Source organism: Tripterygium wilfordii, chromosome 22 (genome assembly GCF_013401445.1).
Source record: "Tripterygium wilfordii isolate XIE 37 chromosome 22, ASM1340144v1, whole genome shotgun sequence".
NCBI lineage: Eukaryota > Viridiplantae > Streptophyta > Magnoliopsida > Celastrales > Celastraceae > Tripterygium > Tripterygium wilfordii.
In genome coordinates, this window is record NC_052253.1 from 9,879,533 (window position 1) to 9,931,700 (window position 52,168).

The window sequence follows — 52,168 nt, forward strand, 5'->3', positions numbered from 1 at the left end:
TCACAATCTTAGACGGGAGCTTATTAATAATCAAATGGAAGGCATGGGAGACAATCAAGGAAGGGGGAATGTTGGTGGAGCTTTAAATGTGAATAATGGTAATGGTGGAGGTGCTAATCGAAGAAATGGTGGTGATGAAGTTGAAGGCCCTCCTAGGCAATTTGACCCTCGCTCTCTTGAGGATTGTGCTAGGCCTACTTGGGACACAAATCCTTCAAGCATCCGCTATCCTCCTATCAATGCTACTAATTTTGAGATCAAGCCGGCTATCATCAACATTATCTCCAATTCGGTTGTTTTCTATGGTCTTCCTAATGAAGAGCCCAATGTTCATCTTCGCTCTTTCTTGCATGTGTGCACTACTTTTGGGATTAACGGAGCTTCTAAGGATGCTATCTTGTTGAGGTTATTCCCATTTTCTTTGAGGGACAAGGCTAAGGGATGGTTGATGTCCTTGCCTCCCAATTCTATCACCACTTGGGATGAGATGGCGGAGCAATTCTTGACGAAATTCTTTCCTCCGGGCAAGGCGGTGCAAATTAGGGCGGATATCATGTCTTTTGCCCAAAAGGATTTTGAATCATTTTATGAGGCTTGGGAGCGCTTTAAAGGAATTATTCGAAGTTGTCCAAATCATGGCCTTCCGGAATGGGTAGTGTACCAAGCTTTTTATAATGGGTTGAGCATGCATACTAAGGAGACTATTAATGCGGCTGCAGGAGGTTCATTCATGACCAAGAATCAAGAGGAGGCTAGGGAATTACTGGATAAAGTGGCCAAAACCACTAACTCTTGGTCTTCGGTGAGGGGGAATCCAAGGCAAGGAGGAAGTTTTAGAGATGATGAAGTTATGTCTACCTTGGCTATTATGGCAAAGAAGATTGATGCATTGACACTAAATCAAGCTCAAGGAGTACATGCTATGCAAAGCACACCTTCTCATATGTCTTGTGCTTATTGTTGTGGACGTCATCCTACGAGGGAGTGTCTTATTGCTTCTTCATCTAATCCTAGTGAGCAAGTGAATGTCATTGGTGGAGGTAATTTCAATCAACCCCGCAATGATCCTTATTCCAACTTCTACAATCCAGGATTTAGGAATCACCCCAACTTCTCTTGGAGCAATACTCAAAATGTGTAAAATCCTCAACATCTAGTGCAGCCCCAAGAGAAGAAGAAGGATATTGATGAGATGTTCTCAAAGCTTGCGGGAGGTCTTGATACGCTTACAACGTATACCTCCCAATTTATGACAAGGACGGAGCAATTCATGAGCAAAACCGATGCTACTCTTCAAGCCCAAGCAACTTTAATGCAAGATTATGGAACTTCCATCCTGAATCTTGAGGTACAATTGGGGCAAATAGCTAACAATTTGTCATCTAGAGAAAGAGGTACCTTGCCAAGCCAACCGGCATTGAATCCAAGAGGGAAGGATAAAGAGCAATGCATGGCAATCACTCTCCGGACTGGTAAGGTAGCTCAAAATGCTGCTGATCTTGATGCCGAAAAGGCAAAAATTTTGCAGGAAAAGGGAGAGTGCAGCAGAACCAGGGAAAAAGAAGCTGAAAAGTGTTCAAGGGCTATTTCCGATCGATCGGACCCCATCCCGATCGATCGGCCAGCTGCAGTACATGATGAAAAATGCAGAAATGAGAAAGATATGCAGAATCGGTTTGCTGTGGAATTGGATTGGCCCGATAGTTCTCTTCCTGCACCTCCAGTCAAACCTTATGTGCCTCCAATTCCATTTCCTCAAAGATTGAAGAGCACTAAAAAGAATGATGATCAATTCTCTAAATTTTTGGAGGTATTCAAGAAGCTTCAAGTGAACATCCCCTTTTGCCGAAGCTTTAGAGCAAATTCCTTGCTATGCCAAATTCATGAAGGAGATCTTATCCAAGAAGCGGAGATTGAAAGAGCATGAAAAGATACAGTTAACCGAAGAGTGTAGTGCCATTGTGCAACGGAAGCTCCCAACTAAGCAAGATGATCCAGGAAGTTTCACAATTCCGTGCACCATTGGAAGCACCTTGATTGAAAGATCTTTATGTGATCTTGGAGCTAGCATCAATTTGATGCCATTGTCGGTTGCTAAGCAAATTGGGATGAAGGAGATTAGTCCAACCACAGTGTCTTTGCAAATGACGAATAGATCTATCAAGTATCCTATTGGCATGGTAGAGGATGTCTTAGTGAAGGTGGGTGATCTTATGTTTCCGGTTGATTTTCTTATTTTGGATATGGAGGCCAACCCCACTACTCCTATAATCTTGGGAAGACCATTCTTGAGCACCGAGAGAGCTTTGATAGATGTTGAAAAAGGGAAGCTTACTTTGAGAGGTGCGGGAGGTGACCAAATCACTTTTAAAGTGTTTGGAACTAGGAGGCAAGAGGAGATTTCTCAACAATGCCTCCAAGTAGAGCATATTGACATGATCATCCCCGACACTCTTGAGAAGGAAGTTCCATATATTCCGGTGGAAGTTCTTTTAGGCAAAAATTCCAAGCTTGAGCATGAAGTTCCTAAGACAGCCTCCCAAGCTGCAATTGAAGTTCAAAAGCCTCAAATTGAAGATCCCAAGGAGAAGAAAAAGAAGAGCAAGAAAAAGAAGAAGAGGAAGACCAAGAAAATGAAGAAAAATGTCTATTCTAAGGAAATGGTGGTGATGAAAGCTTATTCTCCTTGCATGGAACCTAAGCAATCCAATGTTAATCCTAGGAAGCCATCAAGGGGAGTCTACACCACAACTCTCAAGGATCCCGGTTGAATCCAAAAGGGAAGTCGGGCTGAAGACTTTAAACCAAGCGCTTTCGGGAGGCAACCCAGGTTTTATTGTTCTATCCCTATCTTTTTAGTTTTATTTTCACCTATTCCATGCATTGAGGACATTGCATATTTTAAGTGTGGGGGTGGGAATTTAGGTTTCTAGTTTTTGTTAAATAATAAAATTTTTGACTTCAAATGCCTTATGTAATGTCACTCTTGAGTGTATTTGGATGAATTTTGTGATCCTTGAAGCATTGATGGATCTTGCTATGGACATTCTTTCCAATTGAGTTTTCCTATCTTGAAAATTGTTTTGTCCATTGTGCCTTTGTGAATATGGAACACTTGATTGTGGGGTATGAAATATGACTTGGCTTTGGCATTTGTGGTTGTTTGAGATCAATTTGATTCTAAATAGCATTACTTGAGCAATGAAAAATGAAAAAAAAAATAGAAAAAAAAAAATAATTTTTGTTTATGAATAAATGGTTTCTTTCATAAGTTTTCTGCTGAGTAACCGGGCCTCTTGCCTAGCAAGCAATGAGTTTCGCGTAAAAAGGTAGGAAATGAATGTTAGAGTACCTTGGTGACTAGTTTAACCTCGTAGCCTTTTTGACTCGGGTAATTAGATCCGTTGGGGTGTCTTAACACCTAGTGCCCTAAGCCAACTGGATTGGGAGTCATTGGTCGAAAGCTCGTTACATGGGTCATGTAGAAAGCTTAAGGAGGTTGAGCATTGCACAAGTCACCTTTGAGAAGAAAAAAAAAGAAAAAAAAATGTGAATAAGAATGAAGTTTGAATAAATGCTCATTGTATTCGCTTTTTGATTCTTATTGTTCTTGGAAGACTTCATGGCCATTGTTTATGTCACTTTGAAGCCAAATATCAAGTGAAATCCATTATGTGCATCATTTCTTGAATTTATAAGCAAAGTGGATGAGATAATATTCTTGAAGGAATGCTTTTATTGGTTTGAATGCCCTAATGTTTGGTTTGTTAGTATGGATAGGGTTGCAATTGTGAGTTCATTTTATACTCTTGTTGATGGCATTAATTTTGGCATTGAAGTTGTTTAGTGTTTGTGGGTATCATTCTGGTAAACCCTCAGGAGACACAACTCCTCCTACTAGGGGCACCTAGGGGTTTAAAGGCTTGTGACACATGCTAAGTGTCATCGTGAGCCCTACGAAAGTGGCATAGATTAGTTGCTTATTTGGAGTAGGTCTTTGTTGTTTTATTTTTCATTTGAGCTTAACAGAAAATACTCTTTCCCTCCTTTATTCATTCTCAACTTGCTCGAGGACGAGCAAAGGTTAAGTGTGGGGGTGTTTGATGTGTCAAATATATACATACATTTGTGCATCCTTTACACATAAGTTCATTGCATTTTGAGTTGATTAAGAGTTAATATTGCCTAAGAAAGCTATATTTGCATATTATAGGAGTCAAGGCAAGAAATGGAGGAAAAGAGTGCAAAATGAAGATTTGGAGCCTAGTACTGATTTCCAATCGATCGGCCATATTCCCGATCGCTCGGACCTGCCAAAACACCTAAAAATATCATCGAGACAGATTGTATTTCCGATCGATCGGACTATTCCCGATCGATCGGAGTACTATTCACAGCACTGCGCAGTTTCGTGAAAAAGACCCGAATTCACGTGTTTCTAAGCCAAAACGACCCCAACTTGTTTTGGAAACGACATAAGAGTTTGGAGAAGTATAAAAGGACATAAGATAGGGTTTTGGAGGAGCGCTTGGAGGTTGGGGAGCTGGATTTCGTGCTACCTCCATTGGAGAGCTTGGAGGCTACCTTGGAGCTTGGAGAAGAAGAGGATCTACAAGGGGGTTTCCTCTCTCCTTTTCTATCCTAGTTTCTATGGTTGATTTCCTTTGTTTAATGATGTATTTTGCTTCCATGAGCGGCTAGATTTCCTACTAGGGTCTTAATGTAATCAAACCTTGAAGATTCAATAAACTTGATTTCCTTATTTCTTGATTTCTCTTTCTCTCTTGATTGTCTATGGGTGTGATTAATGTTTTTGAGTGTTTGGCCATCATTCAATTGATTTGCTGCCTAGATTGAGACCGGAAGGAGATATCTAGGGTTTGCCTCAAGCCATAGATGACATAGGGTGCATGAACCATAGGAATATAAGTTTGTGACTTATGCAATCGCTAAATGATTTCCATAGTTCGTAATGGGTTTTTGATATATTAATCCGATTGTTAGGAATAACAGGGATTTATATTGAAAATACGTTTGATGTATCTAGGAATAGAACATTAAATAGGTTGGGAAATCGATTGTCATTATTGAGAGATGAATTAGGGATTAAGGAATCAAGGGAATTGAATTGGATAGGTGAGGTGAAGTTAAGTACCCTAGTGCTTTCCATCCTTGATTTTATATTTGTGTTTGATTTGTTTTTGTTCTTTTTAATTAGTTTAGTAAAAATCAAAAACCAATCGCTAATCATTTTCTCCAATTTACATAATTGTAGCTTGTTTGACATTGATTTCTTTTGCCAACACATCCCTAGTGGAAACGATAATTTACTAATCTTTATATTACTTGTGCGATTTGTGCGCTTGCAATTAAATCCATATCACATGCTGATGCATATTGTTTGAAGTAAAGAAGGTATAAGATTCAAGTTCGTAATCACAGAGATATTTCTTCCTTGAAAAAGTTCAAAATTCAAGATTACTTGAATTGGTTGTTTGATTTGAATTTTTTTTTCATTATATGAAAATAATGGAAGAGAAGAAGGTAAAACTTGCATCAAAAAATTTATTGGACATTTAAATACTCATAGAATGACTAGTTATATTGTTATTCTACTTATCACTACACCGACAAGACTCACGGCGAGCATAGAATTATGTAGGACACGTTTCTTATTATTTACTTAATTATTAAGAATTTTTATTATTGTGTTAATAAGAGTTTTATTTTTAGTTGTTAATAGAAATTTTAATCAAATTAGGATTTTTAATTTTATTATTAGTTCTTTTTGGTAATTTCATATCTATTAGAGTTTTATAGTTTTAGTATTTATAGGGCTGTGGCCATTTTGGCAGAGAAGATGATTGATGAATTAATTATATTTTGAGATTTCTCTCAATTTTCTTGGTGGATTTTAAGCTATGTTGGCTTAGTCGTGAACTAGCAAATCAATCCATACTTTCGCACCGCTTTAATTGGTATCAGAGCAAGAGTTCACCTCTCAAGATGGCTAACAATGAAAGAGGAAGAAACCGTATAATAATCATTAGACAAGGGGTGAATGATTTTTGAAAGGTATTGGAGGAGATTAAAAGTATGCTTAATCGACTCAAAGTCAACAAGAAGCAACCAATCAACAGGTACATCGTTCGTGGTGTTGCACGAAATTAACATGTTGATGCATATTGTTTGAAGTAAAGAAGGTATAAGATTCAAGTTCGTAATTACAGAGATATTTCTTCCTTGAAAAAGTTCAAAATTCAAGATTACTTGAATTGGTTGTTTGATTTGAATTTTTTTTCATTATATGAAAATAATGGAAGAGAAGAAGGTAAAACTTGCATCAAATAAGCTTAGTGAATATTCAGTATATTGGTGGGACAAAATACAATTTAATCGAAAACGACAATGCAAGGATAAAATTCGGTATTGGACTAGGATGAAAAAAAAGCTTACGATTGAATTTTTTCTTATCATTGACAAGATATTTTCTATGAATTAAATTGGTGAATGGATTATATGTTTAAAGTTCTTGTTTTAAATATTATAATGAGTTGTCAATATATAGCGCAAAGGTTGATGAAGTTGGGAGATTGTGTCAAGCAAATTTAGAAAATTCTCAAGTAGCTTAAGGAATTGAAACTAGTCAAATCTCACAAGAGCCCAACGATACATGTTTTAGTGATTCTATAGAGAAAGAGTTAGAAAACTCTTCAAAGAATGTATCGCAAGTTGAGGTTGTGGATAGTAAAGAAGAATTCACAAGTCAAGTTCTAGTTCAAGAAGAAGTTAGAGAAGAATTTATCAACCATGATGACAAAATCATTGTGATTGAAGATCATATTGTTGACCAGTCCAAAAATTCTATAATTTTGTCAATAGAGTGTGAGATACAATACATTGATTTTATTGGGATTGATGATTCTAATTTCAGTATTAGTTCCTTAATCATGAAGATTGTCAAAGAGTTGATGTTGAGAAGTAAGAATTTGGGTCATCCAAATTTCATGAAATTAGTTAAATTCATGAATATATTGATCAAACGACATTATTCAAAATACTTATTTCTTTGAAATGGAAGAGCACAAATTCAACCTATGGGGCTCGAAGCCTTTGAAGGCTTGGTTCTGTATGAGTTTCACTTTCGAGACAATTCTTTTCATCCAAATTGTAACTTGAGGGTGAGTTAATTTTCATGTGGAGGGGACTGATGTAACACAGGTTTCGTATTATTTACTTAATTATTAAGAGTTTTTATTATTGTGTTATTAAGAGTTTTATTTTTAGTTGTTAATAAGAATTTTAGTTAAATTAGTATTTCTAATTTTATTATTAGTACTTTTTGGTAATTTCATATCTATTAGAGTCTTATAGTTTTAGTATTTATAGGGCCGTAGCCGTCTTCGGTAAAGAAGATGATTGATGAATTATTTATATTTTGAGATTTCTCTCAATTTTCTTAGTGGATTTCAAGTTATATTGGCTTAGTCGTGAACTAGCATCCACACCGCATCACAGAAAATCACAAGACGTGCATACTGCAACCTCCACCAGAAGAACTTGGTGGATCAACTTCATCACCAAGTGGCAGAGCATGTGGAAATACACAAGGAAGTGTCTCGTTTCGATCCTCTTGAGATCAATTCAATCTGTGTACCCTAATTCCAAGATTTTCAAGAATCGCTTTTATATTAACTGACGCCTTCTTTTTTCTTGTATTTTCTTTGAATTTTGTGTGGGGTGAAAATGGTCGGTTACGATCGTTTTTTCTAATTTTTTTTACATAAATTTGACCAACCGTTTTATAAGTTATTGTCGATTTTTCAATTATAAGTCGATTTTTTGGTATGTCTTTTAAAGAAATTGTAATTTCTTTTGAAAATAATCGACTGATCGATTCCGTTATTAGTCGGTTCGGTTATTCGATTTCTAATTTTGAGTGACTCTTGAACTTTGTGCTTGTATTGGCGTTGGCGGCCTTGCAATGGTGGATTTCACAGAGCTTCAAGCCTTTCATAACCCACGCGTTTGTACTCCCTTGCCATTCGTCTATCTATTTGCATCGGAGATGGTCCGCTAGTGTCTCTTTTTCCTGGATTAGAAAGTTCCCTAATTGTATTTATTTTTTGAGAAAGCTAAATTTTCTCAAAAAGTTGAACTTTTTCGAGACAGAGATGGAAAATTTGTTGCTTTTTGTTGTTCTCCGAATAGAGGCAGTCAGTCAGTCAAACAGGTTTGAGTGAGTATTTTGTTGGACCTCCTATGGTCCTACATATTTGATTTTGATGATATTCAAATCTTTCTAAATGATATTGAAACATCTATGTAATATTTGATGTACGAGAATTGAATTTAAATGAATGTCTCGTTAATTGACTTATGATCACATGCTCTAAGTGAGACTTATGCCTAATTATATGTGAATACATACTTGAATATATGCTGAAAATTCAGTTTTGAAAATGAACTAGTATGGACTAAGTTAGGGTATCAATTCTCCAATTATCATATTTTAACCAACTTAGGTCAAAATGACTTGAAACTTGAACTCCACGTCCATGAGGGTCTAATATATGTTCTAGGATAATAATCAATTGAATTTAAGTGCATTACACTCAAATTTGGTCGTATGCTTTAATTATGCTAAAACTATGTTTAACCTAAGTTTTGTGCGTATGTGTTCATGGTGAACGTAGTGAACCAAATGAACTCCGATTTATATGAAATTTTGTGTGCATTTTAGTTTCATTATTATAAGCATATTTGAATAAGGATGATTTAAGGAAAAAAGTCATTTACACTGATTTTATAAAATGGCATTGGGTTTACACTTAGAATTTATCCGTTTTCACTATTAGTGACCTATTTGCTTCATTGAGTGATCAAATGATTCCCGATTGCTATGAAAATTTATATGGGCATTCTAATATGTATGAAATGATTTATCATACAGTAATTTGAATTTTCTGAGTTATTTTTCAAATATGATTAACCTAAGTGCCTTCTATAAAGCTCTTTGAGCTTACATACATTTGGAGAGTTCTGCCTGCTTTTTGTGTAGGTTAATCATCATTGTGGTCTAATATCACTCAGAATTCAATAGGCTCAAGTAAATTGAAGTCTGGTTTTCAAGAATGAGGTTGGAGCTCTAGGAAACGGGAAACCAAGAAAAACCTATGTTCATCAACCTTCCACTAAGAAAATTATTAAGGTGATTGAAACAAGCCTTAGGGCTATCATTTTTGGACATATGAAGCTGCATTTTATCGGTGCCATTACATGATTTTATTTGTGGTAAAGAGAAGGATTCAGCTGTCCCAAGAATTAGTTCTTATTGGACCCGAGTATGACTTTGTGCAAGAGTGTGGGTCGTTTGCATGGGAGCTGTGTTGGCCAAGTATATGTGCAATTGTTTGAACTGAAAATATTCTTGTCAAAGCTTCTAGAAGAAGTCTCAAGCATTGGAGTGAAGTTTCATTGGCTTGAAATTCATGAGACAAAGCATGGAGCTAAAAGACTTAGAGGAGAATGAGCCAACAAGGCTTTCTCTTCAAAAGATAAACTTGTGGGCCTACTTTATACTTTGTTTAGATTCTCCATTCAAGACGTGCTGGGAGATAGTATTTCAGCTCTTGGAGCCAAAATCAATGGAAAAGATCAAGCTAGTTCAAGTATACCAAAGGCTCATAATTAAAGTGATGAAAGGTCAAGATTTGAAGGTACAAATTGATCCAATGGTTATCATTGAAAGTTGCAAAGCTCACACCTTTTATATTGCTTCCAATGGTTGGATTTTGTGTGATGGAGATTTGTTGATTCAAATTGATCAAGGGCCAAGATTTAAAGATTCATGGAAGGTCAAGATTGAAACTTTGAGATTGATCCAATGGTGGAGAATGTGTAAAAACAAATGAAGTTAGGGTTCTCTCACATTTGGAAGATTTGGAGAAGAAATTTAAGAAGTATTCTTTGAGAGAAATTGCTATCAATCTTCAACAATCATCAAGCTTTCTTCCTAATTGCTACATAATCTTCTTCATCAAGTGAAAGATCTTCTCCAACACAAGCCTCTACACTCAAAGACTTCTCACTACTATATCTTTTGTAAAAGAGAAGTTCTTACATCCTTTAGGCTTTGTTTTCTCAATATCAAAACTTCTCTTACTCTAAATATCATATCCTAGCTTGAGAGTGTTGTTGTATTCTTGAGAGTTCCACACTAAATAGCTCAGTGCTTACTTCTGAGAACCTTATTCTTCAAACCTTGCTAAAGTCCCTTGCGAATGACAGTGTATTCTTGAGTTTGGGGGTGTGCAAATAACCTTTGTGTAAGGAGTTTTGTAGGACTCTTAAAATCACGCCTTATTGGAGTTGAAAAAATCCCATGTTGGTGAATCTAGGTAGTAGACGTAGGAGAAGGGTCTCCGAACTACTATAAATCACTGTGTTGATCTTGTTTTTTTTTTTTTGCTTTTACTTGCTACTTGTTTTAAATTGCTTGAATTTCAAAACCCTAATTTGTCTATGATTAGCAGTCTAACTTAAACTTAGAATTTTTTATCTGAATTTTTGATATAGTATTTATCAAAGTGTTGTGACATTTCATATAAAATTTCATTGTATTTCGACATCATTTGATAAGTGAAATCTGTGTTACAAAATCTGTGCGTGTGGTGTTGTTTGTAAAATCTGTTTTTGCAATTCTTAATTATTTGATATTTGATCATTCATCATATTGTATCACATCTTGCATTGGATTGAATCATGATTAGTACAATGATTAGAGTCCAAAGTTGTGTGCTCTTTGTTAATTGACATTGATTTGTTTGAAATTGTAAAAAGTGATTCCAATTGGAATTTGGGGACACAATTCACCCTCTCCTGTGTTAAGCATAATCCCTCATATGTCTTGGTGGAGCTTAGAGATGGCATGTGTGGTAATTATGGGATAGAGATTTGAGTCCAAATCGGCCTTCGACTCATGAATGGCTGCTGAAATTGATGATTACATTTGTTCTGATTGAGATTTGAGTGATGAGTCGTTTGGTTGATAGGATTATTCTTTAATGGCTCCGTGAAAGTTTTGCAGCACACAATTTTTTGACATACCAATCCTAGTATTGCTCAGTGTGGGTACTATAATCACACAACATTTTGTGTTCAAAGTAATCTATCACCTTATATATGTCACGTCTTCAGTATAATTTTGGATTCATATAGCGAATCAATCACAGATTGATAAGGATTGCATAAGTGTTTGCTAACTATGCATTTATATGGGAACAATAATATTAAAAACAGTAACATTAATTATAACTGTGTCATTGCATTGAGTATAATGCAAATATTTTTTATTTTTCAAAACAGAAAAATTATGAACAATACCTTTGTCATATTTTATTAGTCTAATCTTATTGTTTCGAAACAATCATACTAGAACATTAAAAGGTGCATTTGAGGCCCTAAGCAGTGGAATTTGTCAAAAGTAGGGTGGGGCTCGTAACATTGCTACCATTCTTGATCACCACCTTAAAACGAGTCACCTAATCAAATTTTGTGCGATTTTGACGTTATTGTTTTTATGTTACTGTTTCTAATGTTACTGTTTATAATATCTCTCAAAACTCAACTTAATAACCTTCACGTATAAGGAAGGAAAACTGTGATTACACCTAAAAGAAGAGAAAGGAAAAAAGAACAGAACCATTGAACAACAATTACAGGAGTCAACAATTATAGTTGTGTCCAAGATCCACCAAAACAACCTTGGCTACAAGTAGATAATACGCCAACAAATGTTATATCATCTGGTTTAAAACTTTAAATCCTTCATTGGTCATCAAAGAGAAATGCTCAAGGTCCTTGTCTGCATGCCCATGAATGGCCAATCCAGATAATGGCGTTCCAAGGAGCCACACGCTTCGTTGCTTCATGGTTTGGATTGTTTTCTAGGCTTCTTGGGTGGTATCAGGGGGGTTGAGAGGGAAGCATGTGTCATCCGCACCAGTGTTCCATAGAAACTGTGCATAGTCAGCATGATAATAAGTATTGTTAGGATCAGCATCAATGGCTTTTAAGAAGCTCTCTTCAGCTGCCCACAAATCGCTCTTTGCTTTCCAAAGGAAGAACGCGTACTTGCTGTATGCCTCCGCGTCCGGTGGTTCTACAACTGTAGCTTTCTTAAAGTACTCCTCTGCCCTGTTTGTCATTAACACAATAACACAAAGTCACGATCAGCTCATTTGTTGCAGTATCTTTGATATTTCTATGAAATGAAAGTATCCACCACAAACACACCAATCAGATTCAAATACACCCAACCCACATCTATATTCAACAAACGCCAATAAAATAATCATGGAAGAATTTTTTTTGATATTTACCTGTCGTAATCATGGGCAACGGAGAAGAGAAATTGAGCATAATTTGAGAGGAGAAGAGGGTTATTAGGATCCAGAGTCAACTGTGATCGATAGAAAAAGTCTGTTTTGAAGAAACCCACAAAATCATCTGGTTCAATCTTTGCGTTTGCAGGGGAGACTAATCTCTGCATGTTCCCGTGATCCAGAGCTTCATCTTTCCCTGACGCTTGCATTCTTGATGCTTCTTCAACTACGGAATTACATAATTTTAACTCTTCTTCTCTACTGTCTTGCCCTGTAATGGACTCTGCTTCCTCTGTATTACCTGAGGGGGACACCTGTGAAGCTCCATCAGGGACAATTGTTCTGTACTGGTCCGAACTGGCAAACTTGCCATCACCGTCATTGCCATTGACTCCAGGACGGACCTTGCCACCACCGCCATTGTTACCGCCTATGGAAGTTCTCTTGCCATCGGAAGACGAGACTGAAAATGACTTGATCGCTGAATAATCAAACTTTCGACTCCTCCGGTCCTGTAATTCCTCCATCACTAACGTTGTCGCTGCTCGAGTATAAGATGTGAGAGGTACAGCAGCTGCGATGGCAGCATTACTCGCCATGGAATGTACAGAAAAGTTTGCCAGTAGAATCATCACATACACCATGAGAGTCGGTGTATGTGAGAACACTTGTTGGAATAGCCACACGAAGGAAGCGTGCATTTCCTTCTGTACGCGACCAAGAATCCCCTGCAAATCCTCATAAAACAGAAACTCCCTCATCTGTAACGTGTAGCTCTGGAGCTCTCTTATTATAAACACCATGGACGAGAAGGCCTTTTGTACAGAACAATAGGCTGATTCCCCTGCTTCTCCAAAACCTTCTTGCCATTGCATCTTCTTCTTTATCATTCGGAGTGAAAGTGGAAGATCAACGCTATTTGCTTTCATTTCAATACTCGCCTGTATAAACTCTGAAGACTCTAAGCTGTTGTCGTGACTGTCTCTTGTATCAGAAGCTACCTCCGATTCATCATCCACGGAGGCGTTGTTGCCGTTATCATTGTCTTCGACGTCGGAGAGTTGAAACCTAAGTGCTAATTCTTGCATCTTCTTGGAGAATTCTTCGTCCGAGAAGGAGTCCAAGCTGGCACTGCAAGCTCTCCTCATAGTCCGAACACCGGACTTAGGGTACTCGTAAGACCGAGATCTGCGGAGCTTCGACGACGACGGGGAACCAAATAGAGCCGATCGGTCTAGTCTCTGCACGTACCGGCACACGAAAGTAGTAGCTCCTCCTTCACTGAGGCACCGTCGTTTCGATGAAGGAGACGAAATTGCAGAGGCTAGCGCTTGTGAGGAAGAAGAAGGATGAGGGATCACCGGCTGCGGCAATTGAAAACACGTCGTAGCTACTTTCACCCCCATTTGTTGAAGCGAAAAGGCTTGTCAGATTCTTTAAAAGGCACTATGTAAGAACAACTATTTGCCTTTTCTCTTCTTTCCAATTCACTTGAACCTGAAAAATCAACGGAAACAATCATGCGTCAATAAATGAAACTGTTCGAATTCCATCTCACTCTCGTCCTTTCTCTCTCGTACTGATTTTCCGGGAAACATAGGCAAACAAAGACCAGAAACCTCAATTCCTCCACTCAAAATTTCTAAAATAGAGGCCATAGAGCATACGATAGTGAATCCTTACTCTCGCTGGAAAATCGGATCTAGAAACCAGAAGAAAAAAAAAGGCATAGAATTTGAGATCCCTAAAACAACTCACTTTTGTTTTGTAGAATCTCCGACGAAATTTCCGACGAACAACCAAATCACATCACCGTAGCTTCAGTAATAGCAGCAAGGAAGAGAGAAACCTCTCTGGATCTTTTTGGCTCTTTAAATAAGCCTAAATTTGTACCATGGATCCGAACATCGTGTGGAAAAGGTAATTCCGGTTACCCGGTTGCACGGGGATTTTTATTGGGCAGTTTTATCGTTCTACGTGTCCACATCCACCGCCATCCCCATTAAACCGGTTATGAAAGCGTGACTTCACGCATATACGAAACGTGACCAAATTTTTGACGGCGTGATTGCTTTTCAAATAATTATTTATTTATAATTGTATCTCGATCAAACTTTAATAATGAGGTGATTCGGTTAACCATCAATTAGATTAAGTATATGTGTGATCAAGATTCGATTCGAATCGAAAAAAATAATTAACAATGAAATTTTAAAAAAATAATAATATACTTGCTTCTATAAACAAGTCTAAAGTAAGGCCATAGAACTCCAAAGTAGAAATAAGCGACGGTCTAAATAATCCAAGTAGGTTGCCATGAGCCCGTAATAATCTTGGATATTGTTCACTCAAATCAAGTCCGTACGTTGTTTGGGTTCTTTTAATCATTATAGGAAAATAAAAAAAAGTCACGCGCATAATTATTCGGATGTTCGTGCTGAGTGTTGTGTATCGTACATTGATGAAAAAATAATATCTTCAATATTAAAATATATCTTTTAATATCACACGATAATTACGAACTTGGAATTTGTTCTCTCCCTGCGTTAAAACTGAAGAGGCGAGGAACCGACGGTTCAAACTGAGAGTTGGTAAAGGCAAGTTGTCTGACGCTATGCATGGGGCTTAAACCACTAGTGAAAGTGATTCCATATAAACTCAACGGACAATAATCGTTCACTAGAAATGAATTTAACGGGCGTGATTAATTCCCCAACATCACCATTTGTTTTCTAGTTTGTTTAATCAGTATGATTGTGTCCCATTTAGCGTCCATACTTTTCAAGATCAGGACATGTTTTCTACTTTTGTCTCTACTAATTGTAGTGCCAAAAAATCGTCATGGACTAATTTACCAGTCAATGCATGACCCAGTTAGCACAATTGGATGAGGCGTCAGTCAACGCACAATTTGACCAACAAAGTCGAACGAGACGAACCCAAGTCGGACAAGACCATAGATGTTCAAAAGCACATAAGCAACCCATATTCGGGCGTCCAAGCTAAGCAGCCCATACTCAGGCGTCCAAGCCCAAGTCGATTAATACGCAAGTTGGTCGACCACCCAGTCTGTCAACACAATTAGAACAAGTCTAAAGCGGTCCGGCCCATGGGCATCCAACATCTTCGGGCGGTCATCATCAGGCGACCAAACCAAAGACATTCCATGCCATCAACTGTCGACGAACGACGTTCGAGTCAGTCAACGACCAACTTGATCAACGCCCAAGTTGACTAACATCCAAGTTGATGAACGCTATGGACAGTTGGCGAGCATTGGTCATGCTCGCCTCAGGTATCAATCATCCAACTCAACTCCATCACATATCATGCTTATACGTGCATATTATCAATCATACAACTAAACCATGATCCCTTGCTCTGACTTGGTCGCCCTAAGGCAACGGTCCTCTGAGACCATTGTCGGACTTAGCCTCAATAAGACAAATACAACCTCTGACACAAGCATGCCGAGTCAGTTGACATGCAACATTGAGCCACCTGACCACTGTACAACCCTGACCTCAGCCAACCAAAATAGACCACGTGTCCTGACATTCGACACCACCTTCCCATATCTGCCTACGAATTGTACTATAGTACCCAGTATGTCAGCCTTGGTCGGCAAGTCACCCCACTATAAAAGCCCCCCTCTTCCTCAGGAGCAGGGATACGCAATCTTGGAGACTCAGACCCCTTGCTCTCTCACTTTCTTCAACCTTCGACTCACTCACAGCTCTCTTGCACCTTGCATTCTTCATTTTCCATACCAGCATTGGCATTTACGATTCTTATATCTTTGCTTTGACCAACCTGGTTTCGGTTGACTGACTTGAGCGTCAGAGGTTCTTTGGCAGGTACCCCACCAGTGCCCAAGTTCTTTTGATCTCAACCTTGCTTTGTTCCTCAGGATCTCGCTGTAGAAGGCCTCCATATAAATTACGTTGACTATTCAACAATTGTAGATTTGGGTATCTACACTAATAAGAGAGAGTTGAATTTAAGGACGGAACCAGGAATTTATGTTAGGCGGGACTATCAAAAGTTGGTGGGGGTCCGGGGGCAGCGCCCCCGGAAATTTTTTTTAGGCTATTTACATTATACCTATTTAATTGGCAGTACAAGTTACTGAAATTAGTTGATTAGACATTTAGGCTTACTGTTAGTTGAGATTCTTAAGACGAACTTATGAAGAAACACGGTTACACACTTGCACCAACGAAAGAGAGTAGGTACAAAGTGTGTTTTTATTTAGGTGGCTTAGTGTATATTTAGGCATGAACATGTATATAATTGTATTTTTATTCATTTATGTATAATTATATAAGTATGTATGTATATGTATATGTATGTATGCATGTATCCATATATATATATATGTGCTTGTATATACGTGTAAGTATATATATATATAATTACCAAACATTTGGGGGGACTACAGCCTAGTGTAGTCCCCTCCTAAATCCACCCTTGGTTGAATTTATATATGGGTTGGAACCTAATTGGTATATATAAGGTCATACCCTCATATGTGTCCACCAACCATTGGCGGAACTAGAAAATGGATTGGGGGCTTGAATTTCATACCTACCCAGGATAAAGTTATGCAAATCGACAAAGAAAAACGTCGGTCATTGCCATAAGAAGTAATAATATATTAAAAAAAACGTGAAAGGGTTATCGCCTGGTTCGATCCCTTGCAGCCTTGGAGTGAGCTAGCATGTCTATCATCTTCTCTTTGTCTGGCGACTTGGTGAGGAACTGAGGGTCCTCGTTGGGGTGGAGCTTAGGGTTATTGATCTCTCGTCATCGTGTGGCTAATGACTATATCAATAGTGGTCTAGTGGTCGTAGTATTTGAATATACTTGGCTCAAGCGTATATGTTTCGCCTGTGGCCTGTGAATAAGATTTTGTGGATTTTTTTTTATGTGGCTGTTAGAGAAGTGAAAGGATATGTTAGAGAAGTAAAAGATCTGTATTTCACTTCATGTTGATTGTGTACAACATGCCTTTATATAGGCGTTAGAAAGGAAAAGTAAGAAAAATAATGTCAATAAAGTAAATCAAAGATGTTGTTGATATCTTTGACAAATTCAAAGATTTTGTTGATTTGTCAAAGATATCATTGATATTTTGCTGATATCTTTGACAAATTTGATATCTTTGACAAATTCAAAGATTTTGTTGATTTGTCAAAGATATCATTGATATTTTGCTGATATCTTTGACAAATTCAAAGATTTTGTTGATTTGTCAAAGATATCATTGATATTTTGTTGATATCTTTGACATCCCCCCTCAAACTCAAGTTGGTGCAGTAGAAGTAAGCTTGAGTTTGGAAACTAAGTCTCTGAAACGACCTGGCAGGAGTGGCTTGGTGAAGAGATCAGCAGGTTGGTCAAGAGTAGATATTGAGCAGAGTTGAATAGTTCCCTGTGTGACATGCTGACGAGTAAAATGGCAATCAATCTCAATGTGTTTGGTACGCTCATGGTAAACATCATTGTGAGCAATGTGGATTGCACTTCTATTATCACAAAATAGAGGTGTAGGACTGGGAGATTGAACTCCCATATCTCCAAGAAGCCAACGAAGCCAAACAATTTCTTGAGTGGTAGTAGCAAGTGCACGATATTCAGCCTCCGTGCTCGAACGAGCAACTGAAGTCTGCTTCTTGCTTCGCCAAGAAATGAGAGAATCCCCTAACAAGATGCAAAAGCCAGTGGTTGATCGTCTATCAGTGGGATCACCAGCCCAATCGGAGTCAGAGTAGGCGCGCAACTCAAGTGAGGAAGCAGCAGAAAAATGAAGGCCATAATAAAGAGTTGCTTTGATATAACGCAATACATGAATGACTGCTTCATAGTGGGAAGAGCGAGGAGCTGACATGAATTGACTAACAACGTGTACAGCATAGGCTATATCAGGGCGGGTGACAGTAAGATATACGAGACTACCAACCAATTGTCGATAGAGGGTGATATCACTGAGAGGAGTACCATCAGAAGGTTTAAGCTTGATATTAGGTTCCAGTGGAGTAGAAGTAATCTTACTATCTGTGAGACCTGCCCGAGCAAGTAAATCAGAAGCATACTTAGCCTGAGATAAATAGTACCCTGTAGTGTCCGAGAGTACTTCAAGGCCAAGAAAGTAACTTAGAGAACCAAGATCCTTCATCTCAAATTGTTGTTGAAGATATTCCTTAAGATCAGTGATACCAGAATAATCATCTCCTGTAATAATCATGTCATCGACATAAATTAGTAGAAAAACACAGCCTAAGGCTGTCCGACGAACAAAGAGTGCTGAGTCATAAGAACTGGATTGAAAACCACGTTGTTGAATAGTAGAGCTAAACTTGGCAAACCATGCGCGTGGAGCTTGTTTGAGGCCATATAAGGCACGACGAAGGCGACAGACTGTATTAGGGGGATGTGAATAGCCATGAGGAGGTTTCATATAGACTTCTTCAGCAAGATCACCATTGAGGAAGGCATTCTTCACATCCATCTGTGACAATGTCCAGCCTCTAGCAGCAGCAATAGCTAACAGACTGCGTACTGAAGTAAGACGAGCAACTGGAGCAAATGTCTCTTCATAATCAATGCCATACTCCTGAGTAAAGCCTTTAGCAACAAGACGGGCTTTGTATCGCTCAATAGAACCATCAGACTTGGTTTTTATTTTGTAAACTCATTTGCAACCAATAGCAGACTTATCTGGTGGGAGAGAAACAAGATCCCAAGTATGAGATTGCTCAAGTGCCTGCAATTCTTCAGACATAGCTTGTTGCCAAACAGGATTAGATTTGGCCTCCGAATAGAACTGAGGCTCATATAAGGTAAGAGTAGTGGCAAAACACTGAAAATCACGAAGTTTAATAGGAAGTTCTCTTACCCGGGTAGAGCGTCGAAGAGTAGGGGAACTGGTAGTGTCTGTAGTAGATCCATCAGACAAGGAAGACAGTTCAGGAGCAGGCAAAGTAATTTGAGTGTCACCTGTATGAGACTCAGAGGGAGATGGTTCATCAGGAAATAGATCAACCATGTTAGTGGGAGAAGGAAGAGATAAGAAATGTGATACTGAGGAGAACAAAGTGTTTTCCAGAAATACGACATGACGAGAAATGCGAAGTCGTTTGGAGATAGGATCCCAACATCTATAACCTTTATGTTCTATCCCATACCCAAGAAAACAGCAAAGACGAGTACGAGGTTCTAATTTAGTGTGTTCATGTGGTTGAAGGAGAACAAAACAAACACATCCAAATACTTTGAGTAAATTGTAGTTAGGAACAGACCCATAAAGACGTTCATAAGGCGATTGATTACCAATGACTGATGAAGGAATCCGATTGATGGTAAACACAGCAGTGAGAGCTGCTTCACCCCAAAAACGTGCAGGACAAGAGGCAGAGATAAGAAGAGCCCGAACAGTATCTAATATGTGTCGATGTTTACGTTCGGCTCTTCCATTTTGTTGGGAAGTACCTGGACAAGAACGCTGACAAATAGTGCCATGGTCATGTAAAATGGTTAAGAATTTAGAATCCTTATATTCCATGGCATTATCAGTGCGAAAAGTTTTAATAGGACATGAAAACTGAGTTTTAATCATCTGAGAAAATTCATGATAGATTGTAGTAAATTTAGAACGAGTTTTCATGAGATAGATCCATGTAAAACGAGAGTAATCATCAACAAAAATTACAAAATATTTGGATCCCCCCATAGAAGCAGTAGGAGAAGGTCCCCAAATGTCAGAGTGCACAAGGTCAAAAGGTGCATGAGAAACAGAATCACTATTATTGAAAGATAAAGCAGATTGTTTAGCTAGAGGACAAGTTAAACAATCAAAATGATTATTAGAAACAATTCCCAAATGACCATGAGAAACAAGAGACTGAATACGACTAACAGAAGCATGACCCAATCGAGAATGCCAGAGACTCAAAGAGGAAGCTGGAACTGTGGATGCAGCGAACTGATGACACGGGAGAGTAGGATGCAAGGGGTGCAAAGAGATGAGCTCATACAGTCGCCCAACTTTACGGCCTGTCCCAAGCGTCTGTCCCGTCTTCGGATCCTGTACAGAACAGCCAGAAGGAGTAAATAGAATATTAAGACCAAGTTCACATAACTGACCAACGGATAACAGGTTCAAAGTGAGTTGTGGAATAAGAAATGTATTGGACACTGATAGGTTTGGAGTAGATATATGACCAATATGACTAGCTTTTATCCTTGAACCATTGGCAGTTTGTATAGATGGCAAATGCGAAGAAGAGTGTGTGGAAGTGAAAAGAGTAGAGTCAGCAGTCATATGATTGCAACATGCTGAGTCAAAGAACCATGATGATGATTTACCTGACACAGTGGTGGATGCTGAAATAGAATGGTTACCAGAGTTAGAAAGGAATTGACGAAGTAGTGACTCAAGATCACTGGTCAATTGAGTGGTTGTGGGTACATGTTCAGGACTCTCCTGTGCAGTATGATCAGTTGTGGCAGCGGAAAGATGTGTTCTGGAATGAGTGCCCTGAGTTGATCCACCTTTGCTGGGACAATCTTGTTCATAGTGTCTTGGTCCAATTTTGCGACATATGCGACATTTGCGAGTTGGACATGTAAGTATCATATGACCAGATAGATGACAATATCGACACTTTGAAGAAGTGTCAGCTTTCTTTGTTTGGTGTACCTGAGGAGTGGCAAGTACTGTGTCGAGATGTCGTGGTTGACGGATTGAGAGCCGTGTTTCTTCAGAAACAAGATCATCAAGGGCTTGATCAAGAGTGGGTAATGGCTTCTGATGAAGTAAGGCTGCACGAGTAGGCTCAAAAATATCTTGTAAGGCCATAAGAAATTGAATCAGCCGGCGATGGTCTTTATATGTGGTAAAAGCTTTGGCATCTTCAGTATTCTTCCAGACTGGTTCAGTAGGAGTGAGTTGATCCCAGAGAAACTGCATTTGAGAGTGAAAGTCAGTGACAGTTTGTCCGGATTGTTGACGTAGCTGATTGAGATTCTGAATTATCTGATGCTGATGAGAGAGATCGGTGGCAGTGTAACGATGAGCAAGATGATCCCAGAGAGTTTTGGCAGTATCAAATCGACCAAAGTGAAGATTGATGGAGGATACTGAAGTATTACGAAACCAAGTGATGATTTGATGATTTTTGCTATCCCAAGTTTCTAAACGTTCAGCAAACTTATCATCAGCTTCATCTTGGGATTGTGTAGGTAGAATGAAATCACCAGTGACATATCGCCAAAGTCTCCTACCCTTGAGAAAGCTGCACATGGCTTGTGCCCATAAAACGTAGTTACGCCCATCTAACACAATGTTGATGGGTTGAGAGATATCTGATTTGTCCATAAGTGCAATAAACAGGTGCAAAAATAACAACCAGATCAAGGAATGACGAAAGAAAGGACTGCAGTAGGCAAGAAAGATGAAATAGAATTTGAAGGTGAGAAACTGATATGAAATGGGACAGTGATTACCAAGGCTCCGATACCATGTTAGAGAAGTGAAAGGATATGTTAGAGAAGTAAAAGATCTGTATTTCACTTCATGTTTATTGTGTACAACATGCCTTTATATAGGCGTTAGAAAGGAAAAGTAAGAAAAATAATGTCAATAAAGTAAATCAAAGATGTTGTTGATATCTTTGACAAATTCAAAGATTTTGTTGATTTGTCAAAGATATCATTGATATTTTGTTGATATCTTTGACAGTGGCAATATAAATACACACATACACCACAAATGTATCCCTCCAACTCACACACACATGCAATGTAATGCCCTGACCCGGAATGCGTTACTTTTGGTATCATCTTAATCAATCTCCTAATTAATTCAATCATCAAGTCATCGAAAATTTTGACAGCACCTCCACTATTATGGAGGATGCCAACATGGAGTCAATGCGCAGCAAATATCACAATTACCTTCCTAAACCTAGGGAAGGCCTCAACCCATCTAACAATTTATATCACAAATAAATTCTCAAATCTAAACAGAGTCTTAGGCCACCTAACAATCACATATAAATTTCCGCACACAATAACATGTATAATCAAACAACGAATGTAAAGAGCAATCCTGCATGCATAATCAATTGTCAGGACACGAAGTCTACAAACCCGGTTCGGGAGTCCTAATCATACGGAGCACCCTCCCAACCGTCCATCCAACCATTGAATTGAGGTATCACACAACATGTCTCAATCAAGAAAAATAAGTATGACAAAATCCTAGTAACATAATCAAATTCTAGAACCATCTAGTCCTATAACTTTTCAGGGGCCTATCCATGTCATGCACGCTCCTCCTGATTCGCAACCCTGGTACCAGAGCTAGACTCACTTGCGAGGAGGGAATAAAGAGAAGAAAAGGGTGAGCGAAAAGCCCAATAGGGAATAATAAAGAATAAATGAATACTGTAAGGTTGAAATATTGAAGAAAAGCATAAATACAACAATATGATAACAAACATCATGTACACCCAAAACACAAGTAGATAACAACACCATACAGAATCCTAACTTGGCCTACCGGCATCCCTATACTCATCGAGACCCTGAACAGCCCAACGACATCACCGCATGGTGCCTCAAGTACATGTGAAATCCTGACTCGGTCCACCGGCATTCCCATATTCATAGGAACCCTGAACAGCCCACCTGCATTTCATATTTCACATCAATCAAACCTAGGAGATGTACGGGTCCATACCCGACATCAACCGTGCAACTACAATGCATTTTCAACATGGTTAAACAATGAAGTATACATAAAACCTACATATATATATACTACTACATGATGCATGTTCAAGAATAATCCATGCTTAATAAAAGACTGAACATGTAGGGTATGCAATATAACTCAAGTCATACAACAAGGTAAACACAATGGGGTTGTTCTCCCTTAGGGACAATTAAGGCGAGAACGACAATCATAGTGAACAATGAGAAAAGATAAACGTTCTTAATAGGACATATTCAAAGAAAATAGCAAAAGGTGAAATTTCTCTACCTCGTACTCCAAGAACAAGCTATGTGAAGCTAATACTCAACCTTGAATTCTCCGGCCACAATCAACCTATTATTCGGTAAGCCCATTATCGAATCAACATGCCAATAACTTTAACTTCATATAACTAACACAAAACAACCCAATAAATCAAGAAATTCTTACATTTTCTTAACCCAAGACTTTCCAAGTTCTTGAACCTCACCTAACCAAGCTTACAACTCCAATCAACAATGGAATCTAGAGATACAATCATAAATAAATCTAAATTGACCTATTTAATCACTAATTTCATCATATTCAAAGATTATCCTCAAACCCACAAAACCCATAAAACTCTAAGATTAATCTTCACCAAATCTAACCCCAAAATTCAAATGCAAGGTTGTAGAGATATTACCCAAGTATAAATTCCTTCAATTGCACCTAAATAACAAGATTTTGATGTGTCAAAACCTAATTTCCAGCAATTAAGGAGAGTAGAAAAAGTTTGACTTAAATACCTTGATTTGGAGCTAAATGGGTGAATTAAAAGCTTGAATGAATGTTGGCCGGAAATGGTGGCTGGCCGGCGACTGGCTGAAAAGTGGCCGGTGGGAGGTGGCAGCTGCTGGTTGGTGGAGGGTGGAAAGAAGTGAGAGGAACCACAAAAGAAAGAAGGAAGAAAAGAAGGAAGGAAGAAAAAGAGGGAGGGGAGCTGATTCTCTCATCCTTTTTTTTTTTTTTTAAATAAATGATTAATGTGTCCTTTAAATTTCTAGAATTACAGTTTTACACTTATACTTGAAGTAACCATTTCTTTTACAATTTTTATTTATTTATTTTATTATTTTTTTTAAATTTAGTCAATCTTAGATATTTCTGGGTCGGGGAATTACATGCAACCCACACATACTCACATAATTCACACAAATGCACACACAAATAATACCCACAAGGATTGAACCCTTGACCACAAGATAGAAATATAAGAATGAAAACCAGCTACGCTGGCACCCAATTGTTCCTTTGATGATATGGGTTGCTGTTACAAGTGTTGGTCTGACGAGCATTGACTAACAACCAATTGAGCACCAATTATAATTAATTACTAAGCTATTTGGGAAATTAAATAACAAGAAATAAATATTTAAACCTAAGGGTAACAATTTACCACCACCTATACGAATAAACTTCATTGGCTTGCGAACCCTTAATTCCTATTCAAATATTGACAATCAATTTCCAATTTTCATTCAATACTCCAATCCTGGTTACACTGAAAGTATCCTTAATATTAACTCTTGTTATTCCTAAAAATTCGAGTTCAAGTATTAAAAACCTATTAAGAGTAGTGGATAATCTTATAGTGATTGCATAAGTCATTCACATATATTTCTATGGTTCATGCACTCTAAGTTGTCTATTGTAAGAGGTGCTCCTAGGTATCTCCTTTGGGTATCAACCTATCAACAAATTATTAGATGATGATTAAGCAACCAAAAGTATTAAATATACTCATAGACAATCAACAAATAATAGAAATTAAAGGGTAGCAAATGCTAATTTATTGAATCATCAAGATTTGGGTTCCATTAGAACCCTAGTTAGAGGATTAGTTCCTCTTAGACATTAAATACATGAAGGCAAAGCTAGAGAATATCATAAATACAAAGAGAGAAGAGAAACAATGCATGAAAACCCAACAGGAACCCTTTTTTCTCCTCCTTGAATGCTCTTAGTTGCTGCCTCCAATCTCCCAATTCAAGCATAAAACCTAGCAAAGCCTCCCCAAGACCCTTATATAGGTCTCTTTGAAATCTCATCTGTGCCCCTATAAAATTCTTCATTTTCGAGTTGAACCTGCATAAATGCATGTAAATTCTCTTTTATGCAGGTAAATTCTCTAACCATCAATCATGCAAGCAACTTTTTTTTTGGGTAACTGAGAACAACATTATATAAGTTTACCCTTTGGACATTCGATACGAGTCTAAACTTGAGAAGTCAAGCTGCGAGCACAAAAGTTTCTCATTTGACAAAAAGACAAGTTAGGTAAAAACTTATCGCGTGGCATTTGGAGTATTGCTTCTAAGATATTATATTGTAGATATGTCAGATAAGATCTTGGTCAGGGTCGTATGTTGGACACAACATTAAGTTGTCTGTAGCATTTATTTGGTGATGTAAATACTAGAAGGGTTTAGGGATCGGAAAAGTCCAATAACTAAATATTCCTAGTATACGTAATTTATAATAATACATGCAAATTCAATGAGGCTAAGATGTTGCATGAGCAAGATGTAATTACCACATGGTCCATGTGGTATCTCTTTAATTAATTATCTGTTCCTTCAATTGCTATTAATCTAGGCCTGAAATCCCTTTCTTTGCTTGTGTTTGGCTTTCACTTGATAAAATAAAGAGGCAAGAGATGGGATGATAGAGGGATGGCGTCAATAATCTTATCAATCAACATGGGCTCAAGTTTGGATATTGACAAGTAGACGCTGATGTGCGAAATATATACATACATTTATGCATCCTTTACACATAAGTTCATCCCATTTTGAGTTGATTAAGAGTTGATATTACCTAAGAAAGCTATATTTACATATTTTAGGTGTCAATGCAAGAAATAGAGGAAAAGAGTGTAAAATGAAGATTTAGATTCCAGAAGCTGTTTCCGATCGATCGAAAGGGACCCCATATCGATCGGACCTGCCAAAATACCATTGAATTCATGGAGACAGAAGCCATTTCCGATCGTTCGTAATTATTATCGATTGATCGGAGTTACTATTCACAACAAGCATGGTTTCGCAAAAAAGTTCCGAATTCACTTGTTTTTGAGACCCCAACTTGTTAGGGAAACGACATAAGAGTTTGGGGAAGTATAAAAGGACATAAAATAGGATTTTGGGGATATTCTTGGAGTTGGGGATTCATTCTCTACCTTGGAGGCTATCATTGAAGCTTGGAGAAGAAGAGGGGTCAGAAGGGGGTTTCTTCTATCCTCTTTTATCTTTGCTTTCATGGTTGATTTTCATTGCTTGATGATGTATTTTGACTCCATGAGTGGTTAGATTCTCTTGCTAGGGACCTAATGTAACCTAACTTTGATGATTCAATAAACTTGGCTTTGATTTCTCTTGATTTCTATCTATTGTTGATTATTTATTGGTGTGCTTAATGCTTTTGGATGTTTGACCATCATTCAATTGATTCGTTACCTAGATTGAGACCGGAAGGAGATATCTAGGATTTGCCTCTTACCATAGACATCACAGGTTGTATGAACCATAGGAAAATAGGGGCATGATTTATGCAATCGCTACACGATTAATCCACAAATCTTAATGGGTCTTTGTCTCTTGAACCCGATTGTTAGAAATAACAGTGGTTAGGGATAGAGACACTTTTGGTATAACCAGGAATGGAGTATCGGATAGGATAGGGAAACTGATTGTCAACAATGAGGTAGTTATTTAGGAAATTAAGGAGTCAAGGGAGTTGAATCAGATAAGGGACGGTGAAATTAGATACCCTAGTACTTTTCATTCTTGAGTTCAATCTTGTTCTTACTAACTCGCTTAACTTAGTTGTTAATCACTTTTTAATACTTGCTTTAGTTTAGAACAAACCAAATCCAAACCAATTCGCTTCTCCATTTTAGCATAATTGTAGCTTTGATTGATATTGAATTCAAATGTCAAAATCTCTGTGCGACGATACTTCACTCTCTCTTTATTACTTGTGCAATTTCGTATACTTACGAATTTGCACCAACAGACGCCAATGCCACGCCAATCTCTTATCTCCACATCTACTCATACTCTCTTCCTCTTCCACCCAATCACGTTTACAACCTTTTGATTGTTCCATTCTTAATTTCTATCTCTCAATTTGATCACGATGTTTCACTCACCACTAAAAAGACACATAAAACCTTCATTAATTTGTTTATAACCTTACAAATAATCAAAAGGGTTAATTATTCTTTTCATCACCGAAAGATAGAGATCGTTCATTTTTAGCACCCAAAGATTTTTTGTTACAAAGTCATCACCTATTGATTCAAAATGAGACATTTAAACAACTCGATCAGAATTGCTACAATTTCGGACAACGCTCCTGTTGACGTGGCATGTATTCAACATATTTTGGTCAACATATGCTTATGTGGCAATAAAGATAATCTTTGACATGTGACTTGGTGACTTGGAAATTCCAACCAAATTTTCTAAAAACAAACAAAATAGGATAATTATACTTTTAGTCACCGAAAGATCAGCTTCGTTCACATTTAGCACCGAAAGATTTTTTGTTATAAAGTGGTCACCTATTGTTCCAAAATGAGACAATTAGGGGATTCGGTCATATTCACTATAGTAACAGGCAGAGTTAACGCTTAGGTGACAAATAGTCAACGTTTACAAAATTGATTGCGCCTATTTGGATGACAACTTGGCACCTAACTCATCAGTTGCTTACATGTCATTAAAAAATTGATTGAGCATTAAGGTTATGTGGCCTCTATGTTTATGTAGCTTCCTGCTTTATTATTATTTATTTTTTAATTTTCTTTTAATTTGCTTATGTGGCTTCCAATAAGCAACCACATAAGCATTTTTGACCAAAAATCGTTGAATTAATGTCACGTTAGCGGGATCCCTGATTGTTACTGTAGCAATCTAATCGAGTCCCTTAAAAGTCTCGTTTTGAAACAATGGGTAATGACATTATAATAAAAAATCTTTGGGTATTAAAAGTGAATGATCCATATCTTCCGATGATGAAAAGTATAATTAACCCTAATCAAAACTGTTAGAAAATCTAGCTCACACACTACAAATCAATATTTTCTGCTTTGGACCAAAGGTCCGCGTGACTTTGTTTTTCTTAAGTCGTCGTCATTGGTTCTTAAACCCAAAAAATGGATTGGTTGTGTGAGAGGAACTGGACTTTTGTTTACGTGTCATTCGACTGAGTTATACCAAATCCATGTGTCATAAAGTCTTAACGGAAACATAACCATATATTTATTTATGCTTTAGCATATATTTGTATTTTAACCCATTGAAGTACAAACAAAAATTTAATTACGTGGTTGTTACATATAATTTTATGTTTGATAATATATCCAAGACCGATTAGATGATTTGCTTTATTTTGTGCAAGACATCTTTACGATAGAGTTACAAGGATATTATGGTAAAAGGAAAACTGAAAATATATAAAGTGGGGTGGTCGATTAGTCTATAAGTTAAAGTGGTCATTTTCGCCGACCAATGGTCAATGGGGGCAGCGTTGATTTTGCCATAGAATTATCGTGGCATATATATCAGGTCATTCACGTCCATACAAATATATAAGGATCACAATCCCATCCAAAAGCTTATGAATATTCAAACCTTGCCAGATAAATTAAAGATCTACGGTGTAACCCGGGATGTAGCTAGGATTTAGAACAAGGGAGACACTGCTGGAGTTTGAGGGCAGCACACTCTTTTTTTTATTATTTATATGTCGTTTGTTAACAATAAGTACCATAAATGTAACTAGTTCTACATAATTATAACTATATCAAACATAATTTATTAATCAAATAGTTATAAATTACAATTATTCATGGTATTTTTTATTTGCTCAAGTTGTTATATGATAGATTCATTATTGACATTATTGAACTTTTTTCTTGATATATACAATCAAACTATCATTTAAAATTTATGTCCCATTTAATTGTGCAAATAACTATTCACAATGTTCAAAGCAGAAAATGCTCTTTCTAGTTGCTACAATAATTATGTCAATTGGTAAAATCAATGTCATTTTCAATGGATACATGTGATTTTTTTTTTGTTGAGTCATTTTTTCTGATAAATCACCAAGCCACTATAACCTTCAAACTCTTTATTATGTATGACGCACATAAAAATATATTTATCCAGTTAATCTTCAAGAGAAATAATTTCCACTATAATAAAATTATTGGGATAAAAAGAGACCGTGAAATAATTATTGAGTTTTTTAAGTTGTTTATATTACACAGTGTAGAATAATATACATACATACATATATGTGTGTGTGTATGTATATAAGTACATATAAATATTTATTGACATTGTGTAACACGTGTAAATATGAGTCTATTTTTTTTATGGAAAATGAGATAGATACATAATAGTTGGTATACATAATATACATAATCTATGTGGCATGCCAACTAAGCATGCCACATAGATGTTTAAACAAAACCCTAAAATCCACATGGCTTTCCCGCTTATATCTCTTTAGAATATCACTCTTTTCTAGACTGTATTATAACCATTCTCATACGTTACCTACTCTCATACGTTACAGCCTTCAACGAGTTATTCTCTCTTCTTCGACTCCGGCTACAAGCTTCTTCGTGCCTCTCTCTTCTTCGACTCCGGCAACAAGCTTCTTCATGCCTCTCTCTTATCCGACTCCGGCTACAAGCTTCTACGTGTCTCGCTCTTCTCCGACGTCGGCTGCAAGATTCTTTGTGTCTCTCTCATCTTCAACTCCGGCTACAAGAATATCGGTGTCTCTCTGTTTCGACTCGTACGACTTCCTTGTGTTACTCCCGACGACTTACGAGTTATGAGTTTCCCTACGTTTTCAAGGTTCATATTCTCTTATTCAATGTTTTTTATGAACACTAGAGTTTATGTTTTGGATCTGAATGGTATTGGTCATAATGAGTTGGATGTGGTAGATGTTGATGTTATTATTTGTTCTCCTTGTTGTAACTGAACTAGATGTGGGTAAATCCCATGTTATTCCTTTTACATTTGTTGTGTTTGAAGTATTATTTGACAATGTCGGTGATGAACAATTGTTGTTCCTTTAAGATGTCTTCCATGGTGGGACTTTATCAATGGAGATACCAATTTTTTTTAATGTCAGTTACTTATTACATTACGTTTCGAAAGTGTATTTGGTACCAGTTCTTAATGCATTACGAATAATCAATGTATTTAAACCAGTTATTCATTGTATAGAGATTTTCCTTGTTAAATAGGTTGGTCTTACTTTGATGGTGGGACTTTATCACTGGGATAGAAATCTTTGTCATGCCATTAGTTTATTACATTACGATTTTGAAAGTGTATTTGTTACCTAGTTTTTAATGCATTACGAATAACCAGTGTACTACTGAATTTATATTTTATTCCTAACAAATATATGTCTCAATATTCTTTTTGCAGTGAAGATATGGTTTCACTTGATGATATTGATAGTGAGATCAATATCAATCAACTTGATTGTGTTCAGACTGGTACAGAGACTGTTGGATCGAATGTGCCAGTTATAGGAATGCTGTTTGAATCGGTTGATGATATGTTTAAATTTTACAAGGAATATGATCAAGTAAATGGGTTTTCAGTCAAGAGGAGGTCATTAACGAAGGATGCGAATGGTGATTACAGATATCTGATATTTTCATGCGGGAGGTCGGATAAATTTGTATCACGTTCGAAGAATCCAGTCAATCATCGTGGCTATAGTAAGAATGAGTGCAAGGCGAGGCTTGTTGGTAGACTTTCTGTTGATGGGAAATGGAAGATTACATTGTTTGAAGATGTCCACAACCACGATCTAAGTCCTAGTCATTCTAGATTCTTCGCGTGCAACAGAGAAATAAATCTGTCTGTGAAAAGACAACTAGAGATTAATGATATTGCTGGAATTTGACCGAACAAGAGTTTCAATTCATTTGTCATTGGTACCGGTGGTCATGATAATATTCAATTTCTGGAGAGAGATACTAGAAACCTTCTTGCTAGGACTAGGCGTTTGCGCCTTGGCGAAGGGGATGCTAATGCCGTACATGATTACTTTCTTAAAATGCAAGCAAATAATCAGAGGTTTTTTTCATTGATAGATAGGGATGATGATGGGCGTTTAAGGAACTTTTTTGGGCAGATCCGCGCAGCAAGGCAGCCTATCATGAATTTGGTGACGTCGTTACGTTCGATACGACATACCTAACTAACAAGTATGACATGCCATTTGCCCCCTTTGTTGGTGTCAATCACCATGGGCATTCAATACTTCTTGGTTGTGGTTTGATCTCTAGTGAGGACACTAAAACCTTCGTTTGGTTATTTAGGACATGGTTAGCGTGCATGGGTGGTGTTGCTCCTCATGGTATAATCACTGACCAGGATAGGGCAATGAAAAATGCGATTGAAATTGTCTTCCCAAACACAAAGCATAGATTATGTTTATGGCATATCATGAAGAAGGTGCCTGAGAAATTTGGTTCACATGGAGAATATGAATCCATCAAGCGAATGTTGACCGAAGTTGTTTATGACTCCCATAGCATCGATGAATTTGAAAGTACGTTTGTTATTTATTTTTTCTTTATGCTTACTGTCAATAATTTTTTTATTACATTCGTTAGTCATGTGTTTATGTATGTCAGTGACTTTTAATACACTATATAATTCACAGTGTAATTAATTAATTACACTGTGAACATCAAATTTATTTATCTAACTAACAATTCTTTGTTTTGTATTAGATAAATGGAGTCTGCTTATTTATCTGCATAATCTGGATGGTAATTCTTGGCTGGAGAATATGTACTTGGAGAAAGAAAAGTGGGTTCCTATCTACGTCAAAAAATATTTTTGGGTGGGAATGTCAACAACTTGTCGAAGTGAGAGCATGAATGCTTTCTTTGACGGTTAAGTGAACTCAAAGACAACGTTGAAACAATTTGTCGAGCAATATGGTAATGCTTTGCGGAAGAAAATTGAGAAGGAATGTCAGGCGGATTTTGACTCATCCCACAAGCAGTTAGTGTGTGTTACAAAATACGAAATGGAAATGCAAATGCAAAAAGTGATGACTCAGGCGAAGTTTTTAGAGTTTCAGAAGGAATTGAGTGGGATGATGTATTGCGGTATCAAATCAATGTGTACCGTTGATTTAGGGACACAATACATTATATACGAAGACATTTTTTATGGTGAAGGTGACAAGAAGAAAGTTATGTTCACTGTGATGTATGATGGACTTAACGTTGGGTGTTCTTGTTTGAACTTTGAGTTTAGGGGTATTTTGTGCAGGCATGCTATAACTGTCCTTCTGACGAATGATGAGTATTTACTTCCGGCACATTACATCTTCCCACGGTGGAGAAAAGATGTTAGAAGATGTCATTCTCGAGTGAAAATAAACTTTAATGGGTGGACAACCACAAATGATCAAGTTCGGTATGATCACGTGTAAGATATTTGCTCGATTGGCAGACTTGGCGGCAGAAAATGAACACCATTATTCAAACGTCATAAAGTGGATTGAAGGGTGCATAAATAACATGGCAACAATTCCAACGCGAATACCGATTGCTTCTTTGATAGTGGGTTCTTCAATATCTAATGATCCAATAATCAAAAGAGGGAAAGGACACTCACGCAGTGTAATGAAGAAGAAAGTCTTCAAGAGGAATTATGCTGGTAGCACGAGCAACGAAGCTGGAGGATCTGGGACAAATAGAGATCTAGGGTGTTGAGTGTTGTTATCATTACAGTAGTTAAATACATTATGTTTTTAGTTGTGGTTTTGTATCACTGTTGTTAATGCATTATGAATCAACAGTGTAATTATATGTTGTTATCACTACAGGAGCTAAATACATTATGTCTTTAGTTGTGGTTTTGTATAACTGTTTTTAATGCATTATGAATTAACAGCGTAATTAGCGGTTGTTACCATTCCAGTAGCTAAATACATTATGCTTTTTGTAGTGGGTTTGTATCACTGTTTTTAATGCATTATGAGTTAACAGTGTAATTATCCGTTGTTATCATTCCAGTTGCTAAATACATTATCCTTCTAATAGCGTATTTGTATAACTGTTTTTAATACATTTTGAATTAATAGTGTAATTATCGGTTGTTCTCATTCCTGTATATAAATACATTATGTTTTTATTAGTGTTTTTGTATCACTGTTTTTAATGCATTATGAATTAACGGTCCGATTATTACACTGTCATTATTATAATTTATTTCACTTTATTGTTGTAGTTCGGTTTCTGTGTTCCATTTGTCTATGAACAAATCTATTATTGTGTATGAGGTTTAGTAATGTGTCGATATTCATATCACATTTTTTAATGCATTATGAGATAACCATATATTTACCTACAAAATGCTTCAATTGATGTGAGCAAAAATATACGTAGATAATCATTTCAAGTTATAAGTCTCACTTTACTTTTAAGCATCCGAACATCAACAAAATTATAACATTGTGAGTTTAACACGTCTTTCCTCCCCAATTAAATAACTAAATAAATGTCTTGCTCATCATTTCCACTTTTTTGTAGTGATCCACATCCCAAGAATGTCCACCATCATTCAAAAAGTTATGAATGTATTTCGCCCTTAGTTGGTAGATGTTTGTTTTGGTCAGCTTCTTCTTCATGCTCACGTTGTTGAATATGTAATCAATTAGGTACATGTTTATTAAGCCGCAATCTACCTTGTTTTTAATTACAAAAGAATGTGTCAGTGTATTTATATATATTTTCTAAACAACAAATTAAAGGAAAAATTATTCGGACATACTTAACCCAAATACATTACACAACGTAAAAGTTATATAAAATACAATATAATTGAATGAGACATTACTAAAAATTTTGACGGCATCTCCCCATAAATTAGGGAACCCAACCTGTAAACAAATCCAGAAATACATATAACACTTCTAAGTCCATCAACACTCACGGTCCACCATCAAACACAAAGGCAGGGTAGTTATAGATTTGTTCATACACAATAAATACATTACAAACCTCATAGTGTGATGAATATTTGATTTACAAACACAAATGGAACCAAACAACAACAATCAAGTCAAATAAATTATAATAATCAGTGTTGTAATTTAGACTCTAAAAAAAGTATCAACCAGCAAACAAAACTGAATCTTTCAATAAAAAAATGGTTAAAACAGTATACTGGCAGTGTAGTTCGCATAATGTGAAAGCGAACCATTAAACAAAACACACTAAATAATGGCAGTGTATCTCGAAACTTACGAAGTCGGTGCTTGTTGTGGAGTGTCCCACATTGTGACCAATTTTTGTTGAGTGTATTGACTGCCAACAGGTGGTGGAAATAGAGTATCGTAATAAGCTATCTGCATACATTATATATATATAAAAACATTATTACAATATACTTATATATATATATATATGTACTTATTTACATTATAGATGGAGGCTTACCAGTTTCTCAACATCTTTCAAGTATGGGTCTACTCCTGTTTTCCTCCTTGGTAACAAGGAATTGTAGTGCATCCATATGCCATCCTCAGTGTCTAGAACCAACAATGTCCAGTGATTTGGAACTTCATGATTTCTAGCTGCATGGAGTGGGAAAATGATAAACCTATATCTAGTCCCACTACCATGAAGTTTGTCAGAGATGAATTTGTTAATTAGAGAATCATTATTCATCCTCAAGAATGCCATGCATGAACTTGTAATCGCAAGGGAAGCGGTCTTGCAAATCTCAAGAGGTGGATCACGCACAATAGGACCTTGTATCATTGTAAGATATTCCATGTGGGCATTAATGATCTGCAAAAAAATTACAGTGTATTTATATAGGTTACTTAAGAAATATTGGTTAACATAGTTTATCAAAGGTACATTTTATAACATGTATACTTACATTGTTCGTGATCATATTACTATTATAAATGGTCAATATATCACTCCACAGCAACTGATTCTCACCATTCCACAGAACAATGCTGTAAAGACAACATACAATGGTGCTATCATATTATTACACTATAATTATAATAATGTAATTATCAAAATTATAGGAATTTTAATCATGGCATTTTAATAAGAATACGTATGGAACTTACTTGGATTTTTTAATACAATCTATAGCCTTCAATTTATCCCGATCAGATGGAATAAGGTGCTTGTAGATTGCACACTTTGTATCCATAACATATTCTTTGCTCATAGAAGGCTCCGATGTCTTGCAATCATCAATATTGATAATTGTCAACTCCTTCCCATGGACATTTGTTTTCGGCCTTTTCTTTTGCACCTCATACTCAAAGTCCGAAAATTCATTTGGGATGCGTTCCTTTTTTTTAATACCCTTTATCATTGAGTTAGGGGTATATTTAGTCTTCAAACTTCGAGTTTGCTCCTGGTCAGCTATTTTCTTCGCTGCTTCTACGCTTTTCTCATTCGTTTCATCTTCATTGAACACTAATTGAGCTATGATATTATCATAGATTGTATCCTCTTTTGCAGCCTCTTCTTTTTCTAATAATTCACTATCAGGAATGACAAATTGGTCATCACGTGACTGCCATTTGTCATAACTTCAACAATCTCCAATGTATTTGGCACTGCATCTTTCAGCATTTGAATTTCAACATTAAGCTGAACGTTTGTGGCAATTACCCGATCCAATTCAACTTGTAGCTCTTGATTTTTTCTTTGTTCATTATCCTTCTCAACCCGAAGCAATTCAAGAGCATTCGTTTTGGACTTCAACTCTTCCTCCAATTCTTGTATTTTTTGGGATGCATCAATTGATTGATCTCCTCCCGAATGTTTTTCAACATCATCTTCACTGCCATTATCGGATTCAGATGATAGATCACTGTGGACTGAACTGATGCTTCGTGTGTCCACATCAGAACCTGCTTCTAATGGCACACAATCATTCCGCAGTGCTTCTCTCTCTTTTTCATCACTGGACAATTCACCTTCAATCACCTATTGACAGAGGCATGTCAAATAGGTGTGCTATACATTATAATTTGGTAAAGTATTTAAGTACAGTTAACCAAAATAGTATAAATACATTATATTTTGTAGATTATTTAAGTACTGTGAAAAGAAAAAAATATAAATACATTATCAAATTGTAAAGTATTTAAAAATGTCAACCAAAAATCCAACAAATACACTATAGACTCGGCAATGTAATTATAATATGATCAAGTATTTATTATTGTGAACCAAAATAATATAAATACATTATTATTTGATAGATTAATTAAGTTCTGTTCAATAAAACAGTATAAATACATTATCAAATTGTAAAGTATTTAAAACTGTCAACCAAAAATCATAGAAATACACTATAATTTGGTCGATGTAATTATAAACTGTCAAATACATTATAATTATGTAAAGTATCTAGTTATTGTGTGAACCGAAACAATATAAATACATTATAATTTGATAGATTAATTAAGTTTTGTAAACTAAAACATTATAAATACATTATAAAATTGTAAAGTATTTAAAGCTGTTAAACAAAAATCATACAAATACACTATACACACACGCAATGTAATTATAAACTTTCAACTTTAGATAAATTAACGTAATTTACTAACCTTCCCCCCACCAAAGTGCGTATATATTGTTTTTTGAAGTCCTTTCGGCATCCACTTATGTCCCATTTTACAAACCTTGGGAAGACGCCAGACTTTGCGGGGGTGAAAACAGTTGTGTGTTCACAAAACCAATACTGCATGGAAATACACATAAACTGTCACTGTAAATACACATCAAGCAGTACTCGCACAAAGTAGTTATTACTTACCGAGATCAAAGTTGCACAACCTGTAACTTTGTTTGTTTCCTTTTGGTACTTCTTAATTGATTGCATAATGTTCTCTGAGATTGCCTGCGACCAATTCCATTTCTTCATGTCCTCAACCACCTCAACAAATTTTACTAAAGCCCATGGTAACGCATCTGCTCTTGTTGAAAAGAACAGAGTAAGACATGTGTATAACACAAACAAACGTGCGACATCTTTTGCGTCCTCCTCAGTATCCCCCATCAAAGCATTGTCAAATGCTTGCTTTATGTTGGGTGATCGCATCATATCAATTCCATTAAACCTTCGATTCACAAACTCACAATCATCGGGCTTCTTACTTCGGCCTATCTTCAATGGAATATCTCCTGACACTACTCCAAATATCAAAGAAACATCATTCTCTGTAATGGTAACTCTCTTACCTCCAAGAATAAACGATCCACGCTTATCGTTGGAGGTGCCAATAATGTCTTGTACGATCAAATCGTGTTTCTTGTTATTTAATTCCTTATGCTCCTCCTTCTTGAATACTTTGTACAAGTTCCAAAAAGGTGTCATTTGCAAAAACTTTTTATGACTACTCTTCAATCGCACACTTCTTAATAGTGTCGCTATTCCTTGCAGATTAGATCGGTATTGTAATTTGGCCATACTGAAATACAAACTGGTAGTGTATTATACAGTAAAATAAATCATTAAAGCGAAAAACTAAAGCAATTACATTATGCATATAGTAATATACCAATACATTATTCAAAATGGTAATGTACTATACAGTAGGGGGGAGGTTTTCACAAATTGAACCCACCCACCAATTGAAGTAAACCATTCAACCCAATTGCATCATTAATTACCTTAATTTATAGTAGTGTATTATACATTTTAATCCCACCAATTGAAGCACTCACAAATCGACAGTGTATTTATATACCCAAAACAAATGGTAATGTAATCAAAGTTTTTAGCTAATTAAACCCAGCAAAACAAAGCCATTCAAACACACAAATATGCAGTGTAGTTATATACCCAACCAAAATCAAATAGGCAGCGTATTTATACACCCAAACACAATTGTAGTGTAATAAACCATTTTTAGCTCCCTACATAATGAAACCCATCCAACAAACCCATTAAACATCTCAAATAGGCAGCGTATTTATACACCCAAACACAATGGTAGTGTAATAAACCATTTTTAGCTCCCTACATAATGAAACCCAGCCAACAAACCCATTAAACATCTCAAATAGGCAGCGTATTTATACCCCCAAACACAATGGTAGTGTAATAAACCATTTTTAGTTCCCTACACACTGAAACCGAGCAAACATACCCATTCAACATCTCAAATTGGCAGCGTATTTAGATACCCACACACAATAGTAGTGTAATAAACTCAAATGCATCACACCCGAACAAACAAATTATAACAACCTAATCCCACACTATTATAACCAATCAAAATGGTAGTGTAATCAATGATTTATTCTGCCCACAAAATGATTTTGTGGTTATTTTTCCCAAACAAAATGGTAGTGTAATCAAAGATTTGCTCTTCATACAAAATGTATCCCATAAAAAGCCCAAACTAAACCATTCAATAATGGGCAGCGTAGGTTCAAACCGAAAACAACAAAAAAATGGCAAATACATTGTTTAGAAACAAATGGAACTCTCAAAGTTCATACCTTTACCCTTGTATGTGTATTGTTGGTCGGTATTAAGCCAACACAAGCAAGATCAACCCAGAAATTTGTCCTTTTTATATGCGAACTCGAAAATACTGTCTATTCCGACAACGGTTGTCTAGTCGATCATCGCCGAAGTCAAAAAATGGTCATCGGAGACATTAACACAGTCGGAGTGGTTGAGAGCAAATTGGGAGGATAATGGAAGCTTTTCGCATACGGTTTCACAGAGCTTTGAGTGCTTCCATCTTGGAAATCGGAAAATAATATACAAATGTTATTTTACTTTTTTGTATTTTGAATTTCAAACTTGCCCAGTCAGCCTCCTAGTCAGCATGCCATGTCATTATGTATCCCAATGTATACTAACTCCATGTATGTTTATCACTACCATTTTTTTATTGATATTGTTTGACAAACGTTAGTATAATGTTACTGTTTCACTGTTTCAAAACAGTAACATTATAACATTAAAAGGCTCATTTGAGACCCTAAAGAGTGAGCATTTGGTCATTAGGGTCCCTACCTAATGCAGTTAAAAGTTGGCCCCCATATACACCTTTCAAAAATCATCCATCTACTGCATCAAGCTTCTTGATGGACTCTCAACAGGTTGAAGTGTAGTAGAAACACCACAAGAGCTCCCAAGGTTAGACCTCAACACTTCACCACAAAAATCATGCAACCTTCTAAATTATTCTTTATGACTACCTTGAACAACATCCATAGCCTTCTTTCTTGCTCTGGCAGCAAGACCTAGACTAATAGAAGCTACATATTTGTCCTAGACTTTCATAATTATCTCTCTCAATTTCATTTTAGGATTCCTTCTCAATTTGGGAACCAACTTAGCAACAAGCCACTTTGAATTAAGCATTCTAACCTTTTGGCTTCTTGTACAATTGTGAATAAGGTAGGCAGATTTCAGCTGCCAAGTATTCTCGTGTGTGATCTTCAATGCATACAAATGAAACTTACATGTTGAAAAACACATAACCCTAGCCTTAGTATGATCCAACTTATCCCACTTCAAATTTCTTCCACAATATACTACATATGTGCCCACAGCTTCCACAAATTGTTCCCTACAAGTAAACACCATGCCAATTTCTCATTTGAAAGTTGACATGTCTTTAAGAGGCTTAAAAGTGGGAAAAGATTCATCTTTTTGCATTACATCAACATCATTCTCATCCTCACTAGGTAAGCTTTTCAAATCCTTTTCATCCCATTCCATATCACTCAGTCCTCTAACTGAGTCAATGATGGGATCGAATACCTCCTCATCTCCATCTTCATCACTTGAAATGCCATGAAATATTGTCTCTGCCTCAGCCTCAATACCTACATCAATGAACCTATCTCCTTCTATCTCATCATCAACCTCTTCAGTTGGAACCTCTCCAATGTCAAAATCAACATCACTGGAGTGAGAAGGCTCATTAAAGAGTTCTTCTCCAACACCACAACTAAGATCGTGTTGCTATTCAGGGAAATGTCTGACATTACCCTCATCAGCAAGAGGAGCTTCTTCAAGCTCCTCAATGTCTGTGATTCTCACCATCTCGTATTCAACAAATTTGGAGTTCTACCAAAGAAACTAAAAGGAATAGAAATAACGATAATGGGTATTACCAAAGATGAACTTTGATGAAGCTATCGTATACTCCGATGAAGCTGCCATCGATGATTGACGAAGAACCAATAGCGGACTATAACAAAGAGACGAATATGGAGTGTTAAGGATTTTGACTTTTCTAGGGCTTTATTTTGGGTAAAAAATTTATTTATTTTTTAAAAGAAAATGACATGTAAAATTTAATAATTATAATAATGAGATGTAATTGCTAGCCTGGATCTCCGATTGCCAGCTAATCAAGTTCCGGTGATGCATGGCCGGAAAATTGATTTCAGGACAAAAAAGACTTACTTTTTGAAACGTTAAGAATATTTGGGACAAATTTTAAACTTCAATGACAGAAACAAGAAACTCGTATAACTTTGAGGGCACAAAATATGGTTTTACCCTTTTTCTTTACTATTTATATGTCGTTTGTTAACAATAAGTATTATAAATGTAACTAGTTTTGCATGATTATAACTATATCAAACATAATTTATTAATCAAATAGTTATAAATTACAACTATTCATGGTGATTTTTTATTTTCTTGAGTTGTTATATGATAGATTCATTATTGACATTATTGAACTTTTTTCTTGATATATACAATCAAACTATCATTCAAAAATTATGTTCCATTTAATTGCGCAAATAACTCTTCACAATGGTTAGAGCAAAAAATGCTCTTTCTAGTTGCTACAATAATTATGTCAATTGGTAAAATCAATGTCATTTTTAATGGATACATGTGATCTTTCTAGTTGCTACAATAATTATGTTAATCGGTAAAATCAATGTCATTTTCAATGGATACATGTATTTTTTTTGTTGAGTCATTTTCTCTGATAAATTCACCAAGCCACTATACCCTTCAAACTCTTTATCATGATGCACATAAAAATATATTTATCCAGTTAATCTTCAAGAGAAATAACTTCCACTATAATAAAATTATTGGGATAAAAAGAGACGGTGAAATAATTATTGTGTTTTTAAGTTGTTTATATTACACAGTGTAGAATAATATACATACATATAAATATATATGTGTGTGTATGTATATAAGTACATATAAATATTTATTGACATTGTGTAACACAGGTAAATATGAATCTATTTTTTTATTGATATTGTTTGACAAACGTTAGTATAATGTTACTGTTTCAAAACAGTAACATTATAACATTAAAAGGCTTATTTGAAACCCTAAAGAATGAATTTTTATCATAAGTAAGGTGGGGCTAGTGACATAGCAACTAGTCTTAATTACCACGTTGAAACGAGTCACTTGATAAAATTTCGCGCGACGAGCAACTCTGAGCTCTCATAGATTTTTCCTCCCAAGGCTACCCGATAATGGACTCTAGGAAGCCAGACCAGCAGCCCACCTGGACCCAAACATAGGGAAAACCATTGCTGATTGTTAAAGGAGTTAAACCCCCTTATATTTTGCACTTTACACCCACATCTATACTATGTGGGACGAATGCGTGACAAGTTTTCCTGCTTCTACATATCTTGGGAGTTAATGAACCAGATGCAGGTCAGGTTTGACCATAAGGCTATTGCCTTGTCAAGGACATGACAGATCAACGGTAATGGAAACAATACAAGCACTTCCTCAACATCAACAGGTAAGTTTGTCTAGCCCTGTCTCACATTGTCACAATTGTTTTTCTTCTATAGCAAGTAATGACTTTCGAGTGTTCCATGATGCTACTTCCACTGCAGATTATACTTTTCTCTGCTATTAAATTTTTCCGTGGAAGAAAGAAAGACACATCTTTGGCAGAAGTGAGTAGTTTTTCCACTGCCAGCAACAACACCATCAAAAGGATGTAATGATTTTGTTTCTGGTTGCTGAACTTATTACATCGATCATGGATGCTGCTTAATAAATCTTACATTAACATGTGCAAGTCAGCATTGATACCAGCAGTTGGATAGCTGCTGCCTGCGAATTATATTATAAGATGGACTGCCATGGTATTATAAGAGTACATATAAATCTACACTAATCAACGAGCGGTGACTCGGTTGACAATTGGTTGGGTTAGGAATATGTGTGTTCAAGATTCGATTTCAAAGAGAAACAAATTTCCCAATGGTATTTCAAAAAAAAATATCTAGACTAAGCTAGCATTGTGTAAATCAAGACTTATAAGCTGCTAGAATGTCCTCAATCAGTAGCCCAACTGAGTTGAATGATGATCCACCATCCATCACAGCAATCCTAGCCATCTCACTCATTCTCTTTACTTTTCTCCTCGCTTCATTATCATCACTCATCAAGTCTTTGACCGCTCTCTCCACCTCATCTGCCATAACAAGGTCAACATTTCCTCGATAATCCATTCTTAAATCCACTGCTAACCCCAATTCCCTAACCATCCTAAATGCATTCAGTTGTTGTTCTGCATACAGAGGCCACGTGGCAATAGGTACACCATGCCACAAGCTTTCCAAGATCGAGTTCCACCCGCAATGTGATACAAAACCTCCTATTGCCTTGTGGCCCAGGATCTCCATCTGAGGAGCCCACCCGCATATCATTCCCTTTCCTTGGATTCGGCCCAAAAATCCATCCGGCAACATGTCTTCGGGCTTAGTGTTATGAGCCGAACTTGGGTCTTCATTGTTGGGCCGCGGCAAGCCTACGGACCACAGAAACCTAAGCCCACTTAGCTCAAGCCCAAGCGCCATTTCCTTCAATTGGGGTGCACCGAAGCTACCAGCGGTGCCAAAGCAGAGAAACACAACCGACGAATCCGGCTGATCATCAAGCCATTTCATCGTCTTCTCACACTGAACCAGGTCCAAATTAGGGTTCGGGAACCCCTCTGGTTGAAGCACCGGTCCAACAAGGTAGACCGGAGGATTAGGGTTTCTACTGTCACCAAAAGAGGAAAGCATAGATTCCTCGAGATCGGCGAATGTATTTACTATTATACTCTTAGCTTCCCTGACCTTCTGAGCAAGCTTAATGTAAGCAGCATAACCACCGTCTTTATTAAAAAGAGCTTCAGGAAGAACTCGAGGAGGTACTTGGTTGACGAATCCGGGGATCAGCAACTCAGGATCCGCCTCGTGAAACTCGGAGCTCATCTTGCTGTGGCGACTCGGTAGATATAGCATTAGACCCAATAATCCTGCGTTGGAGGCTAAGAACATATAAGAGGGAAGATCCAGTTCCTTGGAAACATCTATCATTGATACACACATGATATCCACCACCAACCCGACGATTCGGGCAGAGTCAGAGTCGGATCGGGATGATACAATATCGGAGACGATGTTTCTGACGTGTGGGATGTGAATCTCGACATAAGCAGTGAAATAGGCTGGAAAGGATTTTTCTAAAAGATCTGGTGGAGGTGGGTCTACGTGAGGAAGATCAACGAGTTGGATGCGGGATTCAGTGAGTGATTGGGTGATTTCATCAACAAAGAAACCAGGGAGCTTCATTAAGAGGATGGTGACGGATATTCGATCATCACGATTTAAGAGAAGCTTTGCAAATTCAATGGTGGGCACCAGGTGTGTTGGTGCTGGAAAAGGCACGAAGATGAGCTCAGCCTTCTTCATCTTTCCAGAACTGAGGAGATATGAGCGGAGACCGGGTTCTGTCTGTCTGATACTCATACACCAGTGACACAGCAGACTTTGTACTTAGTCTTCACTCATCACAGCCCTATGGATTCCATTTCTAGGCCCTGATCCAATGGTGGGGCATGATATGTTGGTGGGTCTCTGAAGTGGCCCACAAGGCAATCGGAGGGACAGTCAGTTTGTGTGTGCGGAACAATTTGAAATGGTGAGGGAATTGGGATTACCTGTTGATTTGAGACTCAATTGTATTACGTAATATAGAGAGTGATGGCGATTGTCCAGATGTAGAAGGTGATTTTGTTTCCTTTGTTGACTGAAATTTGTGAACTTTCTTGTCAATTTCATTTTATTAGTAAATGGGGATGAACAAATTAAGGAATTTGTAGTTGAACTTCATTCCTAATGGCAGAAAATACCCAACAATGTTTGTATATGTGTGATATTAAGACAAGTGATGTTCTTGAAATTGACAAGTTTGCTGATGTGGTGATCATACTTTTAAGTCGAGCTTCCCAATAACTTCTTCTTGATTGCACCTAATTCAGGTCCAACATCTCTCATCTCCATTCGCTCCACCGGAGACTCAACTGAGCAGAGAATGCCAATTTTCATGACAGCAACCAGGCACTCCTTTATTCTGGTTCCTCTTTCTCGGTCTCTGCGGCTTCTGTAATTAGAATTTTCGTCAACAGCTCCTTCAACAAGCAAAGAAGGTTCAGCAATTTCGATCACTCTTTCAGGCAATGCCATCTTGGAATGTTCATGAAGATTCAGACCATTGTTGAACATTGCATCAGTTGGTCGCTTTCCTGTAAACATCTCCAACAAAAGTATTCCATAGCTGTACACATCTCCTGCCATTGACGCCTCGCTACCCATACCATACTCTGTGAAAGATGAAGAAAAGCAAAGCTGTTCATGCTAGTAGCAGTAAACTTTTAGCAAGTTGAAAAGAAAATTTGACAAGCAAGTGAACAATACTTCTTACGTTGTTGAATTTGAAAAGGTGAAATCAATACCTGGAGCAACATAGCCAACAGTTCCCTTGATCCCAATTGAGATTGTTTGTTTTGCAGAAGAATTGGCATCTTCAGGGCCGTTGCGGAGAAATCTTGCGAGCCCAAAATCCGCTACATGTGCTGTCATGTCATGGTCAAGTAAGACATTGCTTGGCTTTAAATCACCATGAACGATTGATGTTTCACAGTCATAGTGAAGATATTCAATGGCAAAAGCCACATCAATGGCTATGTTTAGTCTTTGAACGAGGCTCAGTGTCCTCATATCGGTCTTCTCTTCATTTTGGTGCAGCCATACTTCTAAACTTCCATTCTGCATATATTCACAAACAATAGCCTTGAAATCGGCGCCTTTGAAATCAATACTTGAGCAAATGGTCATGATCTTTATAAGGTTCCGATGACGAATGCTTCTCAAAGCTTCACATTCAGCCATGAAAACCTTGGAAGCTCCTTTATGCTTAAGGTTAATCACCTTCACTGCCACTACCGTTCCATCACCATCCAGAATTCCTTTATAGACAGAGCCATAACTTCCTTCCCCAACCAGATTAGATGGTGAAAAATCATCTGTAGCATGCTTTAGTTCTGCATATGAAATCGTTGGAAAATGTTCTTCGATTTGTAGAAGCGTTGCAGGAGCTTTCTTTCCTACTTTTCTCTTCCAAGCAAAAACATCAAGAAAACATGCTGCAAGTATTGAACATGAAGCAATCACTGGAATCACAATCTTGAGAACTAGAGATCTTTGATGCTTGTTTCTGCCTTGGGCTTCACACTCGGGCAGACTGAGACTCCTAATGCCTCCACAGAGCCTACTGTTTCCGGCAACTGAAACTGCACTTACATTGCTAAAGACCCCTCCAAGAGGCACTTCTCCTTCAAGATGATTAGAGGACAAGTTGAGGTTACCTAGAAGAGTGAGATTCTGAAGGAATTGTGGAATTTCGCCAGAAAAATTGTTATTTGAAAGATCGAGGAAATGAAGACTTCTTAAGGCACTCAATGAGGATGAAATGCTTCCTTCAAATAAGTTGTCCTGAAAGCTAATCACCTCTAACATGATACAATTGTCAATAGTACGTGGAATTTCACCGGACAATTTGTTGTGAGAAATATCGATTTGCGTTAGACCAGTCAGGTTACCAATCTCTGGAGGTAATGGCCCTGTCAAAGAATTTCGTGACAAGTCGAGAACAGCAGACAGAGATGAAATGCTTACTACTTCTTTGGGTATAACACCGGAGAGGTTGTTAGCCGACAATGAAAGAGCTTGAAGGTTTCGAATATTTCCCAAAGTAGAAGGAATGTTTCCTTCTAATAGATTTTCATGCAAGCCCAGACGAAGCAATCTAGTGTTGTTTCCAAACGAAGAAGGAATTTTTCCCGAAAGCCTATTACTGTACAGGCGAAGTTCTTCCAGCTTTTCAAGTTTTCCAATGCCAGCCGGAATTACACCAGTGATATTGTTCTTGTACAATGCCAATAGTGACAGGCCGATCAAGTTCTCAATACTTTCTGGAATTCTGCCTGATATCTGGTTTGTTCCGATAATCAATGATGCTAAGTTAGTACTGAAATTGCCAATGGAGGCTGGTAATTGGCCTTTGAACTTGTTGCCGCCTAAATCCAGCACCCGAAGGTTGCTACAATTTGTCAGCGAAGTCAAGAAACTCAAACCTTCTGTCTCATTATTCTCCAATTGGTTATTTGTAAGGGATAATCTTGCAAGATCCTTCAAGCTTCCAATACTTAAAGGCAGAGTTCCTGTAAAACTGTTGAAACCAAAACTTATGTCAAATAGTCCTTTTGCATTGGCTAAGGAAGCTGGTATTGGACCTGAAAATTGATTCTCATAAACATAGAGACCTAGCAGATTTGGAAGAGTGTATCCGATATCAGATGGGATTGTGCCTTGTAATTGATTGGTTCCCACATCCAGGTAAAGAAGTGAACTAAGATTGAAAATTGAAGGAGGTACAGTTCCTGATAAATTGTTTCCAGAAAATTGAAAAAGTATAAGCTTTGAAAGTCTACCAAGCTCAGCTGGGATTTGTCCCTGAAAGTTGTTTCCTGCCATGGAGAGTCTAGTGAGTGAAGATGCATTGGCTAGCCATTGTGGGATATTCCCAGTCAGATTATTTACAGAGACTGAGAATCTAGTAAGTTTGCTAGATAGCTTTCCAATCTCATCTGGGATTATGCCTTCAAGCCTATTATACATCAAGTTGATGACTTGTAGGCTTGAACAGGAACTCAAATTCCTTGGAATCTCCCCTCCGATTTCATTATTGCTGAGATTGAGATTTACCAGGCGCGACAAACGACCTATTTCGGGAGGAATATTGCCTCTAAAACGGTTGCTTCCAAGATTGATATACCTCAAAAAGGAGAGATTTCCTATGTGGGGTGGTATCGAAGCAACCAATTGTTGATTGTTCAAGTTCAATTCAGTAACTCTTCCCTCATGTCTAGTGCTGCATGTGATTCCCATCCATTGACAGTGATTGATAGATTCATTCCATGAGCTTATAATTCCTGAAGGATCTTGAATTGTGTACTCTCTGAAGGCCTGCAGTGCTAGCTTGTCTGTTTCATTCAATGTGGCCGCTAATGGAGTTTTGAGGCTTGGAAAGTTCAAGATTAATAAGAAAATAAAGACAAGGAGGTGAAAAGATGATGAGTATGAGTTTACTTCAAAGCTTGACATGCTGCTAGCTTTCATTGTTGGGGACCTGACTGATGTAAACCTGCAGCAAAATTAAACAAAAAGTTTCAGTGGTTTTAGCTAACAAGAAGAGACAACTCATGAATGCAAATTAAATTAGATTTCTTCAGTAGATCTGTACCTTTTGGGGTTCAAGGAGAACGTTTTGATGAGAAGAGAAGCAATGTGAACCCTCACCCCTCAGTTTCCTTTCTATGTGATATGCATTAATGGTGCGTGTCAGGCATATTATATATAGATATACTTTACGTTCAGTTTCATGGTTTACTATATTATCATGTACAAGTGGGACTGTGGGAGAGTTGTTTCTTTTATTATTTTCTGTGTACAAGTGGCTGTATGAGTGTCGGGTGGTCAAAATCAGTAGACGCGTGCGTAGGTGGCTTGGCTAAGCATCAATATTTTAGGATCACTAGGAAGAAGGGAAAAAAAAGCCCCCGTTATTGAACAGGAAAACGGCATTATTTAAATATCTAATATAAAAAACTGATTATTATAAATTACTTTTTAAATATTTTAAATTACTTTAAGACTCCGCACGGCTATGGGTTTGATACATCATCATTGCCTTTTTCAGTACGAAAAATCGGTTATACATGTGTACATGTGTGAATAATTTGTATCATTTCTAGCAAGACTTTTTTTATAAAAAATCTTGTAGACTAGTGCCTAATTATAACAATTGGACAATTGAATATCGATTCTTTATGGGTTTGGTCTAAGACTGTTTGGTGAAGGAAGGACCGCGAATGGCGTGAAGCAATATGAAGAGATGAATTTTGAGTTTAATGGGAGCTCTGTTGATTTGTTTACGGTTACAAAAAAAAAAAAAAAAACACGATTTATGTTGTAGATAAATTATTAAATTCTTTAAAATTTTTAACATTGACATAGTTCTACACGGTAGCGGAAGAAATTAGAAACTATGAAGTGAGGAAATTAGTGCGTGAAAAGGTTTTTGGGTATTATTATATCATGTGTGTCTTATAATTAACGAAAATGACATGTAGTTAAAGGGAGCCCAACAGGTTTATTCCACTCTTTTATCCCAGAAGAAAGAAATTCGATTCGCTAAAATTCAAACTGAGTAGGGAAGAGATGGATTCTTACTGGGACAACAGAGGCGCAACATCGTGAAAAAAAAAAACAAATATCAACAAAAAAAAAATCGAACAAGAATTGATGGAGAGTAAAACCAGATTGAAGACGTACCTGACTAGTGTTGTGGTGGGTGATGAGAGATCTAGCTCTTGGAGTTTGTCACGACCCTCTTCAGACTCAAACCTAGATCTTTATAACAGAGCGAAACAAATGAAGCTCTGATTCATATAAACCGCTTCATTAAAAGCTTCGACTAAGAGCTTTTTTTTGGCCGCAATATAGCCGGTGGTAGTTGGGCAATACCACCAGCTTATCCAACCCATTTGGTAGATTTTGTACCGCTAGCGGTAGCACTAACTCTTAAACTTGTATAAACGCCTGCCAAACATGCTAAAAGAAGTTCTTATCACTCTTTAGACCATGTATTGTACCTATTAAAGGAGTATACTCTTCACAACTAGGGCATGTAAATGGGAAAACCTATAAAGTCAACTTATTTACATGCAAGGGAGACCGTGTTGTTTCTGTTAATAAGGTAAGTTTTGTTTCAGTTTGATGGATGGATGGATGCAGTCATACTTGCATCAAATCCAATCATATTTTGGGGGCCGCTACCTCTCTATGTGTGACCATACTCATGTATAGGAGTGTCAAAACTCTATCCAGTCTGAATGATCGAATTTATCCGACTCAAAATAAACCAAGTTTGGACATAAGTTATATGTCCGAAATCCGGGTCCAAACATAAAATTTTATCTTGTTTAAAATTGAGTCTGGGTCCAAAGACAAAAATCTTATCTGATTTATTTGTCCGAAACCTAATCTGGATCAGGTTATTGTTCGATTAACTTGTTCAGATTTAAATCAACATGGATTTGGCCAATTAAGTATGTCTAATATCCAATCCGGGTTAGGTTTCTGAATATGTAAATGTTTTTTAAACACGTGTTGTTGTCCAATCCCGAAATATATTTTTTTGCCACCCTTATCCTACTTGCCGAATTTTGGAAACGAAACAACTTTTTCTTCATGTTGAGTCTATTCTCAACATTCTTAGTCATGAATTTTCCGTCAAGCTTCCGCCACGGGTCTTTAGCCTTTGTGTATTTCGTCACATATTACTTCAATTTATTCTTTAAACACAAATGGATTGAGCTGCAAGCCTGCCTATTCAACTTCTGTCAAACACCATCAGAAAATATCATCCGACTCGTCACGTAGAGTAATATCTAAGTCATGATGATATAACCTATCAATAACCTTACACTGCCACATATGAAAGTTTTATTTTTTATCATACTTCTCTACTTCAAACCTAGCATTGAAAATCACATTTCTATGGGAAGACCCAGTGGTAGAAGATGACCTTGCATCTTGTGCAGTCTTCTTTGAACTATCTTCATTCATCTTTGTATGCAACAATATTCATTTCATTGTAAGCAGAAATCAAGACTTAGGTGTGTGAAATAACTAATGGAAATCACAATAGTAGAATCCCCAACCAAGAATCACAACCCCAAACTCTGATACCAATTTGTTGTGAAAAATCACCAAACTCACAGATAATTTGACCAAACAAGATAATCCAAGCTAAATAATGCAGAGAAATCAAGCAAATAAACGTAAAGGAGAAAAGATATTGGTTTGGAGTAGGCCTACATCCAAGGACAATAGAGCCTAATTTCACTATGTTGGAGAAGTATACAAGTGAGGAAACTCACCAAATACAATGATTCAAGTTCTCTCTCACTCTCTAAGTGTTTTCTCTCTCAAAACGATGCCTCTCTCGATTGGGTTTATGAAAAATCGTACAAAATTATTTATACAAGTTCTCCCATAAGACAGATTTGTGTATGCTATCCGGACAACACCTAGGCTTTTCCGGATAGTATGCGGCTTCCTCGAACGTAGGGGTGTGAATTGGTCAGTTATAGTTGGTTTTCGGTAGGTTGTAGATTTCGACTGGGCCTAAAAATTAATAAAAGGGCCTGTCCAATATGACACTATCCAATATCTATTCCTCTCCATGTACTGTACCTATACATGTAATCAACAATATTGCACCCGTACAATAAGCAACAATACATATTATCAAGTATCAACAAACAACAAATGAACAAACAAGAAACAACTAACACAACAACTAACAAGGCAACATGTACTGTACCTATCCATTGTCCAATACATGTATGGTTGTACCTATCCATTGTCCATGGACCAACAAGGTAACAACTAAACTAACAACTAACAAGCCATCAAGGCAATATTGTCCATCTAGATATTACAATGCCCACAAAATAAAACACAAAGTCACAAACAACTGCAGATTGTCTTATGATTGACTGATCGTCTACAATGCAAAAATTAGTAATACATTTATGCATGTTCCAATCAACATCGATGAAGTGTGATGTGAGACACATATAATTCAAATTTTGGACAGAAGTTCATGTGTCTATAGTGAGACAAACACGTTGCCCTTTAAGAGATTTTTTCAAAATTTTCTTCTCTTCCAAATACACATCAAGGCACTCCTCTGTCATGGTCTGACGACAAGTGATCCTCTTCCACCTAGGGCAAATTTCATGTACAAATGCCCTAAACCCCTCATCCTCCACGTGTCTAAAAGGCAATTCATCTATTATGATCATACAAGCTAAGGCTCGCTTTACTCGCAGCATTAAATGGTTGTGTCAATGATGTAGGTGTCTCACCAGGTTTTAAGGGAGTGAAGTTCAATGTATTCTGCCCCTTCACCAACGGTGTCTCTTTGGTCATAGCCGTTAACCAATTATCCTCAGATGTACACACATTAATCAAACGGTTACCTAAAGCCCCAGTGCCATTTTGTTTTGTATCAGTTGCATAACCTTTATTATAAATTTTACAAAACGCCCTATGTTTACCAATTTGATCTTTAGGCACGTCATAATAGTCCCACACCCATGATCTTTTTCTAGAAGAAGAGACAGGTTCACTAACCACTGGATTTGGTGGCACTTCATCAATACTGATCTCACACCCAGGATCTTCTTCTCCACTCATATTTTGATCATTTTTTGTGTTGCCAATTTTGATCACAAAGTGCTAACCTATGAAGAAATCACAACAATAAACATTGGGAAGTCAAACCAGGTTCAAAACAGTGAGGATAAATGCAAAAGTATAAAATTGCAATCAGAAAACTGCAAACAGGTTCAAAACAGTGAGGATAAATGCAAAATTACAATCAGAAAAATGCAAACAAGTTCAAAAAGTAACTCACCAGTGACTAGGTTAAGTTGATGGTATATAATTGGAGGCTTAAATCACAATAACATGGCAAATTCCTTTGTCAATATC

The 52,168-nt window shown here is 37.0% G+C and overlaps 4 protein-coding genes, 1 long non-coding RNA gene and 1 other non-coding gene across 7 annotated transcripts; 1 reads left to right on the forward strand and 5 right to left on the reverse strand.

The window, feature by feature from the left end:
- Window positions 1-536: 536 nt before the first annotated feature.
- On the reverse strand, window positions 537-642 carry LOC119992341. The gene has a single exon (XR_005466345.1). It is a non-coding gene; the product is annotated as a small nucleolar RNA R71 (small nucleolar RNA).
- Window positions 643-11,614: 10,972 nt separating this feature from the next.
- Window positions 11,615-14,289, reverse strand: LOC119990499. The gene is made up of 3 exons (XM_038836447.1): window positions 14,145-14,289; window positions 12,384-13,883; window positions 11,615-12,198 (listed from the first exon to the last, which is right to left on the reverse strand). The coding sequence occupies exons 2-3, from the start codon at window positions 13,790-13,792 to the stop codon at window positions 11,949-11,951; spliced, it is 1,659 nt and encodes a 552-aa protein (XP_038692375.1). The 5' UTR covers window positions 13,793-13,883; window positions 14,145-14,289; the 3' UTR covers window positions 11,615-11,948.
- An 8,202-nt stretch (window positions 14,290-22,491) lies between these two features.
- Window positions 22,492-24,144, reverse strand: LOC119992171. Of its 2 annotated transcripts, XR_005466322.1 has the most exons (5): window positions 23,934-24,144; window positions 23,831-23,856; window positions 23,596-23,670; window positions 23,434-23,499; window positions 22,492-23,078 (listed from the first exon to the last, which is right to left on the reverse strand). It is a non-coding gene; the product is annotated as an uncharacterized LOC119992171 (long non-coding RNA). The 2 variants fall into 2 exon arrangements; XR_005466323.1 differs by lacking the exons at window positions 23,596-23,670; window positions 23,831-23,856.
- A 5,786-nt stretch (window positions 24,145-29,930) lies between these two features.
- Window positions 29,931-33,115, forward strand: LOC119990740 (protein FAR1-RELATED SEQUENCE 4-like). The gene is made up of 3 exons (XM_038836818.1): window positions 29,931-30,062; window positions 30,648-31,785; window positions 31,970-33,115. Exons 1-2 carry the CDS (start codon window positions 30,040-30,042, stop codon window positions 31,132-31,134), a joined length of 510 nt encoding a protein of 169 aa, XP_038692746.1. The 5' UTR covers window positions 29,931-30,039; the 3' UTR covers window positions 31,135-31,785; window positions 31,970-33,115.
- A 9,180-nt stretch (window positions 33,116-42,295) lies between these two features.
- LOC119991008 (UDP-glycosyltransferase 71K1-like) lies at window positions 42,296-44,156 on the reverse strand. The gene has a single exon (XM_038837176.1). It carries the CDS (start codon window positions 44,009-44,011, stop codon window positions 42,521-42,523), a length of 1,491 nt encoding a protein of 496 aa, XP_038693104.1. The 5' UTR covers window positions 44,012-44,156; the 3' UTR covers window positions 42,296-42,520.
- Window positions 44,157-44,349: 193 nt separating this feature from the next.
- Window positions 44,350-47,987, reverse strand: LOC119991007 (putative receptor-like protein kinase At3g47110). The gene is made up of 3 exons (XM_038837175.1): window positions 47,847-47,987; window positions 44,998-47,747; window positions 44,350-44,865 (listed from the first exon to the last, which is right to left on the reverse strand). Exons 2-3 carry the CDS (start codon window positions 47,720-47,722, stop codon window positions 44,477-44,479), a joined length of 3,114 nt encoding a protein of 1,037 aa, XP_038693103.1. The 5' UTR covers window positions 47,723-47,747; window positions 47,847-47,987; the 3' UTR covers window positions 44,350-44,476.
- Between the last annotated feature and the right edge of the window lie 4,181 nt (window positions 47,988-52,168).

Coding starts and splice junctions, on each gene's coding strand:
- LOC119990499 (XM_038836447.1), bottom strand. CDS start 13,792: ATGGGGGTGAAAGTAGCTACGACGTGTTTTCAATTGCCGCAGCCGGTG. Junction 12,199..12,383: donor GTTGCCCATGATTACGACAG/GTAAATATCAAA, acceptor AATGACAAACAG/GGCAGAGGAGTACTTTAAGA.
- LOC119990740 (XM_038836818.1), top strand. CDS start 30,040: ATGAGTTTCCCTACGTTTTCAAG. Junction 30,063..30,647: donor AGTTTCCCTACGTTTTCAAG/GTTCATATTCTC, acceptor TTCTTTTTGCAG/TGAAGATATGGTTTCACTTG.
- LOC119991008 (XM_038837176.1), bottom strand. CDS start 44,011: ATGAGTATCAGACAGACAGAACCCGGTCTCCGCTCATATCTCCTCAGT.
- LOC119991007 (XM_038837175.1), bottom strand. CDS start 47,722: ATGAAAGCTAGCAGCATGTCAAGCTTTGAAGTAAACTCATACTCATCA. Junction 44,866..44,997: donor TGTTGGCTATGTTGCTCCAG/GTATTGATTTCA, acceptor CATCTTTCACAG/AGTATGGTATGGGTAGCGAG.